General features: G+C 39.3%; 2 protein-coding genes and 1 non-coding gene across 4 annotated transcripts; 1 reads left to right on the forward strand and 2 right to left on the reverse strand.

Annotated features, from left to right (window-relative positions):
- The first annotated feature begins 2,307 nt into the window (after nt 1-2,307).
- RPP30 (ribonuclease P/MRP subunit p30) lies at nt 2,308-33,102 on the forward strand. The gene is made up of 11 exons (XM_033216017.1): nt 2,308-2,446; nt 5,260-5,315; nt 5,954-6,010; nt 6,727-6,801; nt 9,778-9,849; nt 17,832-17,921; nt 27,044-27,160; nt 27,724-27,753; nt 28,149-28,186; nt 28,577-28,656; nt 32,829-33,102. Exons 1-11 carry the CDS (start codon nt 2,365-2,367, stop codon nt 32,936-32,938), a joined length of 807 nt encoding a protein of 268 aa, XP_033071908.1. The 5' UTR covers nt 2,308-2,364; the 3' UTR covers nt 32,939-33,102.
- An 11,305-nt stretch (nt 33,103-44,407) lies between these two features.
- ANKRD1 (ankyrin repeat domain 1) lies at nt 44,408-53,566 on the reverse strand. 2 transcript variants are annotated; one of them, XM_033216018.1, is made up of 9 exons: nt 53,296-53,566; nt 52,456-52,635; nt 51,419-51,556; nt 51,137-51,244; nt 50,022-50,120; nt 48,459-48,557; nt 48,078-48,176; nt 47,839-47,937; nt 44,408-45,281 (listed from the first exon to the last, which is right to left on the reverse strand). In XM_033216018.1, exons 1-9 carry the CDS (start codon nt 53,320-53,322, stop codon nt 45,171-45,173), a joined length of 960 nt encoding a protein of 319 aa, XP_033071909.1. In that variant the 5' UTR covers nt 53,323-53,566; the 3' UTR covers nt 44,408-45,170. The 2 variants fall into 2 exon arrangements, with proteins under 2 accessions (XP_033071909.1, XP_033071910.1); XM_033216019.1 differs by lacking the exon at nt 48,459-48,557.
- Nucleotides 53,567-55,248: 1,682 nt separating this feature from the next.
- Nucleotides 55,249-55,350, reverse strand: LOC117086646. Its single transcript, XR_004438509.1, has one exon. It is a non-coding gene; the product is annotated as a U6 spliceosomal RNA (small nuclear RNA).
- Nucleotides 55,351-72,089: the final 16,739 nt, after the last annotated feature.

A 72,089-nucleotide genomic window follows, 5' to 3' on the forward strand; every position in this document is an offset into this window, starting at 1 on the left:
CTTAAGTGAAATAAGCTAGACACAGAAAGACAAATACTGCATAATCTCACTCGTATGTGAAATCTGAAAAAAAATAATTTGATAGAAGTCTAGAAAGTAAATAGTAGAACAATGGTTAACAGAGTAGGGAGGGATTGGGGGAGGGAGGATGGGGAGAGGTTGCTCAACAAGTACAAAGTTAGATAGGAGGAATAAGTTCTGATGTTGTATTGCACAGAAGGTGACTATGGTCAACAGTAAGGTATTGTTTATATATCACAAAACAGCTAGAAGAGAGTTTTTTGTTTGTTTTTGTTTTTTTGTTTTTGTTTTCTGTTTTTTTTATTATTATACTTTAAGTTCTAGGGTACATGTGCATAATGTGCAGGTTTGTTACATATGTATACTTGTGCCATGTTGGTGTGCTGCACCCATCAACTCGTCAGCTCCCATCAATTCGTCATTTATATCAGGTATAACTCCCAATGCAATCCCTCCCCCCTCCCCCCTCCCCATGATAGGCCCCGATGTGTGATGTTCCCCTAGAAGAGTGTTTTTAATGTTATCACCAAAAATACATGAGGTGATGACTACGCTAATTACCTTGATCTGTTCATTGTACAACATATACATATATCAGAACATGAAATTGTACCCTATAAATACATATAATTACAATGTGTCAACTAAAAATGAAAAAATAATTGAACTATCACCTTATTCACCTTCGCCACACATTGGTCATATTTCTGACTAATCTAGATTGTTATGGTCACGGGTGAAGATGCCTGTGTGACCCTGCAAAATTAACACTCGATACTCTCATGAAAAACAAAGGGTTTGCTTCATATGACCTTATTCTATTTGCAGAAGTAGTGTTCTCTTCTACTTCTACTTAGGAAATATCAAGTACTGGAAAAGGCAAAATATCTCTTCTTTACAAAAGTTAACCAAGAAGAGAATTGCATGCTACTGCATGGAACAGATCCCTCCTCCCTTCTGAGAACGACAAGAAAATCGCATAAAGGAGTACTAGTTAAGGTGTGGTCCATAGACGAGAGACTGTCTGTGAATTGTTTGTGATCAATAAATAGAGAAATTGATGGGTGGGGCACGGGGGTGGGCGCGTGTGAATCACAGCTAGGAGAGAGGACTGCTTGCGTTAGAGTCCATCCTGGTCAATAACGAGGTGCTCTCTCTAAAAACAAAACAAAACGAAACGAAAACTCAGCAGGCCAACAACCGGGACACTCCCCAGGTCAAATGACCGAGCCTCTAATTCTGTGATTGTTGTTGCTGTGCTCACGTTATTAAAACAAACAAACAAACAAAAAGTGAAGATGTTTAGAACGTTTACAGTACTTTGGCATTGTCCTGATATCCGAGCTCCTGATCAGCAGACTCTATTCAGCCAGGTATAGGGCAGTTCGAGTGTTGTCAAATTTGTGATTCCCATGAGGCCAGGCTGCTTACTGGTGATGCATAAAGGACCACATCCTGGTTCGCGAAGAATTTGGAGGTAGGGGAGAAGGAGGGAGAAACTCGTCCTTTATCACAGGTGGATTGAGAGCACTGATGTAAACTATCGTCACACTTTTGTAGTATAATTTGCTATTAATCCTCAATAGATCATTTACACTAAGTCGGAAAAAAGTGGAAACATCAGATATGTGGGATATGCGTCACCTTGTACATTTCTCAGCTGGAAAAGTGTAAAACATCTCCATTTTGCACCTCCCTTTTCAAACGTGCCTTTGGCTAAATCAATGTTGGCTGTAACCGCTCGTCCTCGAGCGAGCCCTGCCATCTTGTGGTTGAAGGTGTTGACTGCAACAGAGATTAGCGGTCTTTGACATCAACAGTTCTGAATGGGTAAAAGGACCCTCGTCTTGGGGTAGTTCTCTTTTGAAGTCCTAGAGTCAGTCATACACAAATGCCTTCTTCCCGGAAAGTCCATTGTAAACAACGGAATGGACTTTAGGGAAAGGAAAGGAAAACGTGTTCTTTAGGACTCTTTAAATAGCATTCACCCATTAGCAGAATTCTCTGATTCATGAGCAGCGCTAAATAGATACCGTGTGCGTGAATGTTGAACGAATTCATTTCTACACTATTTTACAGGAGTACTGAATAGTGGGGAATTGGAACCCCTCCAGGGGGAACCAAACACTGTCATTAAGAAGAAGACAAAGAGGGACTGAAATGAAGCTGTTGATTTCAACACAAATTCTGGTGGTAGTTGAAGGCAAAGTAAGTTTCTCCGAATCCCTCGTCAACTGGAGGTAGAGACGGACTGCGCAAGTTAACTACAGCTCCCAGCATGCCTGAGGGGCGGGCTCAGCGGCTGCGCAGACTGGCGCGCGCGGGCGGTCATGGGACTTCAGCATGGCGGTGTTTGCAGATTTGGACGTGCGAGCGGGTTCTGACCTGAAGGCTCTGCGCGGACTTGTGGAGACAGCGGCTCATCGTGAGTTGCCCCGGCTTCGCGGGCCGCTGCGCCTACCCAACCTCATGCCACCCTAACCATCGGGCCCCTCTCGGGAGGAACTGTTTCCTGATGGGTCTCGGTCAGGTCTTCCAGAGTCTCTGGGATGTCCCTGGAATGTCCCTGGAGGCTGATACCTGCCAAGGTGTTGGTCTGATTCCTAGCGCGGGAAACTCGACGGTTCTGGGGGTTGTTACCTGGTTCAGCTCCTTTCCTGCAATGAGGGAACTGAGGCCCAACGAGGGCGAGGGATTCGCGTAGGGGCCTACAGCTGTTAGATGACAGAAACCGGAGCTGGACTCCAAGTGTACAATCTTCTAAGCTTCTAAGTTACTATCAGCCCTTCCTGACTCTCACGACAGTGTCTAAACAAATGCTAGAATTTGGGGACACGGACAGGAAGGGCCGTGGAGGCTCGGATAAGGAGGAGGATGTGGGAGTGTTGGAACAATATTATCCAGACAGAGAGAGGGTAGGTGGGGGCAGAGGATATACACGGCGGAGTGGAGGTGGAGGAGGAGGACAGCATGGCCCAATTCGAAGGGAAGCGAAATCCTTGAGAGACTAGAACGTGTTTTAACTATTGGAGTTAGTCGTGGGTTCTGTATTCCTTAGACTGTAAAGTGTGGGGATAGAGATATTAAAAAGAATCAAGAGGTTCGTGCAGTAACATCTGCTCCTCAGAGGCAGTTTTCAGCTCATTGTGAGTTCTGATTACTGATACTGTTCAGAGGTGGTGCCAGTAGTGACAACCACTTCTTGGCAAAATGAATCACACCATTTTTTAAATTGTCCTCTTTATGAAGTATCCTTGGCGAAATGACTTTGCCTTTCCACTGCTGCCACTAAATGAATGTTATCTCTGTGGTACTTTACTCATCAGCACGAAGAGGAAAGTAGACAAGATGATCTGGGCCATTTAGTGCTAATGTTCTTTGATCCTGTAAAATAAATTTTCCTGGGTGTAGCTCGTCACAATTATTACCTCCTCAATGAGGCTTTTCCTGATGCCATCCCATTTTTAAATAAATCATGAGCTTCTTAAGAGAATTGCCATGTCTTATCCTTTTATTTACTGTGCTTAACATACTCACTTTGCAAGCACTAGTGCATGGCAGTTACTCAGTTAATGCTTGTGGAATAAACTGAACACATTAAAAAAAATTAATACAAAAAAGAAAAGTTATAATGATTTCTTTAGAGAATTTCCCCCAGTTTAAAATACACTTGAAAGATGTGGTAATTATGTACATTGTTAGTGGTTTTTTTTAATAAATTAAATGGAATTCATGGCATATGACAAAGTTGCCTCAACTTACAAGTCAGACAAAGGACTGCTATTTGATGAGTCTGGAAATAAATAGTGGACATTTTCAAAGAATAGGGAAGACAGAGCCCTGGTTCTTAGTTTCTGACGTGATATAAGAAACCAATAATAAGCTTCAGAAATACACTGCGTAAATTAAAATACCTTAGAGCCTGATTAGGGAAGTAAGTACTCCTAAGCTGCCAGATGAGGAGTAGTCTAGGAAAAAGTTTTGTGGAGAAACAGATCCTAGTTGACATTTCTGTAGAATGGTAGGGACATTGTTTAGTAGCCAAAAGGATATCCCAAATGGATATAACAAGGAAGTTTAGAGCAGATTTGGAAGTGTGGTAAAGAAGAATAGGGAGAAGGTGTGACTGGTTGATTTGACTAACTGGGTGCAAGGTGAAGCCCAAGGTACAGGCATACATGTGATTTTTTTGTTTTTAAGGGTGACTTTCTCCAGGGAGGTTTTTGTGACCCCTATACCAGGTTTCATTGTGCTATATACTTCCATAGAAAACTTACTTTTAAAAAAAATGTATTTATATACAATGACTTGCTTAATTGCCTTATTTGCCTTAGTTCTCCAACAGACTGGGCTGTAAATTTCTTGTGGAGAAGGATTGTATTATTTGTCCTGTATGCTCAATACCAGTTTAGGGCTTGTGAGGTAATGGATGCTCAGTAAATACTTGAGGGAGGAAGGGAAGAAGGAAGTTGGACAAACTGTTGAGAGTTTGGCATTGATATGTATTTTAATATTAATATTCTTTCATCCCCATTGGTATTTTTAAAAATTAAAGATGAGAATCATGATTCAGATTTTTTTTTGGTAGCCCAAATGTCCATAACAGTGCTAACTGTTATGAGGATAATAAAGCAAGCCCTTGACCTCAAGGAGCTCCCAATCTGTTGATGGTGTGCAGCTTCAAATGGGAAGTGGGTGGCAGTGGTGTGAGGGAGTCATCACTCCATTTCTCCCTAGGAAAGGAGTCTCTGAAGGAAGTAGAAGGACAAAAAGCAAAAGAATGAGAATAAAAGTGACAGTGGTAAAGTAGGAATTTCATGGGTTGAAAATGAATACAGGGACATGAAAGAGAATGACAGTTGAAAAGGGGAAGCACAAAGTTAAGAGTCTTTAGTATCATTTTAATAATAATTCATAATGGTTAAACAAAGACCTATGTGCCAGGCACTGTTCTCAAACACCTCGTGTGTATTATTTCATTTAAATTTCATGACAGGTGTATGAAGTAAGTGTTATTATTTTCACTATTTGACAGATGAAGAACCTGAAACTTCACATTAAGTAACTTGTAAGTGGTAGTGCATAGACTTTAAATCAGGCAGACTGACACTAGAGTTCACATTCATAACCACTCCTTAAATGGCCTCCTACTCTTGACCTCTAGAGTCAGGATGGACCTGTGTTACAGGAAGGAGAGGTTGTTATATTTAATGAAAGTATTCAATTTTTCTTTTTCAGTTGGCTATTCAGTTGTTGCTATCAATCATATCGTTGACTTTAAGGAAAAGAAACAGGTAAAGTAATATTTCTGAAGTTAATAAGTTCATAAATAAGTATTTGTAATTCTGTTTATATTGGTAATTTGGAAGCTACAGATTAGAATATTTCTTAAATGCACCCCTTTGTGCACTATTCCTTTTCTATTTTTATATGTTAACAGTTGAACTGATGCATATTTATATAAACAGTAAAGATTTTTGTGAGATACTATGATATAGTGTTCAGGATTCCTAAAGTTGATTTGAAATTAAGTTACTTTCACTGTTCAAAAAGTGCATTGTTATTGGCTGGACTGTACTTAAAATATTTAGACCTTTTTATTTTATTGTCTTGGACTTATTAACTAATTTCTCTCTTAAACATTACTAATAAGTATGTATATTTCTCTTCAGGCCAACAACTGTATCCTGTAGATTATTTCAGTCTAAAAATTAGTTTTCATTCTTCCTATTCACTGATGTTTACAGTTGCTTCTCTGTTTAGCTTTCTTTTTAAAAATAATTTTAAAAAGTCTTTTTGAATACCACAAATCACCTTGCTTTCTTTTAAAAATAAGTGCATATTTTTTTCTGAGAACCCCTCCTAATTTTTGCATTATGCCTTGTGCTATTGATGTATTCAATCTGCGGTAACTATTTATCATTTGTTGTAGGAAATTGAAAAACCAGTAGCTGTTTCTGAACTCTTCACAACTTTGCCGATTGTACAGGTAGGTGTTTTGTTGCTTAAGAAGCATAATATCTATGTATTCAGTTAAAATATACCTAATTATGTGTATATTCTCTAACTTGAGCTGCACCTTACTCTGAGTACAAGTCTTACATTTTCCTCAAGGCTCAGCTTTTCAGGAAACATTCTTTTACTATCAGTTCAATACTGCTTTGATGATCTTCTTTCCTGAAGTCCTACAACTTTTAAATTATCTCATTATGTAGTTTAAGATACATACATCCCTTTCTGTGTCTGTATTGTAAATTCATAGAGAACAAGGACTGGGTTTTACTGATCTTCACTATCCCTTATAGCCAGTACCTTTTAATGAATACTTTCCACTGGTAAACAGGAAAATCAATCGTTGTCTTTTTTTTTTTTTTTGAGGCGGAGTCTCGCTCTGTTGCCCGGACTGGAGTGCAGTGGCCGGATCTCAGCTCACTGCAAGCTCTGCCTCCCAGGTTTACGCCATTCTCCTGCCTCAGCCTCCCAAGTAGCTGGGACTACAGGCGCCCGCCACCTCGCCCGGCTAGTTTTTGTATTTTTAGTAAAGACGGGGTTTCACCGTGTTAGCCAGGATGGTCTCGATCTCCTGACCTCGTGATCCGCCCGTCTCGGCCTCCCAAAGTGCTGGGATTACAGGCTTGAGCCACCGCGCCCGGCCCAATCGTTGTCTTTTGTGCTTTTTGACATCATGTTTTTTTGTTTAAATAGGGAAAATCAAGACCAATTAAAATTTTAACTAGATTGACAATTATTGTCTCGGATCCATCTCACTGCAATGTTTTGGTAAGTTAATTAATTTTCTTCTCTCCTTTTGGCCTTGTAAGTTGTATTGATTAATGTTGAACAGTGTTGCACTTTGTTTCCCCTTTTTACATTTTCCCTCGCCCCGCCAAACCATGACACCTGCCTGCTCTCCTTGTCCTCAGAATTCACACAGTGTAATATGTCTGTTCTATTTACTCATGGCACATATGTAGTGATACCACAATTAAAGAATCGCTTGGCAACTGTTATTCTGAACTCATGTGCACCAGACTTGAGGTGGGTGCTGGGGGATATTGGCCATGAATAATATGTGCACAATCCTTGAACTTATAAAGCTTAGAGTTTACTTGGCAAGACAAGCACTGAACAAATAATTACAAATGTAAGGAATGTTCCCAGGTAAGGAAGTAGTAAATAAAGGATGCTCCGGGAGTATGTAACCTGAGTAAGTTGATATTCAAGCTGGGAGATGGATGAGTCAGTAAATGTTATATAGGTGACAAGCAGGGAGCTGGTGTTCCCAGATAGGATGGATTATGCATAGGTCCTGAAGCTAAGGAAAACATGGTATTTTCTGGGAAGTGAAACCAAACAATAGGGCTAAGCCTGGCGAGCCGGTTACATGGGATCAGGTTAGAGATACAAACTTGGGTGAGGATTCCAAGAGCAGTTGGAAGCCCTTGAAGGTTTTAACTAAGGGAGTGAAATTATGAGGTTTGAATTACAGATAATGGATTAGAGAAAGTTAAGGAGGGGACTTAAGAGGCATCCAGGAGGGAGAATTGAAAGGATTTGTTGGTTAATTGGATGTAGGATGATTACTCCCTAGGCCTGAGGGAGTGGCCTGAGCAGCCAGGTAGGTAATGATACCATTTCCTGAGATGGACCATACAAAAAAGCAGGTTTGGGGGCATCCTGATGAGTTACTGTGAGAGTTTCAAAAGAGCCTGTCAAAAAAGATGAGCACGGTGGCTCACGCCCATAATCCCAACATTTTGGGAGGCCTAGGTGGGCAGATCACTTGAGGTCAGGAGTTAAAGACCAGCCTGGCGAACGTGGTGAAACCCCATCTCTACTAAAAATCCAAAAATTAGCAGGGCGTGGTGGTGGGCACCTGTAATCCCAGCTACTACAGAGTGTGAGGCGGGAGAATCGCTTGAGCCAGAGAAGCAGAAGTTGCAGTGAGATCACACCAGTGCACTCTAACTTGGGCAGCAGAGCCAGACTTCATTTCAAAAAAAGAAGAAAAAGATGTGGCCTTCAGAAGAGTGATCCCAATTAAAGATGGTGCTTTGGAAGTGTTCACCTGCAGTGAGTAATTGAAATCATGGGAATGCATGAGACTTCCTGGCCAACGTGCATTGTGGGAAGAAGTTTAGTACAGAGTCCTAAGGAACTTCACCATTTAATGGTATAAAAGAGGATGAGCTAGAATTGGAGACTGAGAAGGGACTACCCTAGAAGTAGAAAGACAACAAGCAAAGGGAAAACAGAAAAGGAAGAATGAAAGGTCAGCAGGGTCACTGTGTAGTCAAGCAGAAAGGCAAAAAAAAAAAAAAGTCTGTCAGATTTATTGATATGACAGTCCTTGGCTGCCTTAGCAACAAACATTTCAATAGATACGATAGAGATGTGAGAAAATACAGACTCTGCTGCTGACTTTGCTTAAGAAATTTGACTCCATAGGAGAATGGGAGGCATAGGGTGGTTGGTGGATAAGAATCTGCTACATAAAGAGATTTTGTTTCTTAAATGAGAGAGGTTTGGGTATGCCTGCTATCAGGGGAGAGAGAAAGTGAGATTCTCTGAGAAGGTGAACTGTTTTGTCTTTAGCTGGGATAGACATCTCCATCATAGAATAGAAGTAATTAAGGAAAGACCCCCTTTATAACAGTTACTGTTGCTAAAGAAATTGTGAAAAACCAACTTTTGGTGTCTTACACATCTGCAAGGCAGCATTCTGGTTCCTTAGGCCCAGGTAGACATAAATGGAGCTGACTTTTGATAGATGTAAAGACTTTCATTTACTCTTGTTACGAGGAACATCTTGGTGGTTCCTTTTTGTATCCTTCACAAGTGGGAGTGGGCAGGTGAAGGACAGCAAATCCCAGATCCTGGCTATTTCTGAGACCTGGACCCTGCCGTATCTCAGCACAGGTCTGCCTAGCAGGCCCTCTTACCTACTCAAGCACAACACCTGCTGCTTCTCTTATACCCTTCTAACTTTTATTATACTTTTTATAAAATAAGAGATTGCAAAATTTTAGAAGATGCCAACAAGCAGAGAAGAAATATGACACTTTATTCCATAATTGAGAGATTGTATGTTTGTGTAGAAATATATTTTTTTCTAGTCTTTTCATATACAGACTCACACAATTTAGGTTTGAAATGAGATTTTCTTTCTTCTCCTTTTTTTTTTTTTTTTGTTTTTTGAGACGGAGTCTCACTTTGTTGTCCAGGCTTGAATGCAGTGGCATGAATGTGACTCACTGCAGCCTTAACCTATGGGACTCACGTGACCCTTCTGCCTCAGGCCCCCCAAGTGTCTAGGACATAAGTGCCTACCACCACACCCAGCTAATTTTGTAATTTTTTTGTAGTGATGGGTTCTTATAATGTTTCCCAGGCTAGTCTCAAACTCCTAGGCTCAAGCAATCGTCCCACGTCGGCCTCCCAAAGTACTGGGTTTACAGGCATAAAGCATCATGCCTAGCCTAATTTGATTTTTACATCTCAAACACAATGTTTGGTACGTGGTTAAAGTATAACCAATGTAGGAAGGAAGGAGAAAAATGATTAGTGAGATGGATATATGTATCTAAATTCTCATGTGCTTAGGTCTTTTCTGCCAATATACACAGCAAAGCAGAAATGTCAGTAGTATATTAGAAGTGTTCCATGATTGAAATATAAGTGTGAGTCAGTCACTAGACAGAATTTCATGTGTGCAGATTTTGTTATTGTATGATAACATTATTTTTGTATTCCTAGAGAGCAACTTCTTCAAGGGCCCGGCTCTATGATGTTGTTGCAGTTTTTCCAAAGACAGAAAAGCTTTTTCATGTGAGTAACAAATAAGTAAAAGAAAGTAGTATTTATATGTTATGTAAGAAGTCTGATGTTCTGATTTTGTAGATGACCTGTTTTGACTCATCTGGAAACCTTTAGGATTTGTTATTTATACTTGGAGTTTCTAGAACCCCATAAGGGTGTATATAACTGGAATTTGTGTTTTTTGTTTTGTTTTGTTTTATTCATACTGCTATCATTTGATGGGCTCAGTTTGAAAGAGCCCGTTTTCTTCTGTTTCTTTATCTGCTTCATTCATTCAAAACTTCTCTTAGGTAAGTGTTTCTAAAATCACTTGTTTCTACCTTCTTACCATTTGCTGCTCCTTGGGAGGGAAAGGAGCAAGGTTCTATTATATAGCATAAAAGTTTCCACCTCTGTTTCAGATTCCTCCTTTGCATGCTCTGAGGTATAGCCCATATGCCAGCATGATTGTCTCAGCTTTTAGTCTTTCAGAAATTCTTCAAAATCAGCCATTTGCTAGCATAATCCCTCTTCTCATCTTGAGAGCCTTTATGAATTGAATTTCTTTTGTACTTTTAAAATTGCCATTTCATTGCCTTTGTAGAAGGGAAAGGACCTTACCATGTGTGCTTGTTTGTCACCTTGAGACAGAACACCCTGGGCATTTTAAATGATTACAGTAGGGAAAAAACATCAACTGTAGTGCATTTTACTGTGTAAAATGAGGTATAGCTACTTTTAGAAAGTTCGACAGTTGCTTTTATCTGGGTTCACTAAAGTGTCCATCTGCCAAAAGTATAAAATGAGGTATAGCTACTTTTAGAAACTTCTGAAAGTTGCCTTTTTCTAGGTTCACTAAAGTGTCCATTGCCAAAAATATAACCACCAAAGGTACTACTCTTTGATTTTTTTTTAAAAAACTAATCAAGTGCCCTATTAAGAAGAGGGGAAAGAGTAGAACAAGGAATTCAATTTGTAACTGACTGTGAATAGTCAAGGTAACTGACTGTGAACAGTCAATTAAGATAACTGACTACCTTCAGACCAGCCTGGTGTTTGAGATTTTAATGTTACTTCAGTTTTGTTTTTTTTTTTAAGCAAAATTTGTGCTAAAATTGCAGAAAGATGTTTTTGCTAGATGTATCCAGTAGATGGAGCTATTAACTAAGGATGCTAATGTGTGTGGTAAAAATTAATAGTTTTTAAGACATACTATCAATTCTTAATTATTTATATTAACAGAGGGAAACAGCACAAATTATTATGAGTGCCTACTCTTTTTTTTTTTTTTTTTTTTGTTACTTACTTTAAAAAATGCAGTTGTAGTCCGGGCACAGTGGCTCATGCCTGTGATCTTAGCACTTTGGGAGGCCAAGGTGGGTGGATCACTTGAGATCAGGAGTTCAAGACCAGCCTGGCCAATATCGTGAAACCCGTCTCTACTAAAAATGCAAAAATTATCCAGGCATGGTGGCATGCGCCTGTAATCCCAGTTACTTGGGACACTGAAGCACAAGAATTGCTTAAACCCAGGAGGCAGAGGTTGCAGTGAGCTGAGACTGCTCCACTGCACTCCAGCCTGGGCAACAGAGTAAGACTCTGTCTCAGAAAAAAATTTTTAAATGCAATTATAGATATTCTCAAGAATTTTGTTTTAGTTAAAGGGGGAAGTAGAAACAAGTGATTTTTAGTCATAAAATACACCTGTAGAACTTTTTAAAATCAGGCACATTAGTCTTCACCACTGGAGACTCTGGTCCAATAGATTTGGGGTTGATTCTGGGTATTTGTTTTTCATGTTCTGTAAGAAAGTATAATTCAGTGCTGAAACCACTAGTGTTTAATATAAGGCAGACCGTGAGCATTTCCAAATTTGTTAAACAACCAGCAGCAACTTAGTTTTGTTATTAAATAATAGCAACTCAGTTGTGATTTAGAATAAAAGTTGCTGATGTACCAAGCATTTTGTTGTACATTTGGTTTCTGGATTAATTTTGAAGATCATGCAACTTACATTTCCATATCCCTTTACTGATGATTAGAGAAACAACAGAAGGTATACATTTGTTTTTTTGTTTTTTTTTTTTTTTTTTTTTTTTTTTTTTTTTGAGACGGAGTCTCGCAGTCGCCCAGGCTGGAGTGCAGTGGCCGGATCTCAGCTCACTGCAAGCTCCGCCTCCCGGGTTTATGCCATTCTCCTGCCTCAGCCTCCCGAGTAGCTGGGACTACAGGCGCCCGCCACCACGCCCGGCTAGTTTTTTCTATTTTTTAGTAGAGACGGGGTTTCGCCGTGTTAGCCAGGATGGTCTCGATCTCCTGACCTCGCGATCCACCCGTCTCGGCCTCCCAAAGTGCTGGGATTACAGGCTTGAGCCACCGCGCCCGGCCTAGAAGGTATACATTTGTAAAACCTTTCAAAAGCTTTTACATATTTATTTCCTTTAACTTTTATAACAATCCTGTAGGATAATTGGGACAGATATTTATTACTATCCCCATTTTATAGAGGAGAAAACTGAGACTCAGGCTGAGCAATTTGCTCTAAATCTCCCAGCAAGTATGTTCTAAAGATAGGACTTTGGGTTTTAGACTATATTGTAATTTCATATAATAGTTTTATTTGTTTATCTTACTGTTTTTCTCAGACTTAAAGTTTGAATTTGCTGAACACATGCTTGATGATAGTAGATGGGCCTGTCAAAAATGCTTTGGAAGATGGAAGAAAGCACTAAGTATTGACTTTACACATATACTCAAAAGGTTATATGAAAATGCAGTTTTAAAAATTGAAACATCTTCCTCTTCTCTATCCAAATATTACCCATTCCTTAAGATTAAATTGAAATTAGAGTTCTCCCTGTTTTCTATAGGAAATCAATTTTAACAGACATCTCTTTTAAAGCTTTTATAAGTATATTGTGGTTTGGAATCAGGTCAAATGCAAGCAGTTTGTTTCTTAAGTTACATTCTTTTTTTTTTTTTTGAGACGGAGTCTGGCTCTGTGGCCCAGGTTGGAGTGTAGTGGCCCGGGTTCCCGGATCTCAGCTCACTGCAAGCTCCGCCTCCCGGGTTCCCGCCATTCTCCCGCCTCAGCCTCCGAGTAGCTGGGACTACAGGCGCCGCCGCCAGGCCCGGCTAGTTTTTTTTGTATTTTTAATAGAGACGGGGTTTCACCCTGTTAGCCAGGATGGTCTGGATCTCCTGACCTCGTGATCCGCCCGTCTCGGCCTCCCAAAGTGCTGGGATTACAGGCTTGAGCCACCGCGCCCGGCCTTAAGTTACATTCTATAAGTCATTTTATTTGTTTCATTTGTAAGTTGATTATCTAGAATTCTAACAGCTATCTATCTTTATAGGTATGGTATTCTAAAACTAAGTTAGGTCTCCAAGATGAGTCATCAAGCATACACACACACAGACACACGTTTATGTCAATAGTATAAAATCTAACCACATTAAATAGCATCATTTCCATAGGACATAACATACCATTATATTTTCTACTCAGAGTATCTGGAAGATTTCTCAAAGAAACTCCCTCCCCATAACTACTTAAGGAGATAAGGCAGAGGTTAAAGATTTTGAGGGTGTCCATTGGTTAGGGCTCCTTGGAATGTGGGACAGTTGTGGAATATGACACAGAGAAAGAGTTGCATAGAAGCTTCAGGAGCATCTGGACCAATTATTCCCATTTAGGATTTAAAGCAGCTGAGCAGGTTGAGGAGCATTCAGGTTATTTAATCCAGTGGTCTCTAATCTGCTTTGATTGTGCACCCTATCAGTTTAAAAATTGTTTAAGCCTGCTTCCAAATATATATATGTTTTTTATAAATTATTTGCATCTCTCATTATACCGGTGTGCCTTACAAAAACTACATACACACAAAACAAATCTTAAGATAGTGAATTAAAAATTTAGTAAATGGGCCAGGCGTGGTGTCTTGCGCCTGTAATCCCACCACTTTGGGAGGCTGAGGCAGGCAGATCATGAGATCGGGAGATCAAGGCCATCCTGGCTAACACGGTGAAACCCCATCTTCACTAAAAATGCAAAAAATTAGCCAGGCGTGGTGGCAGGTGCCTGTAGTCCCAGCTACTCAGGAGGCTGAGACAGAAGAATGATGTGAACCCGGGAGGCGAAGCTTGCAGTGAGCCGAGACCGCGCCACTGCACTCCAACCTGGGCAACAGAGCGAGACTCTGTCTCAAAAAAAAAAAAAGTAAATGGAGGCTGGATCCAGTGCCTTGTGCCTGTAATTCCAGCACTTTGGGAGGCTGAGGCAGGATGACCACTTGAGACTAGGAGTTCAAGACCAGCCTGGGCAACATAGTGAGACCCTGTCTCTATTTTTAAAAAATAAAAGTAAATGGAAATAAAAGTTTTATTTTCTTCCTGCTCCTGAAATTCATGCCTTTCCTTTGCAGAGCACTGTTGTAGAGTATCTTGAGGAAGGGAGTGTCCTGGTGTTTCATGGAGTATGAGGTCTGGCTCCACTGGCTTTAGAATTACCTGGGATATTTATTAAAATGCGGATCATTAGGCCATACTTAATGAATCAATGGAGGTAGGGCCTGGTTGTCACCATTTTTGATACATTCTTTAGGGGAGTTTTATACATACTAAAGTTGAGCGCCACTGTTGATGGGCATCTCTCTTTTTCCTTGGTAAGTCTGATTGTCTCTTCACAATTTATCAACCTGATATCTTTGAAAGGGATTCAGGGAGGAATATGGACCCCTGCAGTCCTATTCCTTTTGTGCCATAGAGGCAAAGATGTGTATATACGTGTGCATGTTAATGGGAATACGTTTTCTTTAAATTGTCATGGGAGTCGCTGGCCGAAAAAAAAAATGGTATGGACAACTCATGTGAATTCATATGTAACCTACCAGTTTTCAGAGGAAACCATGATAAGATTCTTAACCCCAAGGCTCTATTGGGCATAATTTAATCTTTTGAAATGATACAGAAAGCGTTTCATTGTAGTGTGAACATTAACTCTTATTTTGTGGTTATCTAAAAGTATCAATTAGACATTTTGGTTAATAGAAAACTAAATAACAAAATAATTCAGTTTGGGGCATTCTAAGGTTGAAGTGTCAGAGGGAGCCATGTAGAGCTGTCCCTTGTAACTAAAAGTTTATGTTAGTTCATGTATTTGCACATACCTAAACCAACATAGAGCCATTGTTTAATTGGCCACTCTTATATAGGAGAAGGGAAGAAAGGAACAATATGTATGTAAAAAGTAACCTAATTTAGCTTCATTCTGGGGAGAATGTTTAACAGGCTTTTCAAGAATTAATCAGCTTTTTAAGCTAAATAAATAATTTATATTCATGATGATTAAGTTAAACATTACAAAGGTACTGAAAAGTACGCCTTACTTCCACCTAAAACTCCCTCCCCATTTTTTCCAGAAGCAACCACTCATAATAGTTTTTGTGTATCTTTTTAGAAATATTATTTACCTCATCTTTTTTTCTTTGTTCTCCCCCTTTCTCCTTTCTTCTTTCCTTCCTACCTAACACCATGCTTCTTTTACCTTGCAGTTTCTTAGAGGTTGTTCCATAATATCCATTAGAGATGTACGTCATTCCCTTTAACGAGTTGGCATATTCTCTCATATAAAGGGATCATAATTTATTTAAGTAAAATTGAGGGATGTTTAATTGTGTCTAGTCTTTCATGATTGGTATTGCAATAACTGTCATTTTACTAATGTCCCCTGAGCCTTTGTAGGGTATATAGCTACATAATATATTTCTAGAGTCTCTACACTTATAGAGACTTCTCTATAGAAGACTTCACTTATACCTACTACATACCTATAAGTAGAACTGCTGGTGTGTGCGTTTAAAATTTTGGTAGCCATTGCTAAAATGTTTTTCAAGACCTTATACTGATTTAAAGACCTTGTGAGGGCCGGGCGCGGTGGCTCAAGCCTGTAATCCCAGCACTTTGGGAGGCCGAGACGGGCGGATCACGAGGTCAGGAGATCGAGACCATCCTGGCTAACACAGTGAAACCCCGTCTCTACTAAAAATACAAAAAACTAGCCGGGCGAGATGGCGGGCGCCTGTAGTCCCAGCTACTCGGGAGGCTGAGGCAGGAGAATGGCGTGAACCCGGGAGGCGGAGCTTGCAGTGAGCTGAGATCCGGCCACTGCACTCCAGCCCGGGCGACAGAGCGAGACTCCACCTCAAAAAAAAAAAAAAAAAAAAAAAAGACCTTGTGAGTGCCTGTTTATTCATTCTCATGTCAGCAAGGTAGTACCAAACTTTTTTATCTTTGCCAGTATGATAGATAAAAAATGGTGAACAGAGCTCAATTTGTTTCAGCTATCATTCAGAGCTTTCCTTCATCCACTCTTATTAAATTTTCAATGACTCTTTTATGAGTTGGACAGCTGTGGCAGTTGGGATGGGGCAGATTCTTTATGAGCCAGTTATTTCCACCAAAACAACATTGCCTCCCAGGCTTACTAAGTTACTATGACTGTTTTAAAGCTAGCCAGCCTCTGATCTCTACTTGCTTCCTAAAGCCCTGGGATTGGAGTAGGAGTGACTGAAGTGGGGATTCTGAAGAAAAAGGGCAAGATACGGTATTCCTGTCATTGCTGAAGGTTGACACCAATCCTACAGGTCGTTATTGCTCCCTCTTCTCTTCCTTACTCTGCCCTTTCCCCTGGTACGTGCCACTGATGTTGTTTTGTCAGCATAGCCATCCTGGAATTTTGAATTTGTCTGTCAAGCCTGTACACACTAGCATTGTCAGTACACTTTATTTTTAATGTAATGTATAACAGCCAAATATTTTATCACTATAAATCAAATAATGGCAGAATCAGAGCCAGGTATATTTCTTCCAGCAGTGTCTTCTGGCTTGCCCTCTACGCTTGTAACCTTTTCCCAGCTTTATTTTTCTTCCCTGATTTTCCATTTATCCTGATTTTCTTATCTGTTTATTTTATCTTGTATATGGTTTTTATAAGCAGTTTCCAATCTCTTTGAGAAGAAAATGCAGAGTATTACTCAACAAGTCATAGCAAAAATTAAAACAACGGAAAGGGAAATTAAAAGTTGAGAAAATGCATTCATTATCATTTGACTTGTAATAGCTCTGCTTTAACTATTTATGTAGATTCCTTCTATTAGTTTTTGAACAAATGTCATGAGGTGCTGTGTTCATACTTCTTTAGCTGCTCATTAGACTTGATAGGAGCCACAGCCCTGGGACAATTCTTGGCACAGAGTTGCTCAATAAATAGTTTGTGGGATAAATGGACCATGCATACATTCCATTTGGCTTATTTTTTCCTTGGATTTAGAATAGTCAGTTTCTTCTTTCTGGAACAGTCTGAAGTAATCTTCCAGAAAGTGAGCCTCACTCCACAAACCATCCTTATGTAGAAGACCATATGAGTTAGAGAGTCTGTAGGCTCTATCTTTTGAGAAAGTCTATGGACATAATCTGCTTTTGCTGGATTACAGTTAAACCATTTAAACCCAACCTAAAAGAGTAGCAAAACAGTTGACTTTGTAAAAGGTAAGATGTATTTCAGGCCGGGCACGGTGGCTCAAGCCTGTAATCCCAGCACTTTGGGAGGCCGAGACGGGCGGATCACAAAGTCAGGAGATCGAGACCATCCTGGCTAATACGGTGAAACGCCGTCTCTACTAAAGAATACAAAAAAAACTAACCGGGCGACGAGGCGGGCGCCTGTAGTCCCAGCTACTTGGGAGGCTGAGGCAGGAGAATGGCGTAAACCTAAAGGCGGAGCTTGCAGTGAGCTGAGATCCGGCCACTGCACTCCAGCCTGGGTGACAGAGCGAGACTCCGTCTCAAAAAAAAAAAAAAACAAAAGGTAAGATGTATTTCAACACAGAACCATCAAAACACCTATGGAGCGAACCATACTTATATTTCATTATATTGGGTTTGACCCTATCTCCCATTCTTACTTGTGCCAATTTTCCTTTTGGCCTTACCTATTTTTTTCTTCTTTACAGATTGCTTGTACACATTTAGATGTGGATTTAGTCTGCATAACTGTAACAGAGAAACTACCATTTTACTTCAAAAGACCTCCTATTAATGTGGTAAGTGTTATGCTTTCCATCCTGTATTTGAATCTTAGAAACTTACATTAGCAAATTGGAAAAGAAGCAGAAGAAACCAGTGTTCTTAGAAGGAAAAACAAAGGCTAGGGAATAGGAGGCGGTTTTAGAAAAGAGAATTTTAGTTTTGAAAGCTGAACAAAGGGAAAAAGAAAGTTTAAAATTAAAAATATCCCGTTAATTATTAAGATGTTTTTAAAAGGCTATAGAACCCAAAATTTATGAAGGATATTTCTTAAGAGGATAGCTAATAATCATGGATACTTATAACCTGAACATCGATTATTAAGGGAACAGAGCAGTCAAAAAAGAAGGGGAAGGGAAAAAATGAAAAGCAGAGGATCCTTGAGGCACCAGCAAGCTAAAGAGAGTCAAGAGGGAACAGGGCATGGCATCACATAAACATGGTCTATGCAAAATTAAAATATGTGTTGAAGCATGCTTATTCACAAAGAGCCCGGAGTTACTTTTATATTAACCTAATAGGATGGCCATGTGTTCAGAAAACTTTTTTGTTTCTCCCTCTGCTATAGAATTTTTCTCATTCTCCTTCTACATAGTTTTCTCTTGTTTTCCCATACCCTTCATCTTCCATCTGCCATGCCTTCTTCTAAGTCTTAATTTCCTCCCATTTCCATCATAAGGTAATATTATTTCACACCAGTAACTATTTTAGTAGCATAAGGTCAGCACAGCTGTTAACTATTTGCTTTGCCAATCAGATCCTAGGAAGAGTTGAGATGCTATTTTAGAATAGTGGCTTCCAAAACCCTACTTAGTCTCCTGTTCTCAACAACTGGTATCCAAGGAGAAAAAAAGAGTTTAGCAAATACAGTCCAAATTACGTATCCAATCCTATCAGAGTCAGAAGATTAATATTTGTAAGAAGTTTTTCAAAGCAGGATAATTCCCCTGCTCTTTTGCCTCTGTAGAATCATAACTTTCTCAATTTTAAATCTCTTTGGTGCTAAGGCATTGGCTTGAGAATTAGGGGGAGACAATAGGAGGAGAAAATGGAAAATTGGTATGTGAAAATTCAATGTGGCAATAATAATAATAATTATATTATTATTATTATTAGAGACAGGGTCTTACTCTGTTGCCCAGGCTAGAGTACAGTGGCATGATCATAGCTCACTGCAGCCTCAACCTTCTGGGGTCAAGTGATCCTCCTACTTCAGCCTCCTCAGTAATTGGGACTAATTGGGACTACAGGTGCATGCCACCACACCTGGCTAACTTTTTTATGTTTTGTAGAGTTGGGGTCTCACTGTGTTTCCCAGGCTGGTCTTGAACTCCTGGGCTCAAGCGATCCTCCCACCTCAGCCTCCCAAAGTGCTGAGCTTACAGGCGTGAGCCACCACGCCTGACCCACCCAATGTGGAAAAATTTAAGTTAGCTTATGTTCTACCCCTAAAAATATGCTACTCAAACTAAAAATATATAATCATATATTTCAAGGGAAAAACATGAAAGCTCTTGTTGGGTAAATTTTTTTTTGATACAGAGTCTTGCTCTGTCACCCGGGCTAGAGTACAGTGACACAATTTTGGCTCACTGCAACCTCCGCCTCCGGGTTCAAGCAATTCTCCTGCCCCAGCCTCCCGAGTAGCTGGGATTACAGGCACATGCCACCATGTCCAGCTAATTTTTTTTTTTTTTTTTTTTTTAGTAGAGATGGGGTTTCACCATGTTGGCCAGGCTGGTCTCAAATTCCTAACCTTGTGATCTGCCCGCCTCAGCCTCCCCAAATGCTGGTATTACAGGCGTGAGCCACCATGCCCGGCCTAGGGTAAATATTGACAGTACTAGTGAACATAACAATATAGGCTAAGCCCAAATCATTGGTTCCTTGTGGTGTTGCCAGTACTCATAAATAAATAAGTAAACAGTGAAAAACCCCTGAATCACCACATTTTCGAGTTGGAAATCTATGTTGTGCAGCAGCTCGTTTGTCAAATGTGGGGAAATGAAAAACTGCAAGAAGTCATTCAGCTCTTTAGTCACACAGGATTAGGAAAGTTGTGATTGGTTGTCTGTGAAGATCTCTGATGTGCCCCAGGTACCTATGATAAAAGCCACAAATTAATACAGTACTCAAGGTTATGACAATCTTGTTGGCCTCATATATTGTTTATCTCCAGAGGTAGCAATCTCTGTCTTTAGAAGTTTGCCTAACCTTTTTACTAGCCTCAAACTGCCAATACAGTTTCTATGGAAGTAGCACCCCCAGAGTTGGGCAATATAGCCACTCAGCAAATTGCTAGTGAACTTACAACTTTTTCACATTTGTCTTCACCTTAATGAACTAGGAAGGTCATTTTCTAGACAGCTTTGCCTGAATAAGCCCACATATGATACTGTGACCTTGGTTGGGAGGAGCTAGCATGTGATGCTAAGGCCAAGTCCATGGATTGGACAGCAGTGCACAGCACTTAATTCCTCATGTCTCACGACAGTGGTAAGATTTCCAGTGGCTGCTTCGGTGAGAGCTTTTAATTGGGGTTTTTAGGAACTTGTATTATTGTTTAAACCAGAGTGTGAGCTTCTAGAGAACACTAGCTGTGTCATGGTCCTTTTTAAAGTACTCCACTGTCTTGCCTATAATGAGTCCTCCTTACAGTTTGTTGAGTGAATAAGTACATGTTGAGCTTAGCATCTCAGGGTACAGCATAGGGGATGTGGCCAAATTCTGCTCGTTGTTGGTCACTAGCTGGATGTCCGCATTCAGCAGGAAGTATATACAGTGAGGGAAGTGGGGCAGCGGGGCAACATGAGGAGGACAGTGGCACTCAAGATAGTGACACCAGGACACCCCACCCCCTGATTCCATTGGGAAGTTCAGGAAAGCTACTTTTGTTTGATGGGCATTTTTGGCTTAATTCCTACATTTTTCAATTTAAGAATTCTGAAAAGTAAAAAATTTTGTCAAGTTAGAGGGATATGCAGTTTAACACAGTGTCTGCTTTAAAAAAAATCTGGTGTGAACATTTTACATATGTTGTTTAATAAAAACTAGATGATGGAGTGGAAAGAAAGCCTGCACAAGATTATTTTTAGTCTTCATCTAGTAGAGGAGTAGGCTGCACTGTGAATTGGTCAAGAAGCAGAATTTATTCACTGTTAGTCCCTGTTAATTTATTCACCTATTTTTTATTAAAGTGAGGAAGTTGGAAACATACAGGGTCCAGCTTGTTGTTCAGAGTAAATAATAGTTGTGGTATAGGTATGTGCGTATTATTTGTAACACAATATCCAGTCTGGCTGTGGAGCTGTTTGTCTACACAAAGGGTGGAAATGTATACATTGTGAGAGCACAGAACATGGAGTAAGTAGGTGTGGATAATAGTTCAGTCTTCAGTCTTGGTCTTTGCATGTTCCTTTGGCTTTGAGGATAAACCTGTTTTTGGCCTTGAGAAGTTCATAGATTGGCTTTAAAAGGATCACTTTGTAAGGATTACTTTTTTTTTTTTTTTTTTTGAGACGGAGTCTTGCTTTATCACCCAGGATGGAGTGCAGTAGTGTGATCTCGGCTCACTACAGCCTCTGCCTCCTTGGTTCAAGCGATTCTCCTGTCTCAGCCTCCCAAGTATCTGGGATTACAGACGTCCACCACCATACCTGGCTAATTTTTTTTTATTTTTAGTAAAGATGGGGTTTCATCATATTGGCCAGGCTGATTTTGAACTTCTGACCTCAAGTGATCCACCTGCCTCGGCCAGGATTACTTTAAATTAAGCACAGATCTTAATTTTGTTACGATTTGGGCCCTTTTCTTTGGTTGTGGTGAAAAGCAGTATTAAGAAAGGTAAGTCATTCATATTTTACCAGTAGGCCAGACGCCACGTGAGGATCTTCAGCTTGGAAGGTTGGGATTGTGAAGGAGGGCCCAGGAGCTCTAGAGCATACCAAACACTCCATTTGTGTACTTTGCAGCTCTTCTCCCTTTTGTCATCTTCACTGCATGCTTAGGGCACCATAATTTCAATTATGCAATTTCCTCTAAAATCTCCCACAAACCTCTTCTGGAGTCTAAGTAACTTGTCATTGCAACTCTATCATGTGATAGATGTGTTTCTAAAAAATTGGATTCCACTCCTCTTCTTGGATAATCACATGACTTCAGATTATTTAGCATTTTATGACGAGCAGTTTGATACCTGCTGTGGCCCAGCAGCTTTGGGATGGGTAGATATTAATTATCTCCATATGCAGGTAATACAGTCTTTCTCAGGTAGTTCATGGTTCACACAGTTAAATGACTCTCTCAAGGGGTTGACTAGGGATTTGTACTCAAGCTTTGATTCCAAATCTGTCATTTCCTACTGGGAAATGCTATTTAAAGTTACTTTACAGCAGTACTCTTTGTTAAGCAGAGTAATTTCATATTTTAAAACATGAGCTTTATGAATTCAGGTTGTGAGAAGAAGGATGATCTTAAAGCCGCACATATCTCTTTACTTTCCCTTTGATTTTTTTACAGTGTTATTTCCATTTCAATGTTGTTGTCATTTAACAGTGACTCCAAGCTTATTGAGTTATTTTAAGGGATCTTATATATTTTACACTCTGATGTTTTCCCCTCAGCCCTTCCTTTAACCCTAATCCATTTCTGTCTTTGTGGTCCAGTTACTCCCCACTGAGAGATTTTAGTAAGTAATATCTAAAACAGTGAGGTAGTTCCATGAATCATGCTATAAATACTTGATTTGGATGTGAGTGTTCTGTAAACTTTGTTTTATCACACATGAATCTAATGTGTTAAGTACTGTGTCCATTCAGTGCCAGTATTAAAAATTTCGGTGGCAAAAACAGCAACAACAGCAAACAACTCCAGATACAAAGTTAAAAGACAGATGACAAACTGACGGAAAATTTTCACTCATGTCATAGACAAAAAGCTTACTCCCTTAACACAGAAAGACCAAAGAGTGCTTAGAAATTAGTAAGTTAAAAAAAAAAGATGAACAATACAAAAAAAAATAGATTAAGAATATGAAAAAGGCATTTCACAGTAAAGGAAATGCAAACAGGCCTTAGACATATGAAAAGATGATTAAATTTATCATGGTAAGAGATTTCACATTAAAATCACCTGTGTGATTAGAGATACACTGTTGTAAGGCTGCAAGAAAGCAGTCATTCATATACTTTGCTTGTAACAGTGTAAATTGGAACAATCCCTATGTGGAGGGTGTGTAATCTGGCAACAACTCTTCAAATTACAAATACATTTACTGATTTAAACAACAGTTTTAAACTGTATGATCTCACAGTTCTGAAGCCTGGAAGTCTGAAATCAAGGTGTCAGCATGGACTTGTTCCCCCTGAAATCTGTAGGACCACCTTCCTTGCCTCTTTTTAGCTTTTGGTGATTTTCTGGCAATCTTTGGTAATCCTGGGCTTGCAGCTACATAACTCCAGTCTCTGCCTTTGTCTTCAGTGTGTTCTCCCTGTTTGTCTCTGTGTCTTCACATGGCCATCGTCTTATAAGAACACCAGTCATATTGGGTTAGGGGCCTACCCTATTCCATTCTGACTTCATCTTAACTCATTACATCTACAGTGACCCTCTTTCCCAATATAAGATTACATTCTGAGGTACTGAGGTTTAGGGCTTCAACATATCTTTTGTGGATGAGGACATGATTCAACCCATTATGACTAGCAATCCCACTTCAGTGTTATTCTACAGATACACTGAAACCACCCAAAGGCTATCAGTAGAGGTTTGGTTAAATACATGCTATACCTCTACAATGTAATACTGTGCAACTGTAAAACAGGAAGTTATGAGGTGACTTGGAAAAGCTTTCATGTCAGGACAGGAATGTAGCAGACTACCTTTTGTATAAGAAAGAAAAATAGTGTCCATATTTGCTTATAGTTTTATGAAGAAACTCTGGAAGAAGACACAAGAAATTCATATAAGTGATTATTGGAGGAAGGGATAGGGCAGATAGGATCCGAGATGCAAATAGTACTTTTTATTGTTTTCTTATGTTGCTTTGTGAGTCATGTGGGCAGATTACCTATCTTAAACACTGAAAGGGTGTCATTCGTTTGAATTGAATAAAGAACTAATTTTTATGACATTAACAGGGAATCAGTATATTGTCCCAGTAATCAGCTCCTTATTTTCTTCTCGTCTTTCTCTAAGGCTTTGCTTAATACTTGGAATTTTAGTGCCGGTGTGTCTTGATTCAACTGTCACACATCTGTCCTTAGTAGCATCTTTATACCATTATTTCTCATTAGTAAAAAAATCTGATCACCCACCCGTGCCAGAACCTTTGGTCAGACATGAGAACAAAAGCTAATCAGGCAGGCACTGTTAAGAAGAGGCTGTTATGAACAATCATTTGATGAGCTTTAGGCAATTTGCATTAAAATGGTCTTACAGCAAGATCCCAGGTAATGAGTCTGTATTTTATCCATCTAAAAATTTAAAATGAGATACTGTGAAAGAAATATTCACAACCTTCAATAGCACATTATTTTTAATTTTTCTTTTTCAAGAATTCCTATAGCAGTTTTAAAGTAAACTTGATTCATGTACCAAGATGAAAATCAGAACTTTTTTCTTAAAAAATAATTATGCTGATAATATCCTTTTTTTCTCCCCTTCCCCCTACAAAAGTTGTTTTTATTTTGATTTGGTCCCCACAAGGGTCTAGAAATTTAGATTCAGTCAATTAGGAATATTTTGAGATCTAGCCATCCAACTCTATGTATCATTCATCTCTTTCATTTATTTCCCCTCTTCATCATCCTATTGCCTTGTATTATAGTTCCACAACTAGAAGGATAAGGAAAAGAAATACAGGTCAGCCTCTTCAGCTAATTAATAGTTTTGGTAAAATATATAGCCAAGGAGATGGCTGATAATATGGCTAAAAGGGATGTTTCTGTTTATCTGTGGCTTTTGGTTAGCCAGGTGCATCGAGGTTCCTTTGATGATGGATCGTCTATAATGAACAACGTTATCACAGGACATCTTCTCCATAAGCTACTATTTATTCACTCAAAATATAAATATACACTTTTTATGTAAAAGACAGTCTAGCTCTCAAGAAGTGTACAAGCTTGGCAGAGAGAATGAGATACACATTCAACTATAACAGAAATATTATCTTAACAAATGTCATTCCTAGAAATAATCAACACAGGTAAAGAATTAGAGATGGGGAAAAGTCAAAAAATGAGAGAGGGGAAGGTTGCAGTGTGGAAAATAGCATTTAAATTCTAACCAAACTAGAATCAGACAGACAGGAAAATCTAAAATAAAATCTGGGAGCCTTAAAGCCAGAGGAAGAATTAAGGAAATCTGTGTTCAGGAAGGAAAAGTAGAAGGGGCCTTGAAGTGCAAGTGAATTAAATCAAGAGAGACTGCCAGTTCTAGAAAAAGACAAGTTTCTCCATTCCCTGTAAATGCTCAGGAGTAAGCCACAGGAGTCACAGCTGGGCCAGTCTCAACTCGTACTCTGGGCAATCGAAACTCATTTGCCAAGCAGAAACTTGGATCATAGTGCCTAGAACATGCCTACCATTCTTTATTCATTCGAAAGAGTACTGCCCCCCAAGTGACTTTTGCAATTGGATGAGAAAGAAAAATAGTATCTATTCATATTTGCTTATAGTTGTATGAAGAAACTCTGGAGGAAGACACAAGAAATTAATAAAAGTGATTATTGGAGGAAGGGATAGGGCATATAGGATCGGAGATGCAAACAGTACTTTTTATTGTTTTCTTATGTTGCTTTGTGAGTCATGTGGACAAATTACCTATCTTAAACACTGAAAGGGTGAGAATCTGATTATCCTCTCTATGCTGAAAATCCTTCAGATGTTTTCTCCATTAGGAATAATCCTCGTCATCAGCTCTAAAGGCCTGCACAGTTGGCCCTTCCCATCCTCTTTAGCCTGTCTTCCTCATTATTTTTCTCCAGCATTTGACCTTCGCTACGTGCTGCCTTGCTGCAACCTTGGAGACTTTGCCAATGCAAAAGTCTGACCTCCCTATGAAAATGCACCTTCCTCTGCTATTTAACTACTTAATTTCTTCCTCACCCCCATCCAAACTTCTACTTGATAGCACTTAACACAGTTGAAGTTTTATATTTTTGTGTGGTTATTGATCGTCTCCCCCACTAAACTGTGAACTTTTAGAAGGGAGGAACCATCTCAGCTTTTGCACGCAGTAGGCTACTCTGTGAATGGATGAAGACATTTAGGTGCTCATTAGGAAAGCTGAATAGTATGGTGGTTAATTTCAATCTCATTTCCACTCATCTACTTACCTGTGGATCCCTATGTAGTAAGAGTACATTAAATAAAGAAGTTTCTTTTTCTCATGAAAAAAGCCAGGCTTGTATGGTGAGCTGGGCAAAATCTTCAAGGGCACTTCCATCTTTTTTGCTGTGCAGCTATAAGCCCAGTGAAAAACCAGGGGCTTTATTACTAAAGAAAAAGGAGAGGACAGATATCTGGGCAATTAGCAGTCTTTGCAGTAATGCTTTATAAAGATATTATAGTAAGGATTAAATATTATATATAAGACTCTCTTAGCATATAGTCAGCACTCAATTAACTATGGCTGTTATTCTCTCTTCAACATATAGGTAATAAATTACTTACCTGAAAGACCTACCCACCCTTGGTTCTTTGGGCTTTTTTCAGCTCTTCATTTCTTTGTCTCTTTGTGCATTCGTAGGTCAGATTACTTGGTTTACTATGTTTGCATACAGTTTACTCTAAATGTAGGGAGTACATTTCTGTTTTCCTTTTGATAGTGCATGGAGTAATAGCCCCTCTCTCACCCCATTGGGACTTTGTTCTTCTTAGCCTCTTCATAATTCCTGTTTATGTAAAGTCAGCTTCCCCACAGCCAAGATAAACTCTTTTGATCAAGTAGAGCCACAGATTTACTTTCTTCTCCTTGTTGGTAGTGCCATTTGAGTGTTAATCTGTCTTTCATAAAGCTGTACCTTGACATGTAAGGGGTGAGTGGTAGGGAGTGAGGAAGGAGGTGAAGAGAGAATCTGTGAAAATGAAGTAGGCCAGTGCATGCTTATCTCTGACAGTTCTCTTTATTTCCTGTGAAGGCAATTGACCGAGGCCTGGCTTTTGAACTTGTTTATAGCCCTGCTATCAAAGACTCCACAATGAGAAGGTATACAATTTCCAATGCCCTCAATTTGATGCAAATCTGCAAAGGAAAGGTATGGTTCTATAATTTTAGGATATTTTTCGCATCTGGCAGTTTATTATTAGTGGTACACTGGAATTGTCAAACTGACTCCTTTCCTTAATGCAGAATGTTCTCAAAGCATAGGAACAGATTCTCCCATTTCAGTGAGCTCTGCTAGTTTTCAGGGAAAGAAAAATACCAAGGGAAGAATAATATAAGGGAGAAAAAGATGTGTTGGAAGCCATATCTTTTGATAAAAATTTGCAGTTTACATACTGTGAAAGAAAAGTCTAGAATAACAGTTGTCCTCACTGAGTTGAATTAAGATTATGTGACCTTTTCCTCTTTTTTTTAAACTTAATTCATCTGTACTAAGATCTGTTAGGAAAACATATTTTGTTTTTTATTACAGATTGCCTTTAGTTTGACATGAAGTCTTTCATTTTTTTCACCTTAATCATTTACCTTATCTTTAAAAGAAGATGGTATTTGAGCCTTAAATGTTAAAATGTGATTACTGGCTATTTATATTATGAAGCTCTCCTTTTTTTTGCATTTATCTAAGATTAATATTAATCACTTTCTATTTTGTAGAATGTAATTATATCTAGTGCTGCAGAAAGGGTAAGTCTAGCATGAAGTACTTTGTTTTCATCTTTCAGGTTATAAAACTTTGCAGTTTCTAGGAGATAAATTAAAATAGTAAATGAATATTTGTTGCTTTTTTTTCTATTTTAACTGCATTTGCTCATTGTAATTGCTAAACAGTAAAATTTATCCCCATTTTCTTTAGGCTTCAACTTTTGTTTATATAATTAGTTTTTCTTTTATCCTTTTACAAAATGCTTTTCAAGCTTCTCTTATATTTTCAAAAACTATAAAACCCATCAAAATTATAAGGACTTAAATTTATGTAATTTTTTATTTTTAGATACGTAAATATTCTATTAATTTGCTGTAAGTTATTGAAATGTTATAAATAGTTTTCTCATATCTACTCTTTGTTCATTTTATTTCAGCCTTTAGAAATAAGAGGGCCATATGACGTGGCAAACCTGTATCCTTTTCTGAGTAAAAGTTGTTGACATTGTCTTCAGGAAATTTTGAATTCGAAGCCGTATTATAGTTGAACGTGGTATTTTTCTCAACCTTTTACTGTAAGTTTACCAATTAATAACTTCAAAAATAAATTATATGACCTTATAGAGATCTTTATGCTTCTGTTTTTTAATTAATCCTGAGATAGAAAAGAGGGAACAAGGGACTTCATATGATAAAAGCTTAGAGTTAAATGAGTCTTTTCTCAGATGCATGTTCCAGATGGACTAAGAACTGCTGTTGAATTAACTTCTCAACACGACCAGGTTAGCTGGCACTTTCTGTTATGTTTGTGTTAGTCTCGTGGCCTTGGCTGACTCCGGGTTAAAATCTTTAATGCTCGCCCAAGAGGCTTGCTGTTTGGGCTCTCTGAAAGTGATGCCAAGGCTGCGGTATCCACCAACTGCCGAGCAGCACTTCTCCATGGAGGTAAGCAAGTTCTTCAGTACAAACTGAATGGTCATGTTAGAAGCAAGTCATTTTTACAGCCATACCTATTTTTATTGCCCTATCCTCCTGAGTTCCTTTGGGGTCATCTTTTCTCAACCTCTTCTAACCATAGCCATCAGTGTTTTCTTACCCTCACTTCAGGTTTTACTTTCTAAAGTTTGTAGAATGAGTATAGTTTTCATTACAGAAATGGAAATGAGTATTGAATAGTTCCTCCAGCTATACATGTGTGCTCCTGCCCACATTTTGATAGACTTCTAATCTCCCTTCTCTCCCTCACCAGAGGGCCATGCTTTCCCTGTTGAAAATCTCTGTTTTAGAGAACTGATATATTAAAAATATATGTTAAACGATTTATTAGGAAAACAAAAACAGCAAATACATTTTAAAAATCCAACTAACAAAACATAGACTGTGACTTTTACATTTATTATAACTCAGAATGTTTCTTTTCCCATGTTTGCTTACCATGGTCAAGTTGTGTCCAGACTGTACTGTTTTCTTTTGTTGTTGTTTTTTTTTCTGTTTTTAAATAGAGACAGGGTCTCACTATGTTACCCAGGCTGATATTGAACTCCTGGGCTCAAGCAATCCTCCTGCCTCAGCCTCCCAAAGTGTAGGATTACAGATATGAGCTACCATGCCCAGCCAGACTGTACATTTTTTACTTACGTTTTGTATACGTACCTTTTCACTGACTGAATTTCCTATTCATCAGATGTTAAAAATTGAAAGTATGCTGAAACTTTGGAAAATGAAATTGAAATTTTATTAAAACAACTTAAGTTTTGATCACTGTTTTGTCTTCATTATCTTTATAATTCTTAGGACTAGTTGTAGTGGTTAAGAAGCAATTTCATTGATATCACCCAAATGAATTTTAAACTTCAAAGTAGATCGCTACATATAGACTAATATTTGTCACATGAATAGCTAGGTTATTGAGGGCTTGTGTGTTGGGCTTTATTGATCTGATTTCCACTTGAGAGAACTGCTTACTGTATTGGCTTGCCATAAATTAGATGATGTTTGCTTTTAGTTTCAGCATTTTTAGTTTGAGTTTTTTGTGTTATGTAGCCTAGAACTCATCACATAAGCTTTGGGAGTGATCAAATTAATTGAGATTTTTTATGATGATTTTCTTGAAATTAGGGAACAGTTGGTTCACACTTTCATAGTTCTGTCATTATTTTGATCTATTTTAAATAAACAGTCATCAAGATTTTGAGTAACAGTTGGGGTTCCAAAATGGACTAAACAGGAAACAGTAACTAAAATATAAATACATATATAATTTTATATATAGGAAAATAGGAAGTCCTGCATTTGACTTTAAGAACTCAACTATTCAGCATACAATATATAATATGTAATTTTTTTTTTTAGAATTTCTTTTTGTGGGTACATAGTATGTGTATATATTTATGGGGTACTGAGATATTTTGATATAGGCATGCAATGCATAATAATCACATCATGGAAAATGGGGTGTCCATCCCCTCAAGCGTTTGTCTTGTGTTATAAACAATCCAATTATGCTTTTTTTAGTTATTTTTAAATATACAATTAAGTTACATTGACAATGGTCACCCTATTGTGCTGTCATATACTAGGTCTTGTTCATTCTATTTTTTTTGTACACATAACCATCTTCACCTCCCCCTCAGCCCCCCACTACCCTTCCCAGCCTCTGGCAACCATCCTTCTACTTTCTCTCTCCAGGAGTTCAGTTGCTTTGTTTTTTAGATCCCATGAACAAGTGAGAACATGTGATGTTTGTCTTTCTGTGTCTAAAATCAGGCTTTTATAGGAGCTAAACTTAAAGAAGACTTGTGAACTTCAGGTGGCATTACCATTCACCCCAGTGTACCCAGGACAGTTCTAGTTTGTGCCTGCTGTTTCTGTGACCTTATTAGCACTTCTATTCCCTGAAGAGTGTCCTAAATAGATGATAAAATATGATTACCCTGGTTTTCGTTGCCATTGGGATCAGTATGAGACGGTAGTATGATGTGTTCTTAATATTGCTAGTTCAGCTTAGGTAATATTATAAATAAAGGATTCTGAGGCAAGGAAATGCAAAGCCTCATTATTATACTCTTATTTATGAAATCTCAGCCAGCATCTGTATCATTCTGAGTGCCACATTTAAGAAGGACAGCAGTGCACTGAAACACTATTGGAAAATGTCTACTCGGTCCTTAAAGGGTGTGGAAACCTCATGATGAGAGGAATCGTGACAGTGGTGCAGGCATGGATACCTGGCAAGCAGAAGACTTTGGACACATAGTAGTTGGCTTTCAACTTGGAAGGCTTGCCACAGGAAATCAGAATTAGGTTCCTTGGGGGTCCAGAAATCCAGAAACTAATGAATAGCAATTCTGAGGAGGTTGTATGGAAAGGATAGAGGAAAGAGGCCTAAGGTCAGAGTCTTTGGCCTGTGATTGACAAAGTTCATGTCGTCAATCAGCCCCTGGACCAAAATGAACCTGTTGGGGACACCTGCCTTAGCCCCTTGTGAACAAAATTATTCACTTGTAAATAATCCTTTAGATTTTCCTCGGCAAGATGATTAAAGGAAATACTATATGTGAAAACATTTTGTAAACTAAAGCATACGCAGATGTAACTTCCTGCTCTTACAGAAATGCATTTATTTTTAAAAGACACTAAAGAAATTAATGCATTTTGTTTAAAAGTGCTTTCACAATGTTTTATTTCAGGTGATTTTTAGACTAGACTGTATGGGTAGAGAATCAGTGATATAAATTAATAGCTATTAAGTGTGACATTTTTCATTTGGTGAAATGGAAATAATTGATAGTTTTTGTTTTGAGGTTCTCATTATATTGACATTTTAATGACCTTGAGAGCAGTTTTATCCCTTTTATAAATAAAAGTGTTTTAAAATAATTGGCAAAGTAGATTTACTAGGTTAATCTTGATAAATGGGAAAATAATGCTTAACACTTTAGAGTTGACTTTATTTTTATTACTTGAAATAAGAAATAATTCATAGCTAAATTTCTGGTCAAGTTGTTTTGATTCTGCCACCTTTGTAGCTAATGGGTATCTCTCTCCTTCTCCATAATCCCTTTCCCTTTCTAAGAACAGAGTTGGAGTCTATTTTCATGACACTATGGCCTTTCATAAGCTACCCTTCCGGCCTCATTTTCTCCTAATTTTTTCATATTTCTCCTTCACATCAGCCATGTCCTCTAAACTGTCTTACCTAGGTTCTTCGTACCTTTCTCTCCATGGCTTTGTAAAGGAATACTTCTCTTTTTCTTATTCCATTTACCCTATTCAGAGTAGTGTCACCTTTATGTAATACCTCATTGCTTTATCCAGCAGTTAATTCTTGTGGATGCCTCCACTCCTATTATATTTGCTCTTATTGTGCTTCTCACATGCATGTATTATGGGGAAAAGCACCGACTGTTAGGCATCTTAATACCCTCTGTATATGGACACAGTGCCTAGCCTATTAGGTTTCTAGGAGAAATTGGTTAAATTTTTGAACTCTGCTGCCAACCTAATCTAAGCATTTAATAATTTCTATTAATTCTTTGTTCATTGTCACCATTTAAAGAGATCAATAAATTTATGAGTTTGATTTTATTCATTAACTCAACTAGTATTTATTGAACACATTTTGCATAGCCAGGCCATTGTTGAGTGTTGGCAATATAATAGAATTGATTCTTCAGAGGTGCCTTGATGTTCTAATGAGAGAGATAGGGTACATGCTGTAAAACGAGCCAAGCATGTGCTCCACTTGGGAGCCATACACTCGATTACTGTGTTTGCTCTCTTGATTTGTCTGTCTATCATATATAAAGTATCTGCTACACCAATGTCTATGACGGGGTTCTGGCTACATAAGATGCCATGGACACACCACTGGAGATAACACTGTCCTGCAGTTTTACCCATGAGGTAATCTTCAGGAATGAATTAGATGTTAATAATATACTGATATTTGTTTATGTTGGGAAAAAAGATAATGACAGTAAATGGCACTAGCACCCATAGCAGTTCATTATGGCTTATCATTTACTAGTGCTGTAAGCCAAAGTAATATGTTAAACCACGTCATTTTAAATTATGTCTTAACTTCAAGCACAATGGTTTCCCTGTTTGTTTTATAGAAACTAGAAAAACTGCTTTTGGAATTATTTCTACAGTGAAGAAACCTCGCCCATCAGAAGGGGATGAAGATTGTCTTCCAGCTTCCAAGAAAGCGAAGTGTGAGAGCTGAAAAGAATGCCCCAGTCTATGTCAGCACTCCCTTCTTCCCTTTTATAGTTCATCAGCCACAACAGAAATAAAACCTTTGTGTGATTTACTGTTTTCATTTGGAGCTAGAAATCAATAGCCTATAAAAACAGTTTTACTTCCAATCCATTAAAACAACAAATGAAACCTAGTGAAGCATTTTTTTAATAGGCTGCCAGCTTAATGAATTTAGATGTACTTTAAGAGAGAAAGACTATTTATTTCTCCTTTGTGTAAGTGATAAATAACAGCAGATACACTTGAATAAGATGTTTTAGGTATTTTTGTTTTGTTTTGTTTTTGAGATAGGGTCTTGCTTTGTTGCTCAGGCTGGAGTACAGTGGCATAATCACAGCTCACTGCAACCTCAATTCTGGGGTCAAGCGATCCTCCCACTTCAGCCTCTCAAGCAGCTGGAACTACAGGTGTGCACTACCAGGCCTGGCTATTTTTGTTTTTTTTTTTTTTCCCTTGTAGAGACATGGTCTCACTGTGTTGCCGAGGCTGGTCTCAAACTTCCAGGATCAAGCCGTTCTCCTGCTTTGGCCTCCTCAAGTGCTGGGATTACATGAGCTACCACATGCAGCCAGATGTTTGAATATTTTAAGAGCTTCTTTCAAAAGTTTCTTGTTCATACTCAAATAGTAGTTATTTTGAAGATATTCAAACTTACATTGAAGAAGTGACTTAGTTGATCTTGTTTTAAGCTTCTTTCATGTATTCATCAAATCAACAGGTTTTTCTAAAAGAATTGCTATAGAATTTGTGGAACGAGAAAGGATACACATGTAAAATTACACCTGGCCTCTTCTTTCACTGCTTCATACCTATGGGAGGTCTTTGAAATAGGATTCTTTACTTTTAGTTAGAAACCCCTAAAAACCTAATATTGATTTTCCTAATAGCTGTATTAAAAATAGCAAAGCATTGGACTCAACCAATTTTGGAAATAATTTATTTTTATAATGGGATCATATTAAGTAGAAGTAGCTTTTTACGCAAATATGTACATTTATGCAATATTAATGTAAGGGCTCTAAAACACAATGGAGTAGAGCCAGAGGTATAACTAAATAAGAATTTTTTTAAAAAAAAGAGAAAGAAAACTGTTCTGTGGGTTGGATAAAATACAATTTTAAAAAGAGAAAGCTTTATAACCTCACCAATGAATATAATGTTTAAATAAAATATTGATTTTAAAAAAAACATTAAAACAAAGTACATCATGACCAGGTAAATTTTTTTTTTTTTTTTTTTTGAGACAGGGCCTCACTCTGTCGCCCAGGCTGGATTGCAGTGGCACAATCTCGGCTCACTGCAGCCTTTGCCTCTTGGGCTCAAGCCATCCTCCCACCTCAGCCTCCCAAGTAAGTGGGACCACAAGCCTGCACCACAACATCCCGGCTAATTTTTTGTATTTTTTTTGTAGAGATGGAGTTTCGCCATGTCCAGGCTGGTCTCAAACTCCTGGATTCAAGCGGTCTGTTAGCCTCAGCCTCCCAAAGTGCTGGGATTACAGGCACAGGCATGAGCCACCATACCCGGCCTTCCAGTTCTTTTTAATGCAGTATCCTTTATCATATTCATAGGTCAAAGAGAAAAATCAGAATATTTTTGATAGATACCAAAAAGACATTTAATAAAGTTTAAAATCTCCTGATTTTTAAAATGACAACAATAAAAACCCATGGCAAAATTAAAGTAGAAGAATTTTTTATGCATACATATATATGTTCATATGTGTCTATTTTTTGTGTATATTAAACATGATGGCTCCAAAAGCATTTTTGACTACCACTTGGCCAATTTGATGGATTAACCTACCCATTCCTTCTGTAAAACTGAGGCCAGTGCTGCTGAGCCCACACACCAAAAGTCTGCCCCTTCCTTGTGTGCAGTTTGCTTTTGCCTTCACCCCACTTAAGTTTAGTCAGCTGTGTTTATTCACAAATCTGTTTATGCCAGCTGTATTTAACATTTTATGTAAATTAATTTTTTTAATATGAAAATTGATTAACTATTGGGGGCAAATGAAGAATTCCCAGGAAAACTAAGTCAACACTTTGGAAAGGTTTGGAAAAGAGTCATTACAAAGAACTGCTGTCAAATTAGGTGTGAGAAAGATAACAAATTTGGGGGTGATCAGTAAAAACTGTACATTGGATTGCTTCGCTAATGTCAGGTTCCTTTTCTGCTTTAAAGGGACTAGAATTCAAAAAAGATAACTTTGGATCTCTCGTCAATGTATTCATACTCCCAAGAACAGGCTTTGACCCTTCTTTAAAATTGGTACCCAAGTATACATATATCTATTTTAAACTCAAAATGCTTAACAGGATGTGTGTTCAGTTTTTTGTGATGTCCCACCTTAATTTATGAATTAGTGACGTACCAGCTACAGTTGCACCAGATACAGTAAGATTTTCATGTTATAGAAAGGAGGTAAAATTGTTTGCAGATATGACTGTCTTGGAAAACTCATGAAGTAAATGGGAAAAAAATAGAAATAAGGTGCCTTTCAGCTTATGTCCGTTTACTACACATTTGTGTAGTATGTGTTTGCAGTTGTGCCTGCTCTCTATTCATACACGTTTATGCCATTGTTCACAATAGTAGGGCATGATGGCTGATCACCAGTGAATAGCAGAGGCAGGTTTCCTTCTAATATTTACTTTTGTTAAAATGAACCACTGATTTAATTGCTGCAAGATGATAATACCTCTGCCAAACTAAGATGAAGTTTGGCAGAGTGGCCAATTATGTATAAATACGCAAAAAACAGTTTTGATTAGTAACCTGTTATATAATTTTAAAAGATGATACTATTCACAAAGATGTAAATTACCAAGAAATGTGTAGGGCCTCTATAAAGAAAACTTAATGAAAGTAATAATAAAGGGAAAATAAAGAATACATGGAGAGAGACATTCTGTTTTCTTGAATGAGACAAATTGCAAATCAAAATCTCCCCCAAATTATGCATTTAACAAAATTTAAAATCAAAATGCCTATAAGTATTTTTTGTTTTCTTGTTTATGTATTTGGTCTTTGGACTTGGCATTCTGAAAGAATAAATATGAGAACTGGAAATTTCAGAGAAAAATCTAATGGGAGGGACTTACAATGCTGAATATTACAGAGTATAACAAAACTAGTACTGTAATTAGAACTAATTGGTGCGGAAATTCAGAACAGTGAAAAGAGCAGGAAGTCCAAGATCACACTTAAGATATAAGAAGAAATGATGGATTGATTGTTCAGTAAATGATACTGAAATGATTGGTTATCTATTTGGGAGAGGCAGTACAGCGTACCAGTTAAGTGCGTAGGGGAAAGAAAAACTAAATGCATTAAAAACCCAACTTGCTAGTGCTCATTAGCTATGACCTTGGGCAAATTATGTAACCTCTCTGTGCCTCACTTCATCTGTTCTCCCTACCTGTGACATTATTGCAAAGGTTAAATAGGTTAATATTTGTAGAAGGCTTACTTTGGACAGGGCCTATCATAAAATGTACCAACTATGGCTAGGTGCCATGGCTTACCCTTGTAATCCCAGCCCTTTGGGAGGCCAAGGAGGGCAGATCATTTGAGGTCAAGAGTTCAAAACCAGCCTGGCCAACGTGACAAAACCCCGTCTCTACTAAAAATATAAAATTAGCCAGGCGTGGTGGCACACGCCTGTAATTCCTGGTACTCGGGAGGCTGAGGCAGGAAAATTGCTTGAGCCGGGTAGGTGGAGGTTGCAGTGAGCCTAGATCACGCCACCGCACTCCAGCCTGGGCGACAGAGTGAGACTCTGTCTACAAAAAAGAAAGTACCAACTATTTTATTATTTATTACTTGGTTATATTAATTTAAATATTGAAGTGTCAGCTATTATTTAGGAAAAAACTAAGGCAAATCTCTATCTCACACCCAATACATACCCATAGTAAATCCAGGTAGATTAAAGTTTTAAATTCTTTTAAAAACTTGTAAAATACTAGAGGAAAGTGTACGTTACTTAAAAAAATGATAATCTTGGATTGGAATAGACCTGCTAAGCATGGTCATCAAAGCCAGAAAACAAAGTTTGATTGATTTGTCTCTACATAACAACAACTGGGAAAGTACATTTACAATGCATATTCCAGGAATGTTTAATATGCTTAGCTTTTAAAAAAAAATTTTTTTTTTTTTTGAAATACCCGGCATGACATGATGTTAGCATCCACACAGATCCCCATTCCCAGGGTGGTGTACCTATTTTGCCGGTGCTTCAGATGTTGGATACTAATGACTTCTCTTCACCCTTTTCCAGAGGATTGTCCTGGGCTGATGAGAGTCACTTTACCTGGAGATACCTGGGAAGTTTTGTCTCCTCTGAGGTTGGCCCATGGCCAGTGACTGATACAGGACATTACAGCCCAGCCCACTGGCCTTGGTGGTGGTACAATTTATGCTCCTGAGCACCCCATGGGATTACGCTGAGTGTAGATTTCTCCTGAAACCACATATTTGCCTCTTCTGCCCTGTTCTGTTTTTTCTCATTCCCTTACAGAGGACTCTCAGTAAGTCACTTGCACAAGAATCCTAATTTGAAACACTGCTTCCGGGAGACTTGACTTAGAAAATTGGACAAATAAAGTTGATTTTTTTTTAATGTCCAGTAACATGACGATGCTGAACTTTCCTAGTCATTTAGGGGAAAATCACCACAAATATATCTGGCTGATCAGGTTGAAAGTTAAAAGAAAAGAAGATTTATAAATTGGGTATTTTCAAGGTGGTGGGGAAAGGCAATAACATTGTGGAGGGAGATATAATTTGATGCAAGTCATACTTTTTATGTCAATTTATTCTTCAGAAATAAATGGTTAATTATAAAGGGTGGATGAATAAGGATATTCACTGCAACAATGTCTAAAATAATGTGAAAATGGAAACAACTGAAATACCCAATAATAACAGAATTAAATAATCCATTGTACATTAAAACAAAAGAATAGTATCTATAAAGACGTCTAGAATAAGTTGTTCAGTTGAAAAAGATGTAAAGCTAAATACATAATACCCATAATGTGCACAGAAATAATCAGAATGTCATGAAACCAGGATTATCGGTGATGTGTTGCTTCCTTTGTTATTCATTTCTGTATTGGCATAATGAGTATTGGGTGTTCAAGAGAAGAGGGAAGGCGGTATGACAGATGTTATGACATGGGGAAAAAGCAAAGTACAACAGGAAGACACCTAGGGGAAACTAATAGAATCTAAGGACTCAAGGATGGCTTCCTGGAGGAAATACAGCTAGACCAAAGGGGAGGAATGAGGAGAAGTGATGCGATGGGGCGGAGTGGGCTGTAGTGGGAAGAAGAGACTTCCAGGGAGCTGGCACAGTATGTGAAAACAGTAAAGCAAGTGCTTGGATTTTTTAAGGAACTGAAAATTTAGTTGAGTTGAAATTTAGAGTTTGGCTAGGAAAGTAATGAGAGATAAGAATAAAGAGTTAACAGCAGCCAGATTTTAAGGATTTTGTAAGACCTTTTTAGGAGTTTTTATTTCATCCTGAGGGAAATGTGAAGCCATCGAAGGGTTGAAAGAAGAGAGTGAGTTGATTGGCGTTGCATTTTAGAAAAATCACTCTGGCTGCAACTTGAAAAACGTTCTGGAGGTAAGCAAGCCTGGAGGCCAGGAGCTCGGGAGGACTGTTTGAGTGATCCAGATGAGAAGTAATGGTGACCTGAACTAGGGCAGAGGCACCTACGATTGGAAGACACAGACAGATCACAGCACTACTTACGTAGTATACTTGGTAAGACCTGGTGGTTAGTTGAAAGAGAATGGTGAGGGAAAGAAGGTCAAAAACTAGGACTCTCCATTGGCCAGTGTGATGTGCCCTTCACTGGAGAGCAAACACAAAATGAAAGATTGTGGACAAAGAGTTGAGTCAGTGGGAAGGCAAGGAGAGAATCTTAATTTAAAAAGAAAAAACGACTGTGATTAAAAACGTGAAAATTTCCCCCAATGTCTTTATCTTTTCCATTAGCAGAGATAACTAAGAGTTGGTCTTACTCTAATGGGATTTATTCCGTATTGTCTCTCATGCCCTCTAACTAGTTATTAGTGCAAGTATTTATATGTGGCAACACAAAACTTTTTAACTCTTTATTCTCTTCTCTCATGTACCTTCCATGAGGTACTCTTTAGGGGAGTGGATTTGAGGCAGATACCATAAAGAAAAGTTGGTCACATGGCGGTAACACACTGAAGTTATGCCACATCAGCACTAGCAGGAGAAATGTCTGTGTTGTAGGTGCTTCACTTGGAAGAAATTGGAGGACCTTGAGCCTTAAAAGTCTGACAAACTTAAGCCAGGACCCCTGTGGGGAAGGTAGATGGGTGGACAAACAGGATTGGGAGTCAAAGAGATAACAATGAAATCCCCAATGCCTGCGGGAGGTGGACTCCCTGGATTGGTAAAACACTAGATAGAAAAGTCACAAAAATATTTCAAACCATTCTCACAACTCTATATGTGTCTATGACCAGACACCTGAAAGCCTTCTGGTTATGGACTATGCATATACACTCTTCCAGATTTTAGAGACATATCTAAGAGGTTAACATATATGATCTTGTCCAAAATGGGTCTCTTGGTTCTAGTGTTTCACATCAGATTTCACTGGCTTTCATGTATTTCCACAAGGGCCAAACATTTCTCATATCTTTGCTGTATTCCAGAAAGCAGTGTTCCTGCTACCTGGAACACTTGTTGCTTGAATAACTTCTGTTTATCTTTCAGACAAACCCTAAAGGTTACCACCTCAAAGAAGTCTTTATGGAAGCCTCATCATCTTAGACACTCACAGCAATCTGTATTGTTTCCTTCATTGTATTTACTACAGACGGATACTATGCACTTATGCCTCACTTAACAACGGGTATGTTCTGAAAGGTGTATCATTAGACGGTTTTGTTGTGTGAACATCACAGAGTGTTACTTACAGAAGTCTAAATGATACGGCCTACTACACACCTAGGCTATATGAGCAATACAGCCTATTGCCCCTAGGCTACAAACTTGTACAACATGTCACTGTACTGAATACTGTAGGCAACTATAACACAATGGCAAGTGTTTTGTGTCTCTAAACAAACATAGAAAAGGTAATGCACTGTACTATGATGTTATGGCAGCTAGGATGTCGCTATCAATAGAAATTTTTCAGCTTCATTTTAATTTTATGGGACCACCCTTGTATATGTGGTCCATTGTTGATGAAACATCATTCTGTGTCACATGACTATATATTTATTCCTTGTTATTCCTTTAATATTCATCTCTTCCAGGAGGGCATGTCAGGGGCAATCTCTTTTTCTCACCACAGGTCTTAGGACCTGACCTAGCACCTGGCCAAGAACTACTGGCATATTTCCTTTTATTGTGCTTCAATTTATTGTGCTTTGCAAATATCGAATATTTTACAAATTGAAGATTTGTGCCACCTCTGTAAACAGCAAGTCTATTGGTGCCATTTTTTCAGTCATGTGCCTGTTTTCTGTCTCTCATGTTGCATTTTGGTAATTTTCACAATATTAAAAACTTTTTCATTATTATTATATGTGTTTTGTTGGTTAGTGTTCTTTGATTTTACTATTATAACTTTTAGGTAGCCACAAATTGCACTCATATCGGACAGTGAACTTAATCCATGAATGTTGTGCGTGTTCTGACTCCTCCACTGACCAGCTTTCCCCATTTCCCTCCCTCTCTCCAGGCCTCCCTATTCCTTGAAACAAGACAATATTGAAATTAGGCCAATTAATAACCCTACAATGGCCTCTAAGTGTTCAAGTGAAAGGAAGAGCCACACATCTCTCACTCTCAATCAAAAGCTAGAAATGATTAACCTTATTGAGAAAAGCATGTAGAAAGCCAAGATAGGCTGAAAACTATGTCTCTCAAGTTGTGAATGCAAAGGAAAAGTTCTTAAAGGAAATTAAAGGTGCTACTCCAGTGAACACACAAATGATAACAAAGCAAAACAGTCCTATTGCTGAATGGAGAAAGTTTTTGTGGTCTGGATAGAACACCAAACCAGTTATAATAATGCCTTGATCCAAAGCCTAATCCAGAGCAAGGCCCTAACTCTTCAATGCTATGAATGCTGAGAAGTGAGGAAGCTGCTGAAAAACAGTTGGAGAACTGCAGCAGAAGTTGGTTGATGAGATTTGAGGAAAGAAGTCATTTCTGTAACATAAAAGTGCAAGGTGAAGCACAAGTGCTGATAGAGAAGCTACAGCGAGTTATCCAGAAGATCTAGCTAAGATAACTGATTAACATGGCTACACTAAGCAACAGATTTTCAATGTAGGTGAAACAGCCTTCTATTGGAAGATGCCCTATAGGACTTTGATAGCTACAGAGGAGAAGTCAGTGCCTGGCTTCAAAACTTCAAAGCTTTGATTCCCTTGTTAGTGGGTGATTTTAAGTTGAAACCAATGCTCATTGACCATTCTAAAAATCCTAGGATTGTTAAGAATTATGCTAAATCTACTTTGCCTGTGCTCTATAAATTGGACCACAAAGCCTTGGTGATAGCACATCTTTTTACATCATGGTTTATTGAATATTTTAAGCCCATCATGGAAACCTACTGTTCAGGAAAAAAATATATATATATACTACTTTCACAACATTAGTGCTCATTGAAAATGCACCTGGTCACCCATGATTTCTGATGGAGATGTGCATCTGATGAGGATATACGGGGAGATGAATGTTATTCTCATACCTGCTTACACAACATCCATTCTGTAGCCCATGGATCAAGAAGTCATTTTGAATCAAGTCTTATTAAGAAACAGATTTCATAAGGCTGTATGCCATATATAACGATTCCTTTGATGGATCTGGGCAAAGTAAATTCAAAACATTCTGGAAAGGATTCACCATGCTAGATGCCATTAAGAACATTCGTGGGTCATTGGAGGACGTAAAAATATCATTAACTGGAATTTGGAAGAAGTTAATTCCAAACTGTGTGGATGACTTAGAGGGGTTCAAGACTTCAGTGGAGTAAGTAACTGTTGATGTGGTGGAAATAGCAAGAAAACTAGAAATGGAGCCTGAACGTGAATTGTTGCAATCTTGCGATAAAACTTGAACAGCTGAGGAGTTGCTTCCTATGCAAGAGCAAAGAAAGTGGTTTCTTGAGATAGAATCTACTAGTGAAGATGCTGTCAACATTGTTGAAATGGCAAAAAACAGGCCGGGCGCGGTGGCTCAAGCCTGTAATCCCAGCACTTTGGGAGGCCCAGACGGGTGGATCACGAGGTCAGGAGATCGAGACCATCCTGGCTAACCCGGTGAAACCCCGTCTCTACTAAAAAATACAAAAAAACTAGCCGGGCGAGGTGGCGGGCGCCTGTAGTCCCAGCTACTCGGGAGGCTGAGGCAGGAGAATGGCATAAACCCGGGAGGCGGAGCTTGCAGTGAGCTGAGATCCAGCCACTGCACTCCAGCCTGGGCGACAAAGCAAGACTCCATCTCAAAAAAAAAAAAAGAAATGGCAAGAAAAGGATTTTGAATATTACATCAACTTAGTTTGATAAAGTAGTAACAGGGTTTGAGAGGATGTACTCAATTTTGAAAGATGTTCTATTGATAGTAACATGCTATCAAATAGCATCAGATGCTACAGATAAATATTTTATGAAAGAGAGTTAATTGATGTGGTAAGCTCATTGTTGTCTTCTTTTAATAAATTGACGCAGCCACTCCAATCTTCATCAACTACCACCCTCATCAGTCAGCAGCTGTCTACATGGAGGGAAGACCCTCCACCAGTAAAAAGATTATGACTCACTGAAGGCTAGGATGATCGTTAGCATTTTTTTAGCAATAAAGTATTTTTAAGTTAAGGTATGTGCAGTGTTTTTTAGACATCATGCTATAGCACAATTATTAAATCACAGAATAAAGTAAACATAACTTGTATGCACTAGAAAACCAGAAAAATTGTGACTCACTTTATTGTGATACTAGTTTTATTGTGGTGGTCTGGAGGTCAAAAATCATGGACCTGTGTGTTCTCTCCTGGGAGGTCTTTGACATTGCCAGTCCCTGTCCACAAGAATTATTAAATCTCTAGTTAATTTGCATTTTTCTAATGATCAGTGATCTTGAGCTTTCTTCTCCAGATGTTTGTTGGCCGCATGAATGTCTTCTTTTGAGAAGTGTCTATTCATGTCCTTTGCCTGCTTTTTTGATGGGGTTGTTTTTTCTTGTAAATTTAAGTTCCCTGTAGATTCTGGATATTAAAGCTTCATCAAATGGATAGAGTCTGAATGGCAATTATTAAAAAGTCAAGAAATAACAGATGCTGGCAAGATTACAGAAAAATAGGAACACTTTTATACTGTTGATGGGAATGTAAATTAATTCATCCATTGTGGAAAATGGTGTGGTGATTCCTCAAAGATCTAAAACCAGAAATACCATTTGACCTAGCAAGCCCATTATTGGGTATATAACCAAAGGAATATAAATAATTCTATTACAAAGATACATGCATGCATATGTTTATTGCAGCACTATTCACAATTGCAAAGACATGGAACCAACCCAAATGCCCATCAATAATAGGCTGCATAAAGAAAATGTGGTAGATATACACCATGGAATACTATGCAGCCATAAAAAGAATGAGATCATGTCCTTTGCAGGGACATGGATGGAGCTACAGGCCATTATTCTTAGCAAATTAACACAGGAGCAGAAAACCAAACACTGCATGTTCTCACTTATAAGTGGGAGCTGAACAATGAGAACACATGGACACAGGGAGGGGAACAAAACACACTGGGACCTGTAGAGGAGTGGGGTGGGAGGAGGAAGAGCATTAGGAAAAATAGCTAATGTATGCTAGGCTTACTACCTAAGTGATGGGTTGATAGGTGCAGCAAACCACCGTGGCACACGTTTACCTATGTAACACCCCTGCACATCTTGCACATGTACCCCTGAACTTAAAATTTAAATTAAAAAAAAAAATCACTCGTTAAGCCCTGATGGGAACTTCTTAAGGAATGCGGGTTTACCATGCAGAAATCATTCTGACCACCAGGGGTCTCTTTCTACACACCACTGGGACTGAAAGGTCGCTAGAATTCCTTTGTGTCTTTACGGCTCTCAGCCCAGTTGCTCAGTTGGCATTTCGTGGCCTGTCACCTGGGAGCTTATCAGAAAAGCAGAATCTGAGGCCCCACCTGAGACCAGCTGAATCAGAAATCTGCATTTTAACCAGATCCCCAGGTGATCTGTATACATATTAAATACTGGGAGTGCTGTTGTATGGGACATTTCTAATCTTCAAAACTTGGAAAACAATGGGAAAAAACCCCTCCTATAGAGCTTTTTTTTCACATAGGACATTTCCACCACACTTATGGAAGGATTTAGAGGTTTAGAGTTTGTTTGCTTTTATTATGAATATAAAATGTACATACAATACAATATACATTTACACATTTACAGTTTGCATTTCCTTTCATCTTTTTTGAGCAAATTCAATTTTGCATGTCCCAGTTTGCCGCTCCTTCCACTGCCTTGCACTTACACTCATGACGTTCTCTTCACCTGCGTACTCTGTGTACTTGGTTAAAAAAAAAAAAAAAAAAAAAAAAAATCCTGCCTGGGGGTAAAATAGCTGGCTTCACTGTCCTTTTCACAGAACCACTTTCCTTCCATTGTTTCCTTTCCTGTCCCTACATGCCTTCCCTTGCTTCATTCAAACTTCTGCATTAAAAATTCAGGAGAAAAGAGGGTTGCAATAATCAGCCCTCTCTTAAAAACTCTTACATAAGTGAATGACACGTAAGTAGGCACTTGAACTTTGCTCTTTCACCTGGTTTAAGAACTACCTATGGGAGGGCTCTGAAAGTGTTATATACAAATGAAGCTCTGCTCACCAAATGGATTATCAAGAAGGTCTGAATATCAGTAGCGTGGTAGTAAATAAATAAACAGAAATACATAAAAATAAATAGAGTTTCACTAAAGGAAATTTAAACACATATAACCCTGTGCTTTCTCAAAACTTCATTAGGTACATCTTCACAACACATTGATAAATAGAAACTAGATTTTATGGCTAGTGTCTCTTCTCTTGGGCCATGCCTTCAAAATGCCAGTGAACATTTACTGATCAAAGAGTCTGTCATTTCCCTCAGAATGTAGCTATGCGAGAGGTCTTGTAGGAGTTCTCTTTGAGGCTATCGAATATTGCTTTGGTTCCATTCTGCCAGTGTAGCACCAGATCCATCGGCGTCTTCCCAGCCTAATCAAATGAGATAAGGAAACTTGACTTTCAGGTGGGTGACATCTGTAAATTCACATTCTCTGTGTGTGTTTCATGAGGTAAGGATTAGCTATATAACAGTGTTTTACAGTTTCCACTAGTGATCTGCAGTTTATACTCAAACCAGCCCTTCACTGTTTCTCAGAGGGATGCTTTTGCCATTTTAGAGTAGAAATCTTTTTCATGTGGGACCATCCCAGGTATTGGTAAAATCCATTGTCCCTAGACACTAAGTGTCAAGAGCATCTCAAGTCATTTTGAAATTTATAAAATGCCTCCATACATCTTCCAGTATCCTGTGGAATGGGTTCCCGGAGGTGGCAGCATCCTTCTTGGTCCAAGAATCAATGCCTATCCATTTGAATGATAGTTCTTTGATTGATAAGAAATGGTAGTAAATGAGCTGCATCAATAACTTGGCTTAAGTACTCAGGTACTGCTTGGGTACTATTACTGTTCCTGGGAGCAGATTTTTCATAACTTGTCAGAATTTTCAATGAACTCTCACAGGAAATTTGTTTTTCTTGGAGTTGATGGCAATGACATGTGTGAACAAATCATTTTTGAGACGAAATTTTGATCTCCCTTATGCACATGTCTCAAGATTTAAAAATATTAAAACCTTATCATCTCTCAATTCTTCTCTATAGATCTGAGAAGTCCTAATTTTTTCCATCTCTATTCATTGAAAAGTTTCTTTTTAACCCAGTGACTGCAAATTGGCAGCTTTGAGATGCAAACCAGAATAGAGACCTGTTTTGTTTTGACCCAAACAGAACTTAGATTTTTGTTAAGATTAGTATGAATTGGCAACAGTTGGAAACCAAGAGATTTCCCAACTGGATTTGTGACTTCTATGAAAAAATCAGAAGAGTTAACAACATGGTACCCATGGTTCTACAGAGCAACATAGACTGGGTTGGGGAAGGGCCACCTTTAAAAGAGTTATGTGCACAGACACTGACAACCACACATTTGAAGTCACTTATGCCATTTGCCTGGCACAGTGGGGTCAGCCTGCAGTCAGATTATGCAATCTGTAGGTATTTAAATTAGTGGCCCTATAACTTTCATTTTGGAACTTCCCCACCTCAGTGTCTTTCTCTAGGAACAGTCATCAGTAGACATGAATATAGAGTTTTGGATAATGAGAAAATATTGTATGCTGCTGCCAATCTCCTTAAGATGGTATCAATAGGTTATTGATCTTTGGGGAAAACATCAATCCATTGGGTCAATGACATTAATAGTTTCATAAACCTGATGCTAAGATCTAACTGATAATTCAGAGCCCTATTTGTATATTTTGGGCTACTCTTCCATAAATTCCTTGCACTTCTCTCCATTGAAATTTATATCGTGATTTTTCTGGCTACTTACACAGTCTCCCTAAACCTATATGCTGCTATTTGTCTCTGCTGGTAGTGTCTCACTGCCTGAAAAAAACTCTTCACATTTTCTGCAGCTTTCAAGATTTCATTGAACCTGCTCTTTTTCTGATAGTTTAAAAAAATTACTAGATAAGATCAATTCCAATATCTAGACTGAGGGAGCCCTACTGTTAACATTTTCCCATTCCAAGCAATCTTCATTTATCACCATTCTTTGTTCCTGTCACCAAGCCAGATTTTTTTTTAATGGTAAAATATTCTTCTCAGTCTTTGCAACACAAATAAGGGGAGAAAATTATTTGCATTTATATGATGACTGAGTTTCCCTCCCCCCCTCCTCTTTTTTGTAAAGTGATTCTTCAAAAGCTTCTTTAAATTTATTTCTTCAGAAATTTATACCTGTTCCTCTGGGAAATATTTTTTAAGTTTATATTAGATGGTGTTTGTCTGGAAATTGAGACCATGAGGAAAAGTTGGTTATGTTCCCTGCTTACAGATGAAGTTAAATTAATATGTACTTATACAAGAATTTTCAGGGCCTAAATATAGGAAATTATTTTGAGAGATGTGAAGACAAATCCAAGTGGAGAATGGATAGAAATTATCTGAAAAAAATACAGGCAAAAGCACAGCTACCCCTGGAAGAAAATGGTGACATTTCACATTGCTGTAAGGAGGAAAGGGACTTTCTGAATTACTCAGATTGGATATTGATTAACCTTAGTTCACTGCCTGCACTGACCCTTGTGGAATTTTAGGACATTTTGGAAATGGTGGATGCCTTTATTTCTAACTTCCTCAGCCCTTGCACAGACAGAAATGACCAAGGCAGATTGGACTTCTAGGTGTTTGTGGGGATGAGCAAATTTTGACTATCTTTCATTTCCAAGACCAAATTGTAAAAGAATTATTATGCACTGTATCAGGCACTGAGGTCATAGAAGTATCTATGGCTTCCCCCATCTCTTGCCATGTGACCTGAGTCCTAACCAAGATAAACACTGTCCTTGGGGAAATGGGCAGGGGCATTTAGACCACTGAAAACCCCTCAAATACTGCCACTGTGGGAGTCGTTTCACCTATTTAAGAAATGCTCCTGGAAATTGGAAAGCTTGCAAGTGGTGTTTCTTGTTTCCAGTACTTACACAGTTCTTGATGTTGAGATCCGCGCCATACATAATCAGGAGTCGGATCATCTTATAGCGGTTCAGTCTCACCGCATCATGCAACGGGGTATCTCCTTCCTAGAGAAGCAGAGTCAACAGGTTCAAGCTGGGTCTGAGGCCAGGAAGTGGGTCCTGCAAGGGCACCCAGGCTTGGGAGAGTGATTCCAAATACAAAAGCAGTGAAGCTTTGGGAAACCCGAGCGTGTCCAGCTACTCACTCTGTCTTTGGCGTTGAGGTCTGCCTCACAGGCGATAAGATGCTCCGCGCACTCATAGTGGCCAGTCCTCACTGCCACATGCAGCGCTGTGCTGAGCAACTGGAAAATTGGAAAACGCTGCTGATTCGCTAGGAATGAGGACAGAGGCTGTCCCAGACCCCAAGACATGTGCGAGGGGGAGAAGAGGTCACTAGGGTGTCTGCACACAGCATGGGCCTCCAGATGACTTTAATGGAGAAGAGAGGTTAGGAGATGAAGGAGTGGGGGAGGAAGAGGGGGCGGTAGGGGAGAAGGAGGAGTGGGGAGGGAAGAATGGGAGAAGTGGAGAAGGGGGTGGCAGGGAGGGGGAAGGGGTGAATGAAGGGAAGGAAGAAGAAATACCTTATCTCGGGCGCTAATTTTTGCTCCTTTGTTCAGCAACAATTTTAAAACATCTAGGTTTCCCCCACGGCTTGCCCAGTGGATGGCTGTGGATTCAAGCTACACGGGGATGGAAAAAGACCCAACAATGTGAAGGAGAATGTGGTCTGGTCAATTAGAAACTGATTGCTAGGGCATCCGTGATAATACTGAGTTGCCCCCATCTAGATTGCCAATTCTAACTGGAGTCAAAGGTTCTTACCAAATGTGTTAGCTAAATTACGTGTGTGTGTGTGCATATGTGTGTCTTATTAGTAGGCTCTTAATAAATCTAATAATGTTTTAAAAGAATAAGAATGGCCATTTATTGAGACATTTCTCATACCAACATGGTGCTACACTCTAGACACCTTGATTCTTCCAGCAACATTTTGAGGTAGATGTTACTATGCACATTTTGCAGATAAGAAAAACCAGGTTCCAAAAAGTTCAAGTTTCCAGCCCAAGGAAACACAATTAATAAGAGGCAGAATACATAGTCCAACCCCCATCTGCCTGGAACTTCTAACTACTTTTGTCAAATGTACTCAAAAGTTCGAAACACATGTATTTTAAAATTCTAGCAGAATAAAAGTAGTCCCTTCCAAAATATTTTAATCTGAATCTGACACCTCATCTAGGGTCCCTGTCGCTCTTTCTCTACCTCTGTGGGTTTTCTGCTCTCATTTTTGCTAGCACAGCCTCTGTACCTCAACTACAGTCACTTGTATCTACAGTTGTAACATGTATAGTTACACCTGAGAGACCCTCTCCTCACTGATCTATGTGGTTGATATGCCCCTGGCCTTAATCCCACACTCATGATTTTTAGTTTCCATGCAAACTTCATATTTTGTTTCTTTATTTTTTTTTTCAATGTGTTTATGTTTTGGATTCAATTTTGGCCAAGTCCTTTGGATTTCTTTGCTATCCAGTTTCTGCTTTGCTATAAAGTCAAAATGAGCTGCATTTAAATACATAAAGAATTTTCCCAGCTCAATCTGCAGTTCATAAATTATGCTGCATACTGGTCTTTGTAGAAATTACAGTGATTGAATTATTGAGGTCTGAATAGCAGCTACTTTCCATAGATGCAATTCATTTCATATTCAGTCTAGCCCTAAATCTCATTGGTAACAATTGGCATCTATCATATAAAGTGTACAGCTAGAGAATTCATATATGTTGCTGGCAGCCAAGGGACCATGAGCAGGCTGCCCTGTGAACAATGGAGGGACACGGCTGTTGAAAGGCAAGTGTCGAAAATGAATGACTAACTCACTGATGAGGATATTGAATTCAGCTGAACAGCTTTCACTTCCTTCTTTTCCCTGAAATATTCCTCTATTTTCAGTATGTATGGAAAATATTTTCACGTGACCTACTCTCATCTCCCAACTTTTCTTTATTTGGAGAAATGGGCTTTTGCCTGGTTCTCTCAGATCAATTTTCAATCCAATCAGTCCGGTTTTGCATTGGAGGTTTTCCGGAGCTTCATATAGTCTACTTCTTTTGGCTCATTCCCAAGCAAAGAAATATATTTACCATATCACGGAATTCGATCTGGGCTCCAGCTTCTATTAACTTCTCCACAATTGCCAAATGTCCTTCCAAGCATGCTCTATGAAGAGCTGTCCGTTTATACTGTCAGAACAGAGATTTTAAAAAGAGATAGCAATAAATATTAAAATGTGCATAAACCCTTTTAAGAGCTATGAAGCTGGAGATTCTGATGACCTAACTGATAGAAACTCAAGTGCTTCTTTATGAATAGAAATGTCAAAGTTAACTAAAATTGCAGAATCAGAACAATTATCCTGCAACTAATATTTGAGCTTCCTTTAACATACATTTCTAAGGGCTCAAAGGCCTACGTTGAGGAATGTGAACTTAAAGGCTCAAAACTATCTAAATGCTGACATCTCCCTTTCTTGTATCTTGCACCTTCCTTGTTCATGTAACATTACCATGCAGATCAGACAGTTTTCTTGTATCTGGGACTATTGCTAGACTATCAAAAAGTTTCCATTCATTTTTAGGAGAATGGGAGACACGTTTTTAGTTCAACTTCAGAAGCAATCCCCAATTTCACTTCATGGGGGAAAGAATACAAAAGGATTAGTGATTTCTGATAAATTGGCTTTATTTGAATGGGCAAATGGACTATTAGAGCTGGAACAACTTTAGGCATTATTTCACCCAATGCCCCATGTTTTACAGATAAGGAAACCACAGCCCAGAGGATGCAAATTAGCTGCTCAAAACCAAATAGCCAAGTAGTGGTACAACTGGCCCCTGAACTCCAATCTCCAGATTTCCTATCTAGTGTTGACATGTTTGGTTTTAATCAAAGATGATACTAATAATATATCTCTAAAGGTGACTTTTTGGCCCACATTAAAAATCTCATCACAAGGATCTAAGAAGTTAAAGAAAAACTGAAAAATCAGCCAGATGTATGTGAGTGCAAAAGACAATACAATCCAATATCTATTTATTTTTTGGACCACTGAACTCTCCTATTAGGCTCCTACACAGCAACAGCTGGGGAAACTGTTTCAGGTGGAAGGACTTTGGCATTATATTAGCAAGACTGCAGTAAAGCATAAGAAACATAAAATTAATGAGCTGGATTTTGCAGTGCTTTGCATGAGTCTTACCTCATCACAAACATCTGGGTTGTTCTTGTCTGACAAGAATTTTTCTACTACTGGCAGTTTATTCTCCAGAGCAGCCTTCAGAAACATAGGCACATCCACAGGTTCCATCTAAAGCCAAAAAATATAGATAGATAGATAGATAGATAGATAGATAGATAGATAGATAGATAGCATGAGAGTTACCATGAGCTTGCCAACATTCAATCAAACCCTCCACAGATATTTGCTCCCCTGTAGCACAACACTGGACACATATTACTGGAAACCAAAAAAAGTCCTTACAATGATTTCAGGTTCTGGTTCCTTTACAACGGGAACTTTAGTTTTCCTGTATTTTTTCCTTTTCTTCAGTTGAATGATTATTTCAAGGTCTTCTAAATTTTCAAGCTTTGATCTTTGTTCTAGTTTTTTCTTTTTGAGCTAAAAAAGAAATTCGTATTTCAAAAATATGGTGAGTTCTACTGACAAGCATTCTGGTTGTGTCTAAACTAAATCTGCAAGGTCTGAGATAAACATGTGAACAGTTTGAGCAAAAACATTTTTAAAAAATTATATAAATCTTTGACTTCATTTTAGGGATTTCTTATTCAGATATTTATCTGGGGGTCTAATTTTCAGCTAATTGCCATCATCTTTACTTCTGTTGCTTGTAGAATCAGCCCTTGCCTAACTGAGAACACAATCTGGTCTCTAAGTGATGACTTTGTAATTAATGCCATAAACAAGCTCTAGATTTTTGAAGGATTTTTAAAATTACGCTCAAAACTTGGTTTATTTTTGAGCATGATAAAAAAGAATCTAACAATAAATGTTAAGCTCTGAAATATCAATGTCATTCTCTGTCACTAGGCAGAGCCTTCTAAAACAGACTGTCCAGGTACCACAGCTAACTAAAGCAACTTTTATCTGTGTTAGTAATTAAGGAAATTTCACCCAGAAACACAGATTGTGTCAACACAGACAGCAGACATTTAAACAATGATCCTAGGACCACAGACCATGTTATTGAGAAAAAGAGATCTCCCTTGCTTGGGATTAACTACATGGTGTGTAACATCAGGAATTCACTGGACATGTGTATCTTTCAATCAAAACATGGTCACAGCACATTTATTCATTGATTCAGAATTCAGAGGTCATAGTCTTGTCAAAGAATTATTCCCAAAACCTGCTCCATACAAGTTGCCTCTTTATGGGTTAGAATCTGGTAAATAAACATCTTAATGATTGGGTTTGCTTCTCTCTTCTCCTTCCCTGGCATTTCCATTCCCTGCTCCAGCCCCAACATCCTACTAGTGGATTCCACAGATGGCTCTCACCTCTGCCTCTCGTTGTTTCTCGCTTTTCCACTGTTGCTCCCCCAGGGTCACAGGGTGGGCTGGAAGTGTCTTCAGATCCTCCTGCTTCTCTAAAGTAACAGCAGCCTCGTATTCTCCATCTCTGAAATCCTCAGGAAGGAATTCCCCTGCCTCCCCATTGCCATTCTTCTTCCCAGTGACCTATGAGGGAAGAAGATGGCAGCGTCAGAAGCAGCAGCCTTGTCCTGGGTCCTTCTTCACAGACAATGCTGCAGGAGGCTCTGGGTCCTTCTTCCCTGGGAACAGCCACCTTTGAGCAGTGCACTCTCAGATCTCAAGCTGCGACACACGCACGCTGCTACAAATGTCTCAGAATTAACTTCAGGTGCTTGTCCTACTCTCTTGGTTAAATCAAAGCTTGGGTTAGGTTGACATATTTAAATCTACTTTTAATCTGCTTAATCACATTTCTTTTAGGAAAGTCACAAACCTTCTCTACTTAATTAAAACTCAACTTTAGGTACTTTTGTTGACGCTTCACCTTGTTGTAAAGTTTCCAGACTTACATTCTTGCAATAAAACTTCTTGCCTAAGACATTTTGATAACTACATGTGATTCCACACCGTAGTAATAAAACCAAAGGAGAAGATATTAAATAGGAAATATGCAGAGAATTCATTGCTGGTAGCTCCATTTTTTTTCCCAATTTTACTTGTTTCATCACATCAACCTTTTTCCAAAAAATATGATATTTTCAGAGTTCCCTTGCATTATGCCTGAAAGCAAAGGGCATTTCCATTTTCAAACAAAAACCAAGATGAACCAGTTGTCAATTTATTAAATTAATGCATCTTACATACCAGTTCCTCTACTTTTAGTACCATCATGTTGGCTGAAGGAGTCTTGTATGTTTTTCTGTCATGGAAGGAATCCCTGGAGTTGGCCCTGCTCGGCCCCTCCACACCGGTCAGCTTATATAGCTGGGGCCGGGTGAGATAATCTTCCAACCTGGGAACCCTAGTAACACCCCCGCCCCTACTAGGAGCCAACTCAGAGGCAGGTGAATTTTCATTCCAGACTCAGTGTCTGGGAAGCTGAAGAGGGAGGGGAGGACAAGCTAACCCCACTGAATATGTGAATCAGGAAGAAATGTGAGAGGGCCATTCCTTTGGTGGTGATCACACCGCTCAGCAATGCAAGTCATCCTATTTGTCAAGAGGCAGGGGACAGCTGTCTGTTGACATTGCACCACATCACTGCCCTTTTTTTTCTTTGTCAGCTTTCATATGACTACCTATCAAGAAAATGTAGATGCCCTACATATCACACCCCAGTAATATCTTTCCGATAAGCAGACTTATCAACACTTCACTTAGGGGAAACTTGCCTCAGGACATCCTATTCCCTGGGTAAACAGCCTAAGGGGAAGGGATCTGGGCCCTAAGGGCACTTGTCTATATCTGTTTGGAATTCTTTGGAGTGATGTCTGGGGCTAAATAGGCCCCATGACATGCCACCTTACCATCATTATAAGAAATTGAAAGCATTCAGTAATGCACTTGTCTTTTATGATGTCACTGGCCACAATTAGCACATGACACGCTTACCGTGTTCTTAAACAGCATAATAATTGCAGCATTTTTTCTCCAAAATGGATCAGAGAGGTCAAGAAATAGAGTATATGAAACCAGCTGTTGGCCAGGCACAGTGGCTCACACCTGTTATCCCAACACTTTGGGAGGCAGAGACAGGCAGATCGCTTGAGCTTAGGAGTTCAATACTAGCCTGGGCAACATGGCAAAATTCCATCTCTACTAAAAATACTACATATATATATATATATATATATATATATACACACACACACACACACATATGTGTGAAAAAAAATGGGACCATTTATTAGCAATGGCAAGACTCTGATTAGGTCATTGGGCTGAAGTTCTCAAATGCTATGGGGAAAGGAATCACCTGTGGGAGCTTGTCAGAAATACAGATCCCTGGGCCCCACTTCAAGGGATTCTGAGTCGATTTATGGTATTTATGGTAACTCGCAGGAATCATCTTGAATTTCAAAGCACCCAGATGATTCTAATGCATCAAGATTGAGACACGTGGCCAGAGGGATGATGCACTTTGCTTCAGGAAGGGTTGAAAAAGGTCTCTATTTCTGGTTTCTAATCTTTGAGGTATAAATTATGTAAAAATACTGGGGTCTTTTTATAGTTTCAGGAAAAACTGGGTTTACTATCCTTAAGTTGTTTAAAATCTTACCTTTTTTTTCAGTAAAAGAAAGAAGAATGGGAGAAGGGAATTGTGAATGGAGAGGAGGGTTAATTAGGAAGTTATGTTTGATCTTTGTGTGTCTATTTCTCCCCAAACTCACCCAATCAACAAATGTGGCTGCCATTCTCCTCTTCCCCCTTGAATGCTCAGCCACTTGATGGTGTTTCTGGAATTTTCAGAAGACATCGACTCCCCACCCCAAGACAAAACACTGACAAGAAGGGACCCCCCAGTACCTCCTGCATCATATGTTCTGGTCTCCTAATGTTCTATCTTAAAAGGGGGTTAATTAAAGGAAATCTCCTGGGCTTTTCTTTGAGATGGACACAGCTATCACTATTTTCTTTTTAATTTTTTTCTTTTTTCTTTATTATTTATTTATTTATTTATTTATTTTTATTTATTTTTTTTTTTTGAGGCGGAGTCTCGCTCTGTCGCCCGGGCTGGAGTGCAGTGGCCGGATCTCAGCTCACTGCAAGCTCCGCCTCCCGGGTTCACGCCATTCTCCTGCCTTATTTATTTATTTTTAATATATGGAATGTTTCACAAATTTGTGTGTCATTCTTGCACAGGGGCCATGATAATCTTTGTATAGCTCTTATTTTAGTATATGCCCTGCTGAAGCAAGCAGAGTCATTACTATTTTCATTGGTCTCTTCATCTAAGTCAGAAGTAGTCATGGACACTTTTTCTACCATTTCTTATGCCTTTTTGTTGCAGGCCTGACCCAGACTGGGGGAAGTATTAGGAGGAGAAGTCTTTAGGGGAAGAACTGTGGGATTTAAGGGTCTTGGATATGAAATCCCAGAGCTGTCCATGCCCTCAAAGTTGGAGCAAGACTAGTGCTCTCATTTTACAGAGAGGATGCTGAGACACAGAAACGTTAAGTAGCTTGCTGCAGATGCATAGCTAGTTGGTGAATGCTAGGTTGAAGAGTTTTGATCCCATGCAACGAAGCACACAATCATTGAGCCCAACAGATTTCCAAGGGCAAGTCTCACTTAGACCCACTCAGGATGCAACCAAAACTGATTAAAAGGCTCTTTACTGTTTCAATCACCTCAAAGAATGCAAGTGAAAGTGGGCAGGGAGGCTTACTAAGCCCTTTTCTTTCTCCAGTCATTTAATTATCCCTTGAAATCTAGCTGATTCTATAGAGAGGCTCCAGGAAGTCTTGAAGAAAACTTCGCACAGGATGACACTTGAAGATGAGTTGACGGAATGGGCTGAACTTAAAGGAGCACGCTGGTGGATGCAAGGATGTCAGGGCTGGTGAAATCACTGCCAGTTCAACCTTTTCCCATGTTGATTCAGTTTGTCATAAAACATGAGAGGTACAACTTGAGGACAAGTGGTCAGAAGATGTAAAAAGAATATGACAACAAATTAAAAAACATGAGAGAATCTGCTTTTTGAAAAGAGATTCTGAGCACCTTTAGCTCTCTAACAAAACAAAAACAACAACCATTGTATTTTCAAATCATTCTTATTCATCAAAGTTGAGAACAAAATTCCCCTGCCGGAGAGTTTTCTGTCATTTGTTTTTCAGGAGTATCCTTCCCATAAAAGTTCACCCAGGGGTGTAAATTCTGACATTTGTGTATTTGGCTTTATCATAGCCTTGATCCGGACATCATCTATCCTTACTAAGATGAATTAAAACAATAAAGGTCCTAGTCAGTTCTACAATCATGAAGCAACTTGGCATCACCCATCTCCAACCAGAAAGAGGAAAAAAAGCATCCCTGAGCTTCTCCAGTGTCACCCCATGAGTCTTTTCCTACTCCCCTCAGGATCACGTGGGTGAAATGACATGTGACTAGAATATGACCATGGTTACAGTTGGAGAAAGTGAGAAGCAGAGAAGTAGCACCTAAAGTACTTACTGCTGTCACCTAGGGATTAAAAGAGGTGCTTCGACCCCACCCAGATCCATGTACCATAGCTCAGCTCCAAGTCCAAGGGCAGTTTTATCTTTCTGTATAAAATTTGAAGTTCAAGACATTCTACTTCTACTCCAACTTTTCATTCTTATATTTTAACTATATAATAGACACATTATTGTTAAAAATAGTACAGAGAATGTTACTTAGTTGAGATCTCACTGTTGATTTGATACTTGATTATTTTTCACCCAGTAACCATGTCTTGAAGATTGTCTCCTATCAGCACAAACAAATCTATCTTTGCTATTTTAAACAACTGCATGAATTTCCATGTATGGATGTACCATTTCTTATTTAACCACTTTCTTATTTGTGGACATGTGGGCTGTTTTTTATAATGGGCATTTTTATTTTTTAAAAAGGCATTTTATAGTACATAAAACTGTATTGTTATTAACACTCCTTGTCCTTAGAACACCCACCTTGATACTAAAAGGAAGTGCTCCAAGGGCTGTAGCCAGATTCTGACTTGGAAACCTCCTTGTTCTACTGTTGTACTTACAATTGCTCATTTTGCCATCCCTTTTAATAGCCTTCCCAGACCCAGCTGTTACTCACCTTCCTTGGCCCAGAGAAGTGGCTGACTTAGCCTGACCGGCAAGCCATGGCTCAGTTACATGTTTGAAAATGCCAAAGGAAGGTCACAAAAGTGAAGCAAATAAGGTTCAATGTTGGAATGGAATAACCTGTATTTGAAAAGCAGAAAAATGGCCGGGCGCGGTGGCTCAAGCCTGTAATCCCAGCACTTTGGGAGGCTGAGACGGGCGGATCACAAGGTCAGGAGATCGAGACTATCCTGGCTAACATGGTGAAACCCCGTCTCTACTAAAAAATACAAAAAACTAGCCAGGCGAGATGGCGGGCGCCTGTAGTCCCAGCTACTCAGGAGGCTGAGGCAGGAGAATGGCGTGAACCCAGGAGGTGGAGCTTGCAGTGAGCTGAGATCTAGCCACTGCACTCCAGCCTGGGTGACAGAGCAAGACTCCGTCTCAAAAAAAAAAAAAAAAAAAAAAAAGAAAGCAGAAAAGTACTGGAGACATTTTCAACAGGATTGTGGCACCTGCCTTCATCTCCTATGGAAAGGCAGAGTCAAGACTAAAGTCCTTCTGCCCAGGACTCTGGATAAAGAGAGCACAAACTGCCCTAACACAGTTGGGCTGCCCACAGTAGGTTACTTTTTGTGAATATCGGTGGCCTCCTAATGTTAGAGGTAGGTGAAGGCTGTAGGTCTCATCTCCACACCTTACAGCACGTGCCCTGTTACAGTAAATGATGTATCTCAGTGCAAATTCTGCCGCACATAAGAACTCACGTCAGCCAACAGGCACAAAAGGCCACATGGACTATTCAGTAAACTCATGAAGCCTAACCCTTTGTCCATTTAGGCCCTTGGACAGTGTCCAGCACAAAAGATTCACTTGGCTAGGCACAGTGGCTCATGCTTGTAACCTCAGCACTTTGGGAGGCCAAGGCAGGAGGATCACTTGACCCTAGGAATTTGAGACCAGCCTGGGCAACATAGCAAGATCCTGGCTGTATGATTTTATTTAAAAAAAGAAAAGAAAAAGTTTCACTTGAAGCAAATGAAACCACTACCACATTCTATCAGCATATTTCAGCTAATTTTCTAGTCTGCTCAAGATGATTACAGACTCCTCTACATACCGCCTAACACAAAATATGGACTCCTAGCACTCACTGTAGGCCTAGGACTCCAAGGACATAGAAAAGTGCCTGACACATAATGGGGCTAAATAAATATTTACCTGAGACCCAGCAGGACTCATATTCTTGTCTAACCAAACCACATATTTCAAATTCTCCTTTCAATGAGAAATAATTGGTAACATTTCTAATGCTAATTAACCATTAATCCTTCAATACTACTCAAAGGTAAAGATAGGTAAAGTGCTTGGGATTACCTCCACTGGAGTGGGAGCAGCTGATTAGCGTCTTTCAAATGCTAACTAACCCCAACAGTTGTAATCGCAGAGTTAGGGCTTCTCAGGTGTGAACTAACATTTCTTGGAACAGTGGTTCTCTAAGCTGGGTGCATCTTAGAATCCTCTGTGAAGCTTTTAAAAAAAATGTTGATGCCCAGGCTTCACCTCAGGCACATGAAATCCAAATCTCTGCTCTAGGGTCCAAGGAATTGGTATTTTTTAAAGTTTTCCAGCTGATTTTAATTTCCACCCAGCGTTGAGAATACTGCTCGAGGGTGTAGAATTAAACGAATATGTATCTAAATACACGTGTATTTTCTCGAAGTTGTAGTGGACAGTCAAGCTATTGTTATTCTGGTCTCAGAATTTTGATTGCTGAAGACTGCCTATGCTAAGACCATGGGAAACTAAATTTACTCATTTAGTATTCATTTTTATTTTATTTTATTTATTTGAGACAGAGTCTTGCTCTGTTGTCCAGGCTGGAGTGTAGTGGCACGATCTCGGCTCACTGCAACCTCTGTCTCATGGGTTCAAGCAATTCTCCTGCCTCAGCCTCCTAAGCTGGGACTACAAGCACATGCCACCATGCCCAGCTAATTTTTGTATTTTTAGTAGAGATGTGGTTTTGTCATGTTGGCCAGGCTCGTCTTGAACTCCTGGCCTCAAGTGATCCTCCTGCCTTGGCCTCCCAAAGTGCTGGGATTACAGGCATGAGCCACTGTGCCTGGCCTACTCATTTAGTATGTATTTAGCTCTACTTTGTGTCAGGCACTTTTCCAGAGCTGAGGTATACTTATGCTCTCAAGAGACAAATGCCTCTGCCCTCATGGCATTCACACAGTTTTACTGAAGTATTTAACAAAAACTACAGACAATATAACATGCTTCTTCTGCCACAAACCAAGAAGAGTAAGGTGAGACAGTAGTTTTGTGGGTCTGGTGGATATGGGATGAAGAATCAGGAGGCTTGCCTCTAAATCCTGGCTTTGCCCTTTGTTCCCTCTCACCTCTTACCATTTCAAATCCTGAAGTTATAAAAGGAGAGCTGTGAACAAAATGATTTCTAGGGCCCTAAAGTTTTATTGAGGTCTCAAAATCACTGAATCAAAAGGTAGAAATAAACATTCATAACTGCAGCATCACTGCAGACAGTGAAGTTGATTCTCCAATGCCTCTAAAAGAGGAAATGGTCCACAAAGCTTTCGCTAGCCCAGGGTATTTCCACTATCTTTAAGACATTCTCCCATTTGATAAACATAAAGATTTCACACTCTCTGTTACATGGATAGAAATTTCAAGAAGATCAACTTGGGGTCAAAATGAAATAAAAGCAATGGCAATTTTGATTATGCCTCTTCAAACCTTCCAAGACCACAGAGATTTTTATAAGGCCTCGTCCCCTTTCTTCCCCTTCTAAGAATCCCTGCCCAGGCTCTTGCCTAGGCTGGCATCTGTCGCCATAGAAAAGGTAGTGATAAGTGGCCAGGAAGGACTGTCAGTGACTTTCTATCACATTCTTATTTCCCCAAATAATGGGTTCTTGTTTAGGCCCCTTACACTGATTCCCAGAACATTAGGAAGGCAGAGCCTCTAACAATCAACATTCTGGGACTGTGATAAGGACAACTGGCCTGTCTACTACAACCTCAAGAAGCATGGGTGTGGGTGGGAGAATCAGTTAAAATATGAATGCATAATGGTTTCCCTCCCACCCCTCAACTTTGTGAAAAGCCAAATTTACTTCATGAGATTAAATTTCACTTAATGGACGGTGGGTTGATGGAGAGTTTGCATTGAGATGATTTTTTAAAAGGAAGTTTGATTGTCATAGTAACGCTCTGAAAAGATTTTGATGCAACTTTGGAATTACTTCACACCCAATTACATAGGACATCTACTTGGAATGAGAGATAAGTACTTCTGTGACTGCAAACGTAGAAAGAAAATCCATTAACCTTTTTAGCCATTTATTAAAGCAGACGAAAATTATTTTAAAAATGCAATTTCTGACTTCAAGAAGAAGTACTGAAAAAAATATTTTCTTTTTTTTTTTTTTTTTTTTTTTTTTGAGACGGAGTCTCGCTCTGTCGCCCAGGCTGGAGTGCAGTGGCCGGATCTCAGCTCACTGCAAGCTCCGCCTCCCGGGTTTACGCCATTCTCTCGCCTCAGCCTCCCGAGTAGCTGGGACTACAGGCGCCCGCCATCTCGCCCGGCTAATTTTTTGTATATTTTAGTAGAGACGGGGTTTCACCGTGTTAGCCAGGATGGTCTCGATCTCCTGACCTCGTGATCCGCCCGTCTCGGCCTCCCAAAGTGCTGGGATTACAGGCTTGAGCCACCGCGCCCGGCCGAAAAAAATATTTTCTTGGTGTAGTTTGGAGTTTCCTAACAAAAGGAAAATGCCACAGAACATCTTAACTATGGATTCTTTGGGAATCAGAGAAATTTAGGGCCAGTAACACACTGAGTGGTCATTGAGTCCATTCCCTGACCAGGAAGGGCCAGAGTTAGGCAGGTAGAACCCTATTACTTTAAAAACTAAAACCTCCCTTCGTCATATTCCTCATATTTAAAATCTTACTGTAATACAGTTTCTTGTGGCTTGCTTAAAGCTGGGCAGTTTAGTCTGTTTGTCTCATTCTAGTTTCAGGAATGATCATCACCAAAAACACGTATTGAGCATTTTTTATGATGACTTTTGCTAGTTAAAGGGAAAAAAGCTAAAAGGTGAAATTACTGCCATTGAAATCTTACTTGAACTACCTTCATCCACTGGATCAAAACCCTTTTCATAACTGGCTATTGTTAAGCTCTCCAGAACATAGGCTTTTGGACCATTAAAAGGGTTTTCACATTGTCTAGTCCAGATCTGTAATTGTACACATTGGAGCAAATGACACCTGAAGAGGTTCTATACATATGTATTATCTTACTCATTCAACACATTTGTTTAGTCTGTTCCTGTAGGACAACCTGACATTATCCATTTCCTGAAGTGCTGCAACAAGAAATACCATACACACCATCGCTTATGTTCTTACCCAAAATTTTACCCTGAATCCAATTTCAGACAAATCCAGATTGTAGGACATTCAACAAGGCAACTATTTTGGGCTCTTCAAAAAGGTGAACGACTAGAAAAACAAAACAAAAAAAGAAGTGAGGAATTGTTCTCACTTTGATTAAAAGAGATGAAAGAGCATGAACCTTGGTGGGATCCTGTAGTTCAAAACACAAAAGCTGTAAAATATATTTTTGAAGACAACTGGAGGACTATGGAAGGTATTTTAGACAATATTATTAACTGAATGATGGTTTTCTTATGCATGATGATGGTTTTGTGGTAAGGTGGCAGAATGTCCTTATTGTTAGGGGATGTATTCTGAAGTATTTAGGAATGTCCTATGATGCTTTCAAATGATTCAGCAAAAGAAGTTGAATGTGTGTAGAAAGAGAGAAAGACAAGAGAGAGAGAGAGAAAGAGAGTACAACTGTAAAATATTAGCAATTGGTTAAGCTAGGTGACGGTGCTCATTCTACTATTCATTCAACTTTCTGTATATCTCAAAATTTAAACATGAATAAACCATTTTAGTAAAAGATACCCTAGCATGTAAGTTCCACGAAGCAAGAGATGTTTGTCTCTCCCACTGATGTACACCAAGCGCCGAGAGCAGTCCCCAGCACACAGTAGGCACTCAATAAATATGTGTTTACATGGAAAACAAAAAAGGAGGTGGCCCCAGCATGGGGTCAGAGGGAGAGAGGGGATAGAAGCCAAGGAGTGGGCAAACCTGCTGGCACACCACCCTGACATCAGCATTTTTCAGAGGCTTCCCGAGAGCCACAGGAATGCTACAGAATAAGGCTCCTGTGGACAGCGCCCTCTCAGCTGCACCTGCTTTTGGTGCAGGCAGCTGGGCAGAAGATTAGGTAGAGAAGACTCACTCAGCCAGAATGTCTTACCCATGTCCCCCCTGCACCACAATCAATCTGGAAATGGCATGGGGATGTTTCTGATCAGAGTGTAAAAATGTAGGCATCCGTCAGCTCGCACTGGTTCAGTCATCCCATGTATACAAGGGAAAGCTTGAATATATGTCAAACCTCAGGGATCGTGAGATCCATTAGAACACACTTAATATTATGATGCAAATGGTGAAATTGAAGGCCTTACAATTAGGCAAGAGCTGGCTTCTTTCTTCATTTGATTTTCTTTAATGGCACCATAATAATATACTGTTTTTAAAAAGATGAGTTTTCTAAGATTCTACTAGTTGGTGATTTATTATCTCATTTCCAAATTCCAGGGTTAAGGAAACATGTATATTAAGAAATGGCTAAAATATGAATAAAGCACAAATGCTCTAGGAGGCTGATGGAGGAGGAGGAGGGTACCAGGGTGGCTGTGCGAGGTCATGGTCCAGCTGAAGGTCGATGAACTGAAGGTTTCCTTCTTTTCTCCTCTTTTTCTTTTTATCTTTCTTGTCTCATTTTTTCTTTCAAGGTCTCTTTTCTTCTTTCCACCCTCTTTGCTTCCTCCTGCCCTTCTTTCTTCTCTTCCTCTCTTCCTTCCTTCCCTCCTTCCTTCCTCCATTCCATTCTCCCATTTAAAAAACCACAGTGACTGAAACTAAAGAGCTGGCCTCCGCACCTCAGGGCTGAGGGCTGGTTAGCACTCCTTGCCTCCTGGCAACCATGCCCCTTCTAATAGTGACTGGTTGAGAAAGAGGCTCAGATTCTTTTAACTAGATGAATCCCCCCAGGCATGTCATCTCTTTCCTGTGCAGACCTGCAAGGGAGGTGATCTTACTTCTCCCACTGAGAAGGAGCCTGGCAGTGCTTCTAAACTGAATTCTCATAAGAAAGGGAAGAGCCTGTTTGCAAAAACATACTCTTTGGCTGCCAACACAAGCAGATATTTCAGGGAGGAGGGGAACTGTAACCCCTCCAAGATCTTTGCTCTCCTTCAGAGCCAAGGCTCTCAGGTTTCACAAAGGAATTTATAGAGCAGACTGACGCCTCTGGGGTTGGAATCAGCTCAGGACTAAGTGGAGAATGAGGAGAGGGACAGACACCCTTCGCTGCTCTGTGCAGGCTGGGGATTGTTTACCAGGGGATGAAAAGGTCCTCTCCCTGAAAAGGAATGTTTGGCAAGGAAATGACTTCTGGAGGCACAACTGAATGGCTCCCCAGGGAGTCAGTTTGGGTTAGTTACAGATCAGACCCACCACTCTGGACAAATCTCACTGGGCAAGGGCGGCGGGGCTGTGATCACAAGAACTTGGGGATGTTTAGAGCAACTCCTGCCTTTAAAAGACAGCTGTCCTCTTTTCCAGATAAGTTCTGTATGGTAAAAGAAGGAAAAGGAAAAAAAAAGGTTAGAAATCATATTGAAAAATTAAAGGAATGTTTGATTTGTCCATAAGAATTTCCTGACTGTGCCACTTTGCTCAGCGCTTGTCCTAGGTCCTTCCAATATCACATTTAGTGGGTAGTGAGAAGGCGTGGAGTAAGTGACTCTGGTTGCTGACATTCACACTTGGATGAAGTGGAGAAAGATGATGTCCTTCCTTATTTGGTGGCTCTGGAAGCCACATTCCCTTCTCATCTGCCTTCCCAAAAGAACCTTGTGGCTGGTCAGCGGAAGCCCACGCTATTCAGCAGCCCCCACCCTTGGCATTTCCTTATCTAGGAGTCTTCACTATGGAATTCCAAGGCCCACCCCAATGCTCCGGATGTATTTCAATCCATGGCCTGCCACTTTGTTCCTCTTGTGATGACAAGCAGATAACATAGCTCACATGCCTTCTTTTCCTGCATACCAACCAGACCCCAGTTCTGAAAAGGAAACAAACCACAAACCAAGAGAGATGTGTTATTTTTATGTAGACATTGTTAAGACGCTGCAATAAGCCTAGAATTGTGGAAAGTGCTTTCCCATGTTGCTCCAGTTAATCCCCTCAGTCACTCCAGCATTTATACAAATGAGGAAACCAGTGAGTGTGGAGGTTAAATAGTCAAGGTCTCATAGCAAATGTGTGTGTTGGGGGGTGGGGGTTGCCAATTCAAAGTCCAGAATGACTCCAAGTCCACAGCACCTTTGTTGCAGTTAAATGCCGTTACGACTAAGCCTAACCCCCTTGGCCATCATTACTAAGAGGCTTTACCAACTTCTGACATTGTTAACTTCAAGACAAGTATCCTTTTTTCAAGACAAGGCATCAAAAACTGTATTTCTGTTATTCATCATCACCATGGTTACAATCACAACTCAAAGACCCTCCATCTGAGAAACAACAAAAATGTGGAGAAAATATTTGCTGAACACATCAGTAAATAAATAAGTATAAAATATGAAAGTGGCCAGAATACACCCAAATCGATAAATATGAATGAGTTAAATGCCTCTTTTGAAAGACAGATATTGGCCGGGCACGGTGGCTCACGCCTGTAATCCCAGTACTTTGGGAGGCCGAAGTGGACGAATCATGAGGTCAAAAGATCGAGACCATCCTGGCTAACACGGTGAAACCCCGTCTCTACTAAAAATACAAAAAATTAGCTGGGCATGGTGGCGGGCACCTGTAGCCCCAGCTACTCAAGAAGCTGAGGAAGGAGAATGTCGTGAATCAGGAAGGCAGAGCTTGCAGTGAGCCAAGATTGTGCCACTGCACTCCATCCTAGGCGACAGTGAGAGACTTAAAAAAAAAAAAAAAGGAAGAAAGAAAAAAAAAGATATTCTTAAAATCCAACAATTCCACTTCTGGGTGTATACCCAAAAGAATTGAAAGTAGAGTCTTGAACAGATATTTGCACACCGATGTTCATAGCACCATTATTCAAAATAGCCAAAGTATGGAAGAAACCCAAGTGTTCATTGACAGATGAATGAACAAGCAAAATGTGGTATTTACACACAATGGATTACTCAGCCTTAAAAAGGAAGGAAATGCTGACATATGCTACAACATGGACAAATCTTGAGGGCATTATACTAAGTGAAATAAACCAAAAAGACAAGTACTGTATGATTCCACTCACATGAGGTACTTAGAGTGTTCAAAATCATAGAGACAGAAAGTAGAATGATAATTGCCAGGAGCTGGAGGGAGGGGGAAATAGGAAGTTATAAGAGTTTAGAATTTCAGTTTTACAAGGTGAAAAGAGTTATGGACATGGATAATGGTGATGGATGCACACTATGAATGCATTTAATACAATTGAAATATACACTTAAAATGGTTAAGATGATAAATTTTGGGGCGGAGGAACTAGAACCCTAAAAATGAAAGAAGAATGAATTTTCTTAGAAAGATACTCTTATCTGATATAAAACAATACAAACAATAAAAATATATGCCATTTATAAGAGATATACCAGGATGACACTGGAAGGTTGAAAATAAAGGAATAGACAGAGGGATACCATATGAATGCTACCAAAATATGCAAAAGGGGCAGTATTAGTGCCAGACAAAATCAAATTAAAAGCAAAAAACACTAAGTGGGACAAAGAAGATTGGAAGACATAATCCAACAAGAAGTTATACTAATAATTAATTTTTGTGCAATAGACAACATAGCATCGAAATATCTAAACACCAAGTCTGTGTACTTAGGCATGCTAAGAATGGGTAAATATAGTAAAAAGTACTGTTTTGGCCTGATAGGAACTTGCTGTCTCTTCCAGTGGATAATTTGTCTGCAGTGTATTTAAAGCAGGGAGCTTAAGCTCAGACTTCCAGATTGGAAAGATTCTAAGTATTTCAGGGAGAGGTTATTTATGCTGTATGAGTATTTTACGTCAGGGAAGCATTATAACAAATAGACCATAAAAATCGTACCATATCCAAAGGAAAAACAAAAAGCCACAGAAGGTTCTTGGAGTGTCTCTTCAGGAAATCCTCCACACTCAAGGCTCTTGCCAGTTAGGGTAACGTGTTCATAAATTTCCTGTAACAAACTCATTCCAGCATCAGAAAATGACAAATCAATCAAATTTTGGGAGATTGATAGCTAAACTCTTCCAGGACTGTGGGCATAAATCCAGGAAAGGAATTTGTGCCAAAAATTGAACCCTTTCCTGCCAGAAATGGAAATACAGACAGAAATAAAACCAGTTACTTCATTTCAACTCATATCTACCATGTTTTAGGCAAGACAGTGAGGATGCAACTTACAGCTTCTCACAGGTAAGATAAAATTTCTAGCAAAAGTAAGGTGCTGGCCAGTCTTGGAGCTTTGGGAAGTAGAGCTGGAGGATCCTTTGAGGCCAGAAGCTCAAGACCAACTTGGGCAACATAGTGAAACCTCATCTCTACAAAAATAAAATAAAATATTAGCTGAGTGTGTTGGTGCGTGCCTGTAGTCCCTGCTACCCGAGACGCTGAGGTGGGAGGATCACTCGAGCCCAGGAGTTCAAGGTGACAATGAGCTAGGATCTAGGTACTGCACTCCAGCCTGGGTGACAGAGTGAGACTGTTTCAAAAGCAAACAAAAGTAAGGTACTTAAAACACTCTGAAGCACTCAGTTGTTACACAAATCTCATCTCCAGTGTGGACTGGGTTAGTGGAGCAAAGGGGCCAGGGAAGCCAATGACAGAGAAGGAATGGACCGGGAACCTGGGTTTTGAAATATCTTTCTCATAATTTGAGTTGATATTAAAGAAAAACCTAAAACTACTAAGTGCTAATCTAGCATTTTTTAATTCTGAAAAGTCCAAATTAGACATAAGGAATTGGTTAGAAGTACTGGATAATAATTTTCCAAGCAAAGAGGGCTTTTTTCTTCCAGATCCTTTGTCAGATGTACTGAGGCATGAACCCTATTCTTGAAAGGGAGTTGTTGCAGCTGAGCTCACTAGTACCTTATGTTCTACATCCTAAGCAAATGCATACCTATGAACTCTGGGGGAATGCGGAGTTGAGACCCTACTAGGTCGTTGGCCAGCAAGTTTTTTGGTGTGTAAATGGGTTGAATAAACATGCATGTAGATATATTTATGTATATCTAAATGGGTAGATAGAAAATAGATAGATAAATGACAGTTAGATAATAGATAAGTCATAGATAGATAGATAGATAGATAGATAGATAGATAGAGATATGGTTTGGCTGTGTCCCCATTCAAATCTCGACTTGAATTGTATCTCCTAGAATTCTCACATGTTGTGGGGAGGACCCAGGGGGAGGTAGTTGAATCATGAGGGCCGGTCTTTCCCATGCTACTCTCGTGATAGTGAATAAGTCTCACAAAATCTGATGGGTTTATCAGGGGTTTCCACTTTCTCTTCTTCCTCATTCTCTCTTGCTGCTGCCATATAATAAGTGCCTTTCACCCTCTGCCATGATTACGAGACCTCTCCAGCCATGTAGAACTGTAAGTCCAATTAAACCTCTTTTTCCTCCCAGCCTTGGGTATGTCTTTATCAGTAGCATGAAAACAGACTAATACAGACAGATACACAGAGAGATAGATAGATAGATGATAGATGATTGCTAGCTAGCTAGATGATGATAGATAGATAGATATATAGATAGATAGATAATAGATAGAAGATAGATAGACAGATAGATAGACAGACAGATACTACTTCTGGTCTTTCTATCTCTCCCTCTTTATTCCTGGTATTCTCTCTTCACTTCCTCCTCTCTCTGGTTTAGCTATCTGCCTCTGTTTCATTTCCTTTGTGTCTGCCACTAGGTAGGTCTTGTCTCTCTCTGAGCATCTCTCCATGGGTCTCAGTGTATTTCTCCTCATCTGTCTCTGGCTGTCTGCCCTTATTTCTTTCTCTCTCTCTCCATCTCCCTGCCTTCCTTTTGCCTTTCTTCTACTCTGGTGGTGGTTGCTGCCCTTGCTGCTGTGATGCATTTTCTATTGATGGAGTGAGCATTAAGGAGGCCCAAATATGGTCATGGGTTTCAGGCAGAGTTGAGATCATGGCAGCTAGGCAATGCTCGCCCCCAGCACAGTCGCTGGGAAACTCAGAGCTGTCACAAACACTGGCCCACCTTATATCCAGACACTTAAGGTCAGGAAGAGACAGAGTGATTCAGCCAGAGTCCTGTTCATAAGAGGCAGCAAAGGCTCTCTGCTGTCAGTTGCCACTTGTTACAATACAGTCAATTTTCCATCCCACAGCAATTTACATTCATGTCTCTGTTATAATCACTTTGCTGTGCCCTTACTGGAAGGGAAACCATTTTCCTTAGTATCACTCAGATAATTAGAGCAAGTCCTCTGGATAAGGAAAGCTCAGGTACCACAATGAAACTATTGAAATGTCTTTTAAAAACCTCTCCTTTTAAAAGAATGTTCAAAAAAATTGCCACATCAAAGTTCTGAAATGTCAAGAATTCCTATAATTTCCTTCTGTGGCTAATGCCAGGAACTTTCTAGAATACTACAATTTCTTATTCTTTAGAGTGCAGGATAAAGGATAATTTTGTTTGCCTGAGATTTATCCCACCTGAGTAGTATTTTTCCAGGGTTATGCTTGAGCAAAAGACTGGCTGAGAAACTTTCAACCAACCTATGGGGAAATAACTTTTTGATTAAAGAGCTTTGATTAATTAAGCATTCCTTTATGGAATTCTTTTAGGGAATTCATTCTTTACTGAATTCTTGTAGAACTGCAGAAAATCTTCAGAATGGGCCACAACAACTTTGGTCACAGAAGACAGCTGCAGCTGCACTGCAGAAAGACAGGCTAGAGAACAGAATGGCAAGGGTTCAGCTCCGTTTTTCCGTGTTTCCTTTTTTCATGCTTTATTTTGTAGGGGAGTCTAAGCCACAAAAGTAGAGATCCCTTTCCCTTAAATTCATGACTCTTGAAATTATTACAAAAGATCTAAACATCTTCTGGAAAGGTTATGTAGGGTGTAAAACTTTCCACCGAGGACAAATTCTAAACACTGTAATGGAACTTTTCCTTCAACCCAGTCTATTTGGTACCATTCACTGAGCACTTACAATACATGGCAAGCCCTGGGATAAATGTTCAATATGCTCATTTAAATCTCCCAGTAACTCTTTAATGCAAATCTATTATTTTCCCCCATATTACAGATGAAGAAATTGAGCCTCATGTGTTAAAGTGGTTTGTTGAAAATCACACAGCTAGGAAGGAAGAGATCTTGGATTCAAACCCAAGTCAGCTGGCCTTATAGTCTGTGTTTTCAAATACCTGCCTCATGCCAGTCTCGCTACTCTGACTCCAACTAGAGACAGAAAATGAACTGAAAACTGGCAGAAAATTGGCAATAAATGTCTCAGATGGGTAGCCTGCTTACTCTCCCCTGGGCCTGTACAGTAAGTCTATATAGTAAATCCTGCACAGGATGTTACAGAGACCATAGAGTAGCAACAACTATTTAGATTGGTCCAACCCTATACCATTTGCGAAGCCTGATATCTGTGATCTCAGATGATCTTTTCTAAGACTCTGTGACTTTGAGGTTATTGTTTCCATTTTAGCAGAAAAAGAGACTAACACCCAAGTTGGTTAACTGACTTGGTCAAGGTCTCATAACTGGTAACTGACAGAGCCAAGACTTGGGCCTAAGAAGGGTTTGACTCCTTCCTCAATGCCCTTTGAGCTCCTGCTCCTGGGCCAACTCTGGTCAATTGATCATGACTGGCCTGTGGTGTTATTTGGGAGAAAATAGTCCTAGGATGTATTAAGACTCAGCAAGAAAAGGTGTCACAGGTCGGGCATGGTGGCTCACACCTATAATCCCAGCACTTTGGGAGTCTAAGGCTGGAGGATTGGCTGAGCTCAGGAGTTCATAACCAGCCTATGCAATGTGGTGAGACTGTATCTCTACAAAAATTTAAAATTAGGCAGGCATGGTGGCACACGCCTGTAGTCTCAGCTACTCAGGAGACTGAGGTGGGAGGATCACTTGAGCCCAGGAGATGGAGGCTGCAGTGAGCTATGAAAGCACCGCTGCACTCCAGGCCAGGTATCACAGCAAGACCCTGTCTCCAAAAGAGAACTTAAAAAAAAGAAAAAGAAAAAATGTCGCTGTTAATTAAGCATGTCTGCACCTACACCAGCATGAGGAGTGACAGCATCCTTGCCACAGTGATGTCATCTCTAATCTATTTAGTGCAGCCCCTTAATTCTATAGAAAAGGAAATGGAGGCCTAACTCAGAAATTCTGAGACTTCTGCAGGTTCTCTCAGAAAGTTGATGACACTTAGGACAGAACAGCATTTTGAGAAGTTGTCCAGATCTCTTTTCATAGTACTTTAAATATGGGATTTAGGCTTTTCCATGCTCATGCTTGCTCGACTCTAAGTCCCAGAGTCCCTTATGAGTTGGGGACAGAAGGTGTTGAGCAAACTTAACAGAGAGGACAGAGAAAGCTTGGATTGGTGCAAGATGTAGCTTCCGCTTAAGACTGCTCAGCCTCCCCTGACACCTGCCTTTCTCTCTCCTTCCCTGACTCTCACCATTGCCAACACCGACCTCTCCCACTCCTGCCCTGAGCTAATCCTCCTGCCTTTGAGAAGGAGTTTTATTCTACCCCATCTCTCCCACAAGACTGTAAACCATCTAAGGTCAGCTGATGACACTGTCTTGTTCATTCGTGTAGAAGCCTCATATTACTCCACATAGGCTTGGCACACATGCTTATGGAACTCAATTGATTCCGCCCAAACTGGAATTGGAGTAAACTGAATTGCACTAAATATACCTGAACCAAAGTAGGTAATAAAATAGGCCTGGTGACTAATTTATTACAAAGTGAAAAGTATAAATAAAACAGGAAGGAACTGGAATTCTTGAGAGGGAAAATAGCACCTTTCTATCTCATATTCTCAATATCCTCCCCGAAATCACCAACACATTAATAATAGCAAATATGATCAGCTAATTTATAGCTATCACAAGACATTGAGGGGTACTTGTCTTCTTGTCCTAGTTTTGGTATCTGGGACCTATAGCTAAAAAGCAAAGACAGCATCCACACATGGTAAGATGTGGGGCCAAAAACTGTACCACAAGGAGGAGATGATGTAAAAATTGTACCACAAGGAAGAGATGGTGCAAAGGTAATCACCTCTTTCATCCTCCTTTCTCAGTCTATACCAATGACTATCAAACCCATTGGACTACAGGTCTTCATTTAGTGACAAATATCATGCAATGCCAATTTGCAAATTGAAATGTAATGGATAGACAATAAAACTTTCTATTAAAAAATTATATATGTATATAATTTTCTCCCAAAGCCAACATAATCCCTAACTTTATAGAGATAATATAAATAAAGGAGAGGTAAGTTATTAAAATAATATGTGTTTCCTGGGACACCACAACTCCAGGAGACATAACGAAGTAGTCAGTGGTGTGGGCCTGTTTGTAATGAATAAGTTTGCATTGATAAGAAAATAAGTCAATATAAAGTTGAATATAATCAACACTTTGTCTTTATACATATTGAAACAAGGGGTAAATAAATTT

Source organism: Trachypithecus francoisi, unplaced genomic scaffold, assembly GCF_009764315.1.
Source record: "Trachypithecus francoisi isolate TF-2019V2 unplaced genomic scaffold, Tfra_2.0 Contig00586, whole genome shotgun sequence".
Classification (NCBI taxonomy): domain Eukaryota; kingdom Metazoa; phylum Chordata; class Mammalia; order Primates; family Cercopithecidae; genus Trachypithecus; species Trachypithecus francoisi.

What these genes read in the sequence shown, in the direction of transcription:
- RPP30 (XM_033216017.1), top strand. Translation starts at nt 2,365, where the DNA reads ATGGCGGTGTTTGCAGATTTGGACGTGCGAGCGGGTTCTGACCTGAAG. An exon ending in CAACTTTGCCGATTGTACAG is followed by an intron (nt 6,011 to 6,726) that starts GTAGGTGTTTTG and finishes TTGTTTAAATAG; the next exon opens with GGAAAATCAAGACCAATTAA. An exon ending in AGCAGCACTTCTCCATGGAG is followed by an intron (nt 28,657 to 32,828) that starts GTAAGCAAGTTC and finishes TTTGTTTTATAG; the next exon opens with AAACTAGAAAAACTGCTTTT.
- ANKRD1 (XM_033216018.1), bottom strand. Translation starts at nt 53,322, where the DNA reads ATGATGGTACTAAAAGTAGAGGAACTG. An exon ending in AACCAGAACCTGAAATCATT is followed by an intron (nt 51,245 to 51,418) that starts GTAAGGACTTTT and finishes TTTTGGCTTTAG; the next exon opens with ATGGAACCTGTGGATGTGCC. An exon ending in ACCTCAACGCCAAAGACAGA is followed by an intron (nt 47,938 to 48,077) that starts GTGAGTAGCTGG and finishes CTGCTTCTCTAG; the next exon opens with GAAGGAGATACCCCGTTGCA.